Below are 72,089 nucleotides of genomic sequence, written 5' to 3' on the forward strand. Positions count from 1 at the left end.
CCTTGTTACAACTTGTTCCTTCAATGTTTCTAAGTGTGACCAAACTTTGTATCTTTGGGTATGTTATCAATAGATCATTTAACCATTTTCTTAACTAATCCTTGAACTTCATTACAACATCATAACTCCACCTTTCCCTTAGGTAGTCTTGTTACATCTGGTTGATCAAATCCTCTTCATCAATCAACTAAGTGATAGTGCTTGGATCTTATAAGTAAATGTCATTCCTACAAATAGTAGGTTTGACATCAATGACAAAAAAATGATTGAAAACTTTAATCTTCCTACTTTGCAACAATCTCCCTCTTTGATCTTCATTAATGAGATTTTCAATCAAATTTTCAACATTATTTAGTTTAATAAAATGAGATATGACCTCATAAATGCATATTTTTAATTAATTGAGTAATTAAACCCAATAATTAAAATGAGGACATTATTAAATTAAATACATTTAATTCCCTTGTGCATTAGCTAAAGAAGTAATTTAATTTAATTAAAGTATGAACACTTAAACTAAATTTTATTGATAGGTTTAATGTAGATAATTTGAATTGATACATAGGAGTTAAATAAGAAGTGTGATTAATGCAGATTATGTTTTTCTGCATCTAACAATTAGGTCAAGTAGCAATAACCAAAATTAGAATTGCGTAACAAAATAGGACTTAGGAATTGATCAAATAGACCATAATTGGTTAACATGGCAATGTGCCAATTTTGGGGTATTACATTTGCCCCTCTTTGAATGAATGTGCAAATGACACATTTGATTCAAACAAATCAAATGTATGAAGCATAGATAAAGAAATGAGATTGACTCCAAAATTGATGATAAAGAGACCAATTGATAAACTTTTTAAGGTTATCTCTAGAATGAAGCTTAACCTTAGGTGCTCCAAATAGAACACCGAGATACCAAGATGTGATGGGATTGGTTCCAAAATCGATGACAGAAAGAAAAATTGATAAGCCTTTTAAGGTTATCTCTAGAATGAAGCTTAACCTTAGGGGATCTAGATAGAATACCTAGATACCACAATGTGTTCGCGCGAAGATTATCAAATTTTATAGAATTGTTCCCAAAATGAGACTCAATCCTCAAGAGATAGAGTTTAGATTGTCCCAATACCTATCCATAAAAAGATGATAAGATTAATCATGATTCATAAAACCATCCCCATAACAAGGCTTGATCCTTAGGAGTTATGGTTTATACTATCCCAATACTTGTCCATTGAATAGTGATTGAAAGCAAGAGCCTAGAATTATCGCTAGAATGAGGCTTAATTCTCAAGAAAAGTTTGGAATTATCTCCAAAATGAAGCTAAATCCCCTAGAGTCTAGATAGAAAACTTGAATACTAGTCCATAAAAGATAACAAGATCCAATCATGAGTCACAAAATCATCCCCAAAATGAGGCTTTATCCTTAGGATTCAAGGTTTAGATTGCCCCAATACCTATCCATCAAACTATAACAAGACCGTTATAAGATTGATCAACTGATTGAAAGATGAGATTGATGGCATAGATAGGGGAACAAGATGCTCCAAGTGATGAGATGCCCCTAGCGATGAGGACATAAAATTCAGACTAAATTGTAACCAGTTGTCAAAGACTCAATGATGCAATCATCCTAACCCCTTGGAGAGAAAATGAAAGATGATACACTAGAAATATGATGTAGAGGAGTATATGAAGAGATACTAAAGAAATATAAGAGTTAAAAGAATATAAAAGAAATCAAAATGATCTAAAGAAAATTTGGAGTCAATTTGAAGTGATTTTGAGGTCCAAAAGACCAAGTTTGACTTGAGCTGACTTTTTTCCAAAAATTTTGGAAAATTTGAAGCAAATGTGATTTGAAAAGATTCCAAAATGCACAAAGTATTAGAAAGATGGACTGCACAAGTGTTTGATTGCGCCCGTCCCAAAATTTTAAAATGTGTTTTTGAGCTATTTAAATGTGTCAAATTTCAAATTCAATCCCAAAAATGGACTTAGAGAAGCCAAATTAGCTAGTGGGTGATTTTCATGCCTATCAAAGCACTTTGAAAAATTAAGTCAAAACCTATATAATGGCCCAAAAGGTCATTTTCAATTCATTTGTACTTTTTCCTTTTGTGAAGAAGAGAGCATTAAGGAAAAAATAGTGGTCCCTATGTTGTTACATTGATTTGAGCACTCCCAATCACACAACTGATTGGCAAAGTATGGGCATCTACTGAGTAGTCAATAACTATGTTTTACATTTAATTTTTCATGCTTTTTGACGTGTTTGTTTCATGTTTTTAAGCTTTTGAATTATTTTTTGTGTCAGTTCTTGTGTGAGGATGTCTCTCATCATGTAAAGCTAATCTCTTCTCATGCAAAGAAGTACCAGGCATGTACTTCTTTGGCTGTTATAATGGGTTTTTTTGTGTGGGATATACCCATGTGTCACGTGAGAAGCCCTAATTTTTGTGCACTTTTCACTCATAGATTGATCACCCTTCATGTGACAAATTGTATCCTTGCATGAATATGTATAATCTCATGCAAGAACCTGAATATTCATGCAAAATTTTGGTGTTGAATGCAAGTTAAAAAATTTTAGATTTTTTTTTTCATTGCAATTTTTTGCTTTATTTTGTCTTATTTGTTTAGTAGAAACTGATTGTTTTCATGTGTTTTTGTGTGAAAGTTAAACTTGTCAATGTTAGATTTTGATCCCAATTCTTATCCTATAGAGCTTTGTTATGACAACTTGATGATATGGCACACAATGACACACTAGGATTGTAGTATCTTTTCCAAATTCCATTAGTGTTAGTGAATCATGGTCTTTTGAGTACACTAGTGGAGCATTTCCATTTGGAGATGAACACCTTAAATCTACCCTATGGATAGATGACAATTACTCTAGAGGATATCTAGAGGATTCTATGGATCTCATTCCATAGGTTGAGAGTAGTATATGATACAATGTCACAAATGGCTAGAGAGGCACTGATGACCATCTTTGAGAAGGATTTGATCATGGGAAGAGCTAGTACATAGCTACAAACACACAAATATATTACCAACGGTGTTGGGGATATTTATCAACTATTTCTTGATTCCTAACAGATGTCAACATGGGCTAGAGTAAAAATGGATGGGCTTTAGATGATGTTAGAGACCCTAGAGAGACATGGATGGGGTTAGTGCATTCTCATTCACATGTTCCATGAGATGTATGAGATAGTATACCATGAGATGAAGAGCATGGTCACTAGGGTCTATGTTCTTTAGATATGGGAATAGGAGCACTTGCCAAATACTAAACCCATTGTTGTAGACAAGCAATAACCCATGGAGCCTTACATTTGTTGATATAGAGGCCAACTTACCTAGATAGCTCTAGAGAAAACTAAGCACTAGAGAGGCCATCTAGATGACTTTATAGTAGTGGTATGGTGGCCAAAGAGAGAGACAAAGGATTGGGATGATGCACCCCAATAGCTAGGACATATGTTTTCTTCTCAACCACTAATAGGTCACTCAATGAAAATCATGGAGAGATTCCCACTCACTTGCGTATAGTGATAGTATGGGAGGTCATAGGATATATCATAGGAGTATTGTTCCTATATGTTGCTAGCAACAAAGTTAGACCACAGATGGTCCCAGAGATTAGATCCTAGTAGACCAATGATAGATTTGCTCAACTTGTTTATGACATAGCGGGACTACCTACCAGTGGTAGTGGATGGAGGGATGACTCTCACATATCAGGCCCATTTTGTGAGCCATCATTTTCCATGATTTATAGATTTAGTGGGGATGGCCACACTAATCTAGCTAGTATAAGCACTGCATGGAGCACCATAGCAGCCACAATAGCCATAGAAACCACAGTAGGAGAGGGTGAGACATAGGACACACAAGGTGCAGATTCTACCCTAGCATATGAGAGTGAACCTAGGTGTGGGTGGTAGTAGATTAGGTCAAAGGTGGCCTCAAGGTGAGATAGGCTCCTTTGGATCCATAGGAGGTGATACATGGAGACCTACCACAAAGGAGAAATGGTCAGCTAAGCACCCAATAGAGTAGGGTGATGAGGAGATTTAGGACCAACCTAATCTAGGAGCCTAGGGTAGAGATATCCTAGTATAGACTCGGGAGGACCTAAGGATATCTAGAGAGAAAATATAGACTACCTAGGAAAGCTAGGAGAGCTATAGATACAAGTGGCTATTAGAGACTCTTAGATCATAGACTGATAGTGTGAGATCCATGGGTAGTGAGAGTAGTTAGGGTGAGAGGCCTAGAGATCAGAGTAGCAATAGGATGAGATCCATCTATAGTTAGGTAGGGAAACCTGCTATTTTGTAGCATATGTGGCAGTATTGCCAAATGAGGTCAAGCAAGTGTCTTGATTTTCATAGTATGTATGAGAGTCGGGAGTTGCATGACCTATAGCAAGACCTAATATTCCTCTTCCTTCTCCTCCTCCTTTGCCACTAGTGAGAGGTGAGGGGGAAGGAGAGACTTAGATTCATTTTACTCTAATTTTTTCTTTGGCTATGTATCCATTGGTGTACCAACAACATTTTGTATCATTTTTGAGGTTAACAATGCTCAAGTAGCATTAGTTTTACACTGGTGTACACTTTATATGTGTCACTTTTTCTATCTTTATAGCTTATTGTACATGAGATGCTTATGCTTATGATTATGAATGGAAATTTGATGTGATGTATGAATGTAGTGTGGATGAGATAAGTAATGAAAATGTGTATGAGATGAAAATTTTTCATGAATTAACATCTCATATAGTGTTCTATATTTTTTTGATAGTAACAGGTATTCCATGAAGATTGAGAGGACAAACCAAAGGACCGAATGCTTGTGCAACCATGAAGAAGGATGATACTTTAAAGAAGCCAACTACCCCTCATCTCAAAGGATTCAAGTGAATTAGTCATCAAACCATATGCATATGCAATGCAACCCTAGGCAAGATGCAACCCTAGGACTACTTCCTAAGCTTTGACAATTATCATCACTGAGCATAGAGTGAAACCCCAGATGTCATACCATTTCCACTAACGTTGAAATCATTAGAATATGAATAGGACATCTATTCTAGTTTTTTCAAGATTAAATTTAAGCATTTGAGGCACAACAAGCTAGAATGACCAAAACATTTGTCTCTTTAATGTAGTAAGTTAACATAAGCATCAGAGCATAAACACTAGGATAACTAAAATGTTTCTTGCATGAAAACACACTAGATACATGAGGATCCTTCCTATTTTAAGTAATTAGTAAGTATTTTATCCACAATGACCCTTACATTTGTAACTTGAGATAAAAGTGTGCTATATATACTCATAACACCCATACATTCACTTAGCAAGATGAGTCTATGCATTTACTATAGCATAAAGAATTCACTCCAACAAGAAAGGAGAAGAACTAAACTCAATGAAGAGTCCATATAGAAGGAGTCGAGGTATAAATGACCATCCAATATGAGATGGAGGCTCTTATATTGGATACCCCTTTTATATGGATGCTTCAGATCATTGGAACTAAACCAAAAATAGAAAGCAAAGAAAAGATCATACCCCGATCCTTTCTTCTCTATTCAAAAGTGACATTATCAAGTTTCTCGAAGAGACATGATAAAAAGAAAAGAAAAGAAAAGCTTAGCATATCTCAAACAATGCTCGATGTTTTCAATTCAGTTTCTATGTTATAGGATTGATGTTAAGTGTTAATGTTTAGAAAATGTATGAAAGAAATATCTTTAGTAAGGTGACAACAATAGACAAACACTATTAAAACAACTAGTGACTAAAGTCAAGGAGGCATTTTTAGTAAGAAGAACCTTAGTAAGAACTAAGGGATAGTAGATAGACATAGTTAGAACAACTAGTGACTAACATGAGAGAGATATTCCATGAGAGGAATCTCAAAAAAGTGACACAAGTGATTATAGGAAAAAATAGTTTGGAAAATTGGTGACTGACATGAGACATGTTTCGTGAGAGGAATCTCAAAAAAGTGACACAAGTGACAATAGGCAGACATAGTTAGCACAAATGGTGACTAATGCAAGAGAGATTCCTATGACACCATAGAATCTTGCCCCTGAGTTATGTTAAGATTAAATCCATGGATACATGAGTAAAAGTTGCAAACTAAAGTAGGAAAGCAACTATACATGAGCTAGAAGATGTGCTATAAGATATAGCATTAAGGAACAAGAGGCACCTATTTACAAGGTTCACCTTCTTGATAGAGATTTTTTTTTTTTTTTTTTGCTATCATAATGCCTATTTTCCAGGTTTTCATCAATGACACTTTTCTTTATTTTTCAATATTTTTCTCTTTTTTAATTTTTTTTTTGTATTTTTTGAATTTTTTCATATTTTTGGTATTACCAAGCTGCCCATTTCAAGTTTTTTACCAAGGTAATGATTTTTTCAAGACATTTTGTAGAGACTAAGTATGAACCAAGCTAGTTGGGTTTGAAATTTTCTTTTGTACCACTTGTTACTGATTCTTAGGGTTTTCTCTTAGAATGAGATCACCCAATTGGAATCCATGTGGCTTAACTTTCTTATTGTAACTTCTAGACATGCACTGCTAATAAGCTCAAAGATGATCACATGCCACTTGCCAACATTCATCTAACAATACTTGCTTTTGAAGCCAAGATATTCTATATTCATCATCAGTAATGAGGCCTTTCATGGAGATTCTCAAAGTAGGAATCTCAACCTCAATTGGAACCACAACATCCACTCCATATAATAAAGCAAATTACATTGGAGTTCTGATACTTGTTTTGTATGCCCATAAAGATGGATTAATATGAAGGTGCCAGTCCCTTCCAGATTGGTTAACTATGTGATATAAGATCTTAAGGATTTCCTTATTGGATGTCTTTGCTTGACCATTACCCTAGGGGTAATAGATAGAAGACCAATGTTGTGTGATTGATAACTTTTTGCATAACTCCTTAAGATCATTATTTTTAAATTGTCCCCCATTGTTAGTGTTAATGGAGAAAGGTACACCATACTTGCATATGATATAATTCATGATGAATAGAGCTATATTTTTTCCATATTTTATAGAGAGAGGACTGCCTCTACCCACTTAGTGAAGTAGTATGTAGCTATAATAATGAACTTGTGTCCATTTGAAGAAGACAAAGTGAATCTAACCCACAAGATCAAAGACCCATTGTTGGAATGGGCAAAGTGTGATAGATGGAATTATCTCCTTGGCTAGTTCATGAATTAGATTCCCATGGAGCTGGCATTGTTTAAAGGACTTGGCATATTTGATTGCCTCTTGCTTCATATTTGGCCAATAGTAACCAGCTCTAATAAGTTTACAAGCTAGTGTCAAGCTGCTAGAGTGAGATCTATAAATGCCCTTGTGGATGTTGATTAATGTGCATTTGGACTCATCAAGTTCTACAAATCTAAGAATTTTCCCATCAAGACCTCTCATAAACAAGTCATCAACAATAATAATATACCATGAAGCATTGTAGATAAGGTAACATTTTTCATTTTAGGTTAGACCGTCTAAAATTGTTTGGTCATGTAGATAGGAGTATATTTGGTGGTAGTGGGATAAATTGTGTCATACAATAGAAAAAAACATCATAGAGCTAGGGGAGTTATATGTAGGGTAGAGTAATATTTCCACCAAGTTTTGAAGATCATTCTCTGACATCTATAATATGGAAGCAAGAGTAGCCATGACATTAGCCACTTTGTTGTCTGCTCCAGAAATATTTTGAAAAGTTATATGAGAAAACTATTTATTCAAGTCATCCACCATGCATTTTTATAGTATAAATTTCTCATCGTTTGTTTGATATACATCATTGACCTGGCTGATTATGAGTTGTGAATCACCAAAGATGTTTAACTCATCCACTCTCCATTCAACTACAATCTTCATGCCATTAATTAGAGCCTCATATTTTGAAATTTTGTCTATACAAGGAAACAAAATTTTTTATTCCTTAGGTAGTGAATACCTCTTTGGTGTTATGAATATTAGCCTAGAATTGGAGCCCTGTTGTGTGAAATATTTTTTGAAGAAAATCACACAAGTTTTATGTGTGAGTGTTAGAATTGATTCATCAAGGAAATCAATATTTAGTGGAAGAATACTTTGGATTAGTGCCTCTACTAACTAGTCAACAATTTCTTATGCTTTGATAGCCTTCCATTAAAAATACCAAATGTAAAACTTTCTCAAGATCACGACTCACCTAGCCAATCTCCTTGTTAGAGTTTCCTCATTGAGTAAGTAATTTTGTGGATCAATTTTAGCAACCAATGACATAGTATGGGCAAGTATGTATTATCTCAAATTTTGGGAAGCAAAGATGATAGCCAAGCAAGACTTCTCAAAGATACTATAATTCATTTCATAAGAAATCAACATGCCACTCAAATAGTAAATAACTCTTTCTTTGTCATTTTCCTCTTGGGCTAGCAAGATACTAAGATATGATTCTGTTGTTGAGATGTACAGAGTAAGAGGCTTCTTGTGAATATGAGGCATCATTATTGGTGTATTAGCAAGGTATTTCTTTATCTATGTTATGATCTAATCACAATCTTGGCTCCAATTGTATTTCACATATTTATGTAGAGTCTTGGTAAATGGTTGTCACATATCCACCAGAAATGAGATGAATCTATGAATGGATTAAAGTATTCCTTGTGAGCCCCTCATTTGACTAATATTATAGAGTGGAGGCATGTCCATGATTGCTTGAACTTTCTCTAGATCAACCTTGATTCCTTTTACAAAGACAATGTAACCAAGAGGTTTCCCAGGTGTTACACCAAATACACATTTCTTGGGATTAAGTCTCAAATTGAATTTCTCCATGTGATCCAAGATAGGTCCCAAATCTTGAGGGAGAGTGTTGTGTTTTGTGTTGTTAACCAAAGTATCATCCACATAGTCTTCCATTGTTTTATGCATCATGTTGTGACTACCGTCTAATATGTAGCACAAACATTTTCAATCCAAATGGCATTACATTCCAATAGAAATTTTTACATGCACAAGTGAAAGTAGTCTTTTCCTAATCTTATAGTGTGATTTTGACCTAATTATAACCAAAAAATCCATCCATGAGTGAGTATATTTCATATTCTTCAATCATGTCCACTATCATATCAATGTTAAGTGAAAAATCATCTTTTAGACATGCTAAGTTTAGATCTCATAAATCTATACAAACTCTGGTAGATTTTTCATCCTTGTAGACTAGAACAATGTTTGATATCCATTTAGTATAATCAATAGCATGAATGAAACCCATTTTTAGAAGCTTTTCCAATCTAGCTTTGACTAGTAATGCACCATGAGGATGCATTTTCCTAAGTTTTTGTTTAACTAGTTTAACTACTGGTGCAATAGAAAAGTGATGCATTATGAGATTAACATCTAATTGTGGCATGTCTGAGCATGTCCATGTGAAGTTTATCTTTTTCTCTTGGAAGAAAGTAATGAATTCCTCTTCTTCTTCCTGAGGTAGTGACCATGCAAGATGTATCATGTGAGGTTGTTGCTCTGTTCCCAATTTTATCAACTATGTTGGTTCTATTAGCACTGATGATCTTTCCTAAAAATGACTAGGAAGTGCATCAAATATCTGAATCACAGGCACCTTAGAGAGTTTCTCACCCTTCGATTTGTCTTTTACTTTTACTATTTTAGGTTTTGACACTGCCACAATGTGGGTTTCACCTTCAGACCTTTTATTTATTTTCTTTTTGATTGTATAACTAAGATTTTTGATTTCAACTTCAATAATGTTAATGCTTTGTTTGCTGGTGGAAGACATTACATGTTTGACAACATTTAAGTAGTAGGCAAGAGCATAGTCATTCTAGAATGTAGGAACTTCACTAGATGCATTGGAATTCCTATCTATGAGCTCAGAATACATGAGTGAAAGAGATGTGGCAAGCTTGATTACATTCATGGTATAATAATTAAATGCTTGGAGAAAAAATTTGAGACCTAGAGCAGCTTTGTCCAAAAGTGTGTTTGAATTCATTTTAGCACTAATATCATTAATCAAAGACTCAAGTACACTAGTTTGATAGGACTCATCTGATCTAACCCTAGACAATTGACCTACTTCAAGAAGGTTTTTATAGACATGAACTTGATTGATGTCTTTGTTTGTAGTTCCTTCAGAGAGAGAGTCAAATTCACACTCTTGAGAATTTGTAATGCATTGAGACAGACCATAGAATTCCCCAACATTGATAGGGATAAACTCTCCTTCATCATCTAGATTTTTACAAAGGTTCTTGATGCAAAAATCATGACTTGAATCTCCTTGTTCTTGTTGGATATGGGGAGAATCAATAGTTCATTAGAAGAAGTACTATCACCATTCATGTTGCTGACATGTCATACAAATTCGTTGAGTTCTATGAAGAACTTAGAAAGATCATCAAGAATGGGATAATGATAAGGATCCTCATTGTCAATGTTATCTTCATGGTCATTAGACTTATCTTTTGAATCATGTTTAGATGAACTCTAAGGTCCTAGTATAAATTTGTTAATCCCTATATGGAAGGGAATCTTCTTGAATCCTAGACAAGATGTATCTTTATTCCTTCTAGCTATCACTTTGATGGGATTAATCAGACCATGTTTGTTACATCTAATAGGACCAATTTCTTTATAGAAAAAGTGTTTCATGACTCTAAGACCTAGACCATAATTTCCAATAGTAATTTCATGAGACTATTCTGTGAGGTCAACTAGAGTCTCCTCTTTGTGTATCCATACAATAATAGCTCTATTTTTATTTATCTTCCTCTTGAGAAAGGTACCAATGTACTTAGTTTGTGGTGTCAACATAAATGGTCTCTTTTCTTTAGAGGGTCTCCCATAGTGATGACAAGACTCATGAAGAGATGTCAAAGATAGAATTGGTTCTATGTGATATTCACCCATTCTAGTTTTTTTTAGCTTGAATGACTGCTCAATTTACTTTAGATTATTATAATGATAGTTGTAGATTCTCTATTAGTAGGTACAAAATTTTTAGCAAATATCAGCATGTTATAGGTATAGCTAGTACTTATAGGTATGGTGACTTCAGAGGCATGAAATGGTAATTTTATGCATCAATGATAAGTGGAAGGCACAACTCACATCTCATGTATCCATGGTCTTCCCAAAAAAAATATTGTAAGCTAACGGAATGTTGTAGACATTACAAGTGGCATCCCTTTCTATAGGACCAACATGGAGAGGCAACACCACAAGACCTAAAGATTTTTGCTTGACTTTATCATATGCTTCAATAGTTATCTTGTAATAGGGATTTATGGACTCTTTAGAATAGTCCAATTTTCTAAGTAGAGAAACAAAGATAATGTTTAATCTAGCTCTATTATCAGTGAGCACACAATAGACATGTTTCTGGCATATCATGACCTCAATGTGTAGAGGTTGATTATGTGTATTACTCATTGAATTTTCATCCTCCTTAGAGGACATATAGTAAGGTGAGGTTAGATGGCCTACCATAGATTGAAACCTCTCAAGATCAAGATCTTGAGGTGCATTTTTCTCAATGAGGGATTTGTCAAGAATATGCTTATGAGCAGGCAAGATTTTAAGTATTTCAAAGATCATGATTTGAGAATTATTTCTTTTTAGTTGATTAAGAATACTATAGCTAGTAGCTACAAAAGTTGTTGCAAGTTTTGTTCCTTTTCTAGACAGACTAGTATGAGGTTTTTCTTTGTGTTTTTCTAGATGAGGAGCAAAAGGTGTAGGACCTTTGACTACCAACTTAGCATGTTAACATGTAACAATGTTTGGACAAGATTGTAATGGTTTGTTACTATATGTATTAGAAGTAGAACCAGTTAAGACAAATGGTGTCTTAGGTTTAGTTTTGTCTTGTTTTCCCTTGATGCTGATAATGTTACAATACTTAGCATCCATCAGTTCAACCATGTGGACTATCTCATCATCATCATCATTAGAGTATGTGTAGTTGATTTTGTTATGAGCTTTCTATTTTGAGTTTTCTCCCTTTTCATAATATGGGAATGGCTCCTTGAAAGCCTTATGATCCAAGTTCTTGTTATGTCCATTCACAACAATGTCACCATCATTAACTAAGTTTTGGACTTTGAGATGTAAGTTAATGTAGTTGATAGTTTTGTGACCTTTTTTCTGGTGATACTTATAAAACTTAGTTTGTTTCACCATGGTGGTCATGGTTGTGGATTGTAAGGATGAGAGTTATCCAATGGAAAAATGAGTTAATTTTGTAGCAATGTCTTGTAGATTGCATCCAAGTTTCACCAAGAGGTGTATATTCTTGTTTTGGGCATGAAACCCAAGATGTATTCTTTGGTTTGTTTGTAAATGTCCTATTATTAGTAGGAGGTTTCTCAAAATTCTTGGATGCTTTGAGATTGTCTATAAGATTGAACACTACCTTAGCAAGTTTGGGAGTAATTTTATCAACAAGTCCATCATGCACAATCTCTTTGTTTAAATTCACATACCTAGATTTTTCCTTATTAGAGGTGAATCCTTTTTTAGTGTCCTTTTGAAAGGTTAGTTCACCCTTTTTGATCATGAATTCCTCTTTACATATAGCTTGTGTGACCATATCTTCAAAGGTGTCTAGACCTTGAAGTTGAAATCTATACCCAAAGTTAGGTAGGAGATTATCAATGAAGATGTCAATCTTTCACATTTTAGGAATTTTGCATGAATATTTGTTGTAATGTTGTCTCCATCTTTAAAGGAATGTGAGGAAATATTCCACAAATTTTTTCTTAAGGTTACACAAGTCTCAAATGTTAACTAAGTATTGTATGTTGTGAGAGTATTGTTAGAAAAATAGGTTAGCAATCTTATCAAACATTTTGATACCAGTAGGCAAGTGTACTCCATTGCTTGATCACCTAGAATTCTTGGGAGTAGATGCATGAGATATGTTTGATTATGCATAAATTCCATAGATAAGGCACCAAATTTTTGGAAATGATTTTAGGGATTGGTAGTTTCAAAGTATTTATTGTACTTAGAAAACTCAACTCCTCTTGGAAAAAGGAGGCATGTCTATACTCTTGTCGAAAGGGAATGGACAAAGAGCATCTAAATTGTATGTTTTTGTAGGTTTTTCTTTATCACACATCATTTGGGTTAATTATTCTTGCATGATTTTCAATTTTCTTTTGTAGTTTGGATATTTAAGTTTCCTCTTCAGGTGTAATGAGGGTTTCAACATTGAAGTGATGAGGTCGCTTTGTTCCCACTTGGGCAAGTTTGAGAAATTATTTCTCTTTCTCTTTGTTAAGAAAGATTTCCATGAATTTCCAGAAGTTTTTGTCCTAACAACAGTTTTTGATGTGTTGATACTTCCTCCTCAATCTCATCGGTAAAAGGTTCATTATGTTTTTCATTCCTATGTTGATCTTAGTCTCTACTATGTTCTCCATGTTTGAGTTCTTGATCAACCATTGTAGGAATGTGATAAGTTTCAGTATATGTTGGATGGAAAGGTCCCTTAAATAAGAATTTAGCTATTTTTTTTGGAGATATATGACCTTTTCTAGTTTTGGGATCCTCTTGATACAAGGGGTTCCTTATTTGTTGTGTGTTTATAAAAAAAGTTCTCTAAACATGAGGTAATCTGACAGGTGAAGGACATCGTGAGAACTCCTCACTAGATGAACTAGAGATAGACCATGTCTTGACTAGAAAGTGACCTTTGCTATGATTACAACCCCTAGCTCTATCTCATCTAAGTCTAAGGGGATAAAACATGTTTCCACTTCTTGTTGCCATAGTCATAGATAAGGACAAAAAGAAAAAACCTAGACAAGAACCACACTAGAACATATTCTCAAAAAGAAAGATAGGAGTGTTGTATACAAAGGTATAAGTCATTTGAGTAATGGCTAGAACAACCAAATATTATGACTACCATGACCTAGAGTATGAAAAACATGAGAGGAAAAGAACAAGATAACTGAGAAACAAGACTAGTTTGTGTGTAGGTCAAAAGTTGTCAGCTAAGAAAGAAGCCACTATTTGACACTATTTGTAGATTGAAAAGAGGTAAAATGTTGTAGATAATAGACTAGATTTAGAGTGAAAATAGCTTTGATAGAACAATGTGATAGTTTGAGGACAAGACCTTGTTAAAGATTCTCATAGAACCATGCAAGGAAACTCAAAGAAAGATGCAAAGATTTAGAACAAAAAATTTGAACCAATTTTCTTGTACAAGGACTTGCACAAAGGTGTGTGAGGATGTGCTTGTTTGATAAAAGGATAGTATTTTGACATAAAAGGATAGTATTTGCAAGATCTCATGTGGAGATTTTTTAAGGGCTGCATGAGGACTTGGATAAAGTAGCGTGAAGAAGTGCTTGATAGAAAAGGTTCTCGCACAAAATTTCACAAAATTGGGCACGAGAAAGGGAACTAGACTGATAACTTTGAACTAGATTTGAAGAGGTTTTACAAATTTTAGATTATTTTGGATAGATTGTTGGTTTTTCTAATAGATTTTAGATACATAGAAAAATTGTCTTCAAGTTTTGAATAGCATGGTGATTCTCAAAAAGATGGTTGTTTTCAGATAGACACAAGAAGCATGTAGTAGTAAAAAGAAATCCAACCAAGGAAAAAGAAACTCAAAGGGATGGGAGAGTCTTGACTTTTAGTTTATTTGATAGGTTTGGACAAGTTTAAAACTCAATAAATAACATGTTTTATCCCTAAAACTAAAAATGGTAGAGGAAGAAAAATATTTTTCCTACAATTTATGTGCATGCATTCACCTCACACAATCATGTCACCCGACTAGAAGGCACTAGTGCTTTTGGTGTATTCAAAGGGCTTAATATTATATATGTTGAATGAACACCCTTATGGTAGGGGTCAAGTATGTATACCACCTTCCAATTTCTAGGTACATGCCTATGGTGAGTAATCTACAGAAGAGATTCTTCCCCCTCCTTGCACAAAGATTATGCCTCATTTTGGACATGAACTAGATAGCAACTAACTATGAGGTTTTTACTTGGCTTCCATTCATATTAACCCTAGTGGCTTTACAAGTGAAGTTGAGTCTAGCAGCCCACACCAGCATTTGAAAGTGCACACACTTGACTAGCAAGACTGGGGTTGGTGCTAGCTAGTGCAATAGACAAAGCCTCTTCTTGATATGTGATATTAGAATGAAGAAGAGGAAATTAATATGGCTTTAGAGTCATTTTTTCTATAAAGCTTCTTTATTACAGTAATTTGGAATCTTTAGAAAAAGGAGTGTGCTTATATATGTGAAAATGTGACCTCGAATCTTTCACCTATAGTTCAACATGGTCATTGTATGTAGATTCATCCTGGAATAAACATGGAACCATTTATCCAAGAGGCCCGACAATGTGACCTGCTACCTTCTAAATAGAAGGATTTTGCCTATTTTTCTCTTCAGTTGAGATGAAAGCAAACAAACCTTTCTAGAATGAAGGATTTGATGTAGAATGAGAATTCAATTAATCTATATGAAAATGAAAGTATTAATCTAAGAAGTAAGAAACATCAAGCTAAATGCATGCATTCTTTAATCTAAATGACATTAAAGTATTAAATCAAATATGAAAGCTAAGATGAGTGACTATTTTGATAGCAATTCAATACAAATCAAATTCCAACCTCTATAATGAGGGATCGAGAGTCCCTTAAATAGAATCCAAGAATTGATCAACAATCAAAATCAATTTGGATGAATAGTTGAGATCAAAGAGAAGATTTAGTTAAAATGGAAACTTCCTTAAGAAAAGGGAGTTAAGTAAGTTTTTCATGAGTGAAATAAGGAATAAATTGATTTCATTCCTTTTTTGATTTTTTTAACTAAAGAGTTTCCATTTTTGAATAGAAGAAAGGATTTTGAAGATATTATTTAACTTAATAAAGTCGGATATGACCTCATAAATGTCTTTTTCATTTAATTGAATAATCTTTATTCAATTATATAATGTGGGCATGATATTAAATTAAATATTTTTAATTCCTTAGTACATTAGCCTTAGGATACAATTCACTTTAATTAAAGTATAGACACTTGAATTTAAATTAAATCTTAATCAATAGATTTAAAATGACTAATTTGAGTCAATACTTAGGAATTAAATAGGTAGCTTGATTAATGTAGATTAGGGTTTTCTGCACTTGATAATTAAGTCAAGTAGCAAAAATCAAAATAAGAATTGCCTAGTAGACTAGGACTTTAGAATTGATCAAAATAGACTAGAATTGGTTAACATGGAAATGAGCCAATTTTGGGGTATTAGATTTTTCCCATCTTTGAATGAATGTGTGAGTAGGATGTTCAATTCAAAGAAAATTAGGAAGCATGCTGCGAACATCAAGAAATAAGATTGGTTCTAAAATTGATGATACAAAGACCAATTTGATAAGCTTTTTAAAGATTATCTCCAAAATGGAGCTTAACCTTAAGGGATCCAGATAGAACACCTAGATACCTAAGTTGAATAAGCTTTTAAAGGTTATCTCAAAAATGGAGATTAATCTTAAGGAATCCAAGTAGAACACCTAGATATCTATGTTGAATAAGCTTTTAAAGATTATCTCCAGAATGGAGCTTAATCTTAAGGAATCCAAGTAGAACACCTAGATACCTGAATTGATAAGCATTTTAAAGGTTTTCTTTAGAAAAGAGCTTAACCTTCAAGGTACAAGATAGAACACCCAAATAGTTAGATTAATAAGCTTTAAAGATCATCTCTAGAATGGAGCTTAATCTTAAGGGATCTAGGTAGAACACCTAGATACTTGAATTGACAAGCTTTTAAAGATTATATCCAAAATAAAGCTTAATCTTAAGGGATCTGGATAGAACACTTAGATACCTAAACATAAAAGATAACAAGATCCAATTATGAGCTATAGAATCATCCCTAGAATTAGGATTGATCCTTAGGAGTCAAGGTTTAAACTATCCTAATACCTGTCGATCAAACTTTGATAAAGACTAGTATAAGATCTAATCAACTGATGAAAAGATGAGATAGATGACAAAGATGCCAAGTAGAGGGAAAGAAGATGCCCCTATTGATGAAATGCCCCAAGTGATGAGGACATAAGATGAGAAGAGGCTACCCTGAGCAATGAAGATTTATATTGATTTTGAAATTCAGAGTCAATGATGTAATCATCCTACCCCCTTGAGAGTAAAATTGAAAGATGACACACTAAAAATATGATATAGAGAAATATAGAGAGATACTAAAGAAATTGAAGAGTCAACATAATACATAACAGGTTAGAATGACCAGAAGAAAATTTAGAGTCAATTCAGCATGATTTTGAGGTCCAAAAGACCAAGTTTGACCTAAAGTTGACCAAATTTGACCATAGATGACTTTTGCCAAAATTTTTGATAATTTGAAGGAAATTTGAGTTGAAAAGATTCCAAGATTCACAAAGTATCAACAAAATTTTGATTGCAAAAGCATTCAATCACATTAGTCTGAAATTTTTTAAATGCATTTTTTAGCCTCTTTAAATGTGTCAAATTTCAAAATTGATCCCAAAATTGGATTTAGAATGGTCAAACTAGCTAGGGGGGTGATCTTTGCACAAATTGAAGCACTTAAAAAATTAGGTTAAAACCTATATACAGACCCAAAGGGTCATTTTCAAATTATTTGTGCATTTTGTCTTTAATGAAGTAGAGAGCTTTGAGAGGAAGATGGCAGTTCCAATGCATGCACACCATTTTGAGCACGCCCAGCAACATAGCCAGCCAATGGACTATGGACCTCTAGTGAGTAGTTGACAAACCTTCTTCGCATTTAAGTTTTTGTGTATTTCAAGGTTTTTCTTAGTGCATTTTTGCATGTTTTACAAGTTGGTCTGTTAGTTCTTGCATGGGGGTGTCTTTCCTCGCATGAACCCAATCCTTCTTCACCTGAAGATCCACTAGTCCAGTGTTTCTTTGTGTGCCTTGATGGGGAATCTCATGTGGGAGATACCCACCTCCAATGTGAGATGCATAGGATTTTGGGCACCTTTCTCTTGGATTCTCATCATTTCTCATGCAAGGACTTGCTTTCTCACATGAAGAAGCAAGATTTTGCACGAGAACATGAATTTAAAAATTGCATTTTTAATTTTTCATTTGACAGTTGCATTTGTTTTGGCATAATTTTGACTTGTCGACCAGGTACTAATTGTTTGCATGTTGTTCTTGTTTGTGTGTGCAAATGGTCTTCGATGAAATCATATTTAGATCACACTATCTACCTTATAAAGCTTTGTTGTAGAGCTTAGATAATGCCGATATGGCACATGTTAATAGATTACAGTTAGTATCTCTATTCTGGATCCTAGTAGTGCTGGTGAATCAAGCCTTTTGATAGAATTTGTGGAGCATTTCAATTCAAAGATGAACACTTTTCATCTACCACAGTGGGAGATGACAATTACACCATAAGACATTTATTGGATACTACAGATACCCTTCCATGGACCATGAGTGGTGTACGACACAGTGCCCCTGAGATATTGAGGGCTATTTTTCAAAGAGATTTAGCAATAGGGGTATCTATTACATGGGATGAGCTCATCCACACATATGGGACTACTCATAGGTTGGCCTTACTTTTGGCCATTTTCATTAGTTGCTTCCTGGTACTTGATAGAGGATAGCATGAACTAGAGTGTGGTTGGGGTGTGATGTTACAATAGATGTTGAATGCCATGGAGAGATTTGGGTGGGGATAGTGCATGCTCACACGTATGTACCATGAGATGCATGAGATAGTGTACCATTAGCAAAAAAGCATGGTCGTTGGGGTATATGTTCTACAGATATGGGCATGGGAGCACCTGCCAGTGACATGACCCATTTTTGAGGATACATGAGAGCCAACAGAGCCTTTTATATGTAGGTATAGAAGCTAGCTTACCTAGATAGGTTTGGATAAGATGAAGTATTGGAGGACACATCTTGATGACTTGGTATCCATCGTATGGCAGCCTTGGAGAAAGATGGAGGATTGGGATGATGCTCCTTGGCAGATTAGCTAGATGTTCTCCTCATGGCCACTATTAGGCCAAGCCACCTTTATCATAGAGAGATTCCCCATCTTGTGAGTATGACAATAGTATAGGTAGCCCTAGGACATCTCACATAAATATTGTTCTTATGCTAAGTTAGCTTGAGACTTGGAGCAAGGATGGTTAGCAAGGTTAGATCTTGGGAGATCTATGATAGATTCACCCACCCTAGTTGCGACATAGTGGGACTACCTCCTAGCTATAGTAGATGTAAGGATGACACCTGCATATCAGACATACTTTATTAGCCATCTCTTCCCATGGTTCATAGATCCATTGGGGATGGTTGGTCCTAGGTCATAGGGACTAAAATAGGCACTCATATAGGCTCTAGTTCAGTAGCCAACACAATAGTAGCCACCAAAGGACCCACCACAGTAGGTGTGATAGAGATTTTAATAGGTACAGATTCCCCAATGGTAGATGAGGTCAAATCTAGGTGTTGGTGGTAGCAAGGTCAGTGGTAGAGACCGCACACAGAGGAGCAAGCACTTATGGAGCAACAGGTAGAGATACTTGATGAGGAGATATAGGAGTAGCCTACTGTTAGGCCCTAGGATGCACTAAGGAAGGCTAGAGAGTGGATCCAATTGGCTTCTCATCAACTAGGAGAGATATAGATATAGGTGGCCATGTGGGACACCCAGATAGGATAGTGCAATGATGAGATCGAGTGACTACGAGAGTAGGTGTAGGTAGCTGAGTGTAGGGCAAAGATGTTACATGATGAGGTTTGACTTTAGGTAGCCTACATAGCTTACTATTTTCTAGCATATTCTACAGTGGTGCTTGATGAGGCTCAGTAGGTTCCTCAATTTTCTTAGTATGCTTGAGAGTTTGGGCGTGCACATTCACTAGCTAGACCAGATATGTTGTTGCCTCCTCCTCCTCCAGGAGGTGGGGGTATTAGATAGAGTTAGATTTGATGCTCTTGCCTCTGAGTTTTGATCCTAGCTATGTATCAATTGGTGTGCTAGTAGCATTTTGTACCATTTTTGACTGATAGTGCTCGAGTAGCAGCCATTTTTGTATTGACACATTCTTTTGACACTGATATATATGAAATTTTGAGCAAAGTATCATGTGTTCATTTCATTTTCAGTGTCCATCTTTTAATTTGGTTTACATGAGTTATTTTATGCTATGATTATGAGATGAAAAATATGATGTTAATGTACAGATGCATGTTGGATTTGAGTTTTTCATGTGGATGAAATGAATCTATGGATTTATGAATGAAATGCAAAGGTAAATGGATTGACATCCCATGTAGTGTTTCATGTTTTGCTAGATAGTAATGGGTATTCCATCAAAGAGTGTAGGAGGATGAACCAAAGAACCAAATGCTTGTATAGCCATGAAGAATCATGATACTTTGAAGAGATCAACAATCCCTCATCAAAAAAGATGAAAGTAGATTTGCAACCAAATTATATGCTAAAACAAGTAATGCAATCCTATGCTATATACAACCTTATACTAGATTTAACCCTAGGTCTAGTTACCAAGCTTTGAGAATTTATCATCACTAAGCATAGGAAAAAATCCTATTTTTCATACAATTCCCACTAACATTGAATTATGGAAATATGAATAGGACATATGTTATAGGTTTGTCAGGATGAAATGTAAGCATTTGAGGCACAAGAAGCCAAAATGACCAAAATATGTGTCCCTTTCGATATAGCAAGTTAACATAAGCATCGAAACATAAATGTTAGGATGACCAGAATGTTGCTTGCATGGCAAACACACCAAACACAAAAGAGATGTATCTTATGCTAAGTATTCTATTTGCGATGACCCTTGCATTCATAACCTTAGACAAAAGTGTGCTAGATATGCTCATAGTGACCCATATGTTCACTTAGCAGGATATGTATTAGTATTTACTATAGCATGAAGAGTTCACTCCAATAGATAAGAAGAAGAGCCAATAGTATTGATGTGTCCATATAAATAGATTCGAGGTACACACAACCATTCAATACAAGATGAAGGCTCTTATAGTAGACACTCCTCTTATATAAATGCTTCAAATTATTGGAACTAAACCACAAATAGAAAGAAAAGAAAATATCATGCCGCTCATTATTGCTTCTCTAGTCCAAAATCACATTTTAGAGTTGCTCGAGGAGACATGATGTAGCGAAAGTGAAACAAACAAAGAAAAATTCCTAGCATATCCAAACAAGTTCATCATTTTTTGGGTTTGGTGTTTGTCATCAGATTGATGTCAAGTGTTAATGTCTAGAACATGGATGAAAGAAATCTCTTGAGTAAGGTGATGATAATAGACAAACATAGTTAGAATGATTGGTGATTGAGGTCAAAGAGGAATCTTCAAGGTGAAGAACCTTAGGAGGATTGAGTGATATTAAATATAAATAGCCAGAGTGACTGGTGACTGATGCAAGAGAGACCTTCCATAGAGGATTCTCAAAATGTGACATGAGCAATAGTAGGTAGACATAGTTGAAACAACTGGTGACAATTGTGAAAGACCTTCTATGAGAAGAATCTTGACAAAGAGTGATATTAGTAATAGTAGGCAGACATAATTAGAATGATTGGTGACTATAGCGCAAGAGATTCTATGAGGAGAATCTTGAAAAAGTAGTGACACTAGTGACAGTAGGTAGATGTAGCCAAAACAATTGGCGATTGTTGTGGAAGATATTCTATGAGGAGAATCTTGAAAAAGAAGTGACACTAGTGACAGTAGGCAGACATAGCCAAAATGACTGGTGACTATCGTGCAAGAGATTCTGTGACACTAAAGGGTGGTGTCCCTGAGTTATAAAAGGATTCAATCCATGGATACATGAGTGAAAAAGTAGAAAAAGTAGGAAATAAACTATATAGGAAGCTAGAAGGTGCACTGTGAGATGGAGCATTGGGAACAAGAGGTGCCTATTTAATAGGTTTTCACCTTCTTGGAAAAGCTTTATTTTTTTTCTACCATGATGCCTATTTCTAGGTTTTCACCAATGGAACTTTTCTTGTTTTTCAACTTTATTTATTTTTTATTTTTTTCTCTTTCTAATTTTTTTCCCTAATTTTTTCCAAATTTTTTTGATATTACCAAGGCACCTATTGCTAGGTTTTCACCAGTGTAATATTTTTCAAGATTTTTTACAATTTTTACACTTTTTTTAGGACTTTTTACAAATTTTAAATTTTTTTAGGACATTTAGATATGTAAAAAGAGCTTCTAAATTAGATTAGTTGTAAAACCACTTTAGGTGGAGAGTGTTCATAGACTCCTTAAGCATCTCTTCCTTGGCTATGGAAAGCTAGTAAGCACCAAACCTATACACTACAATGATTATGTAAGGACCAAGCAAATTTTGTTCAAACTTCCCTTTTTGGACCCGTTGTTATTGATTCTTAGGATTTTCTCTTAGGATGAGATCACCCAGTTGGAAGTCACATGGCTTAGCTTTCCTATTGTATCTTATGGACATTCACTACTGATAAGCTCATAGATGATTACACACCACTTGCTAACATTCATCTAGTAGTACTAGCTCTTAAAGTTGAGATATTTTGTAATCTTCATTAGTAATGAGGACTTTCATAGAGATTCTTAGAGTAGGAATCTTAGCCTCTATTGGAAACACAACATCCATTTAATTTGTAAGTGTCAATCCCTCCCATATTTTCTAACTATGCAATGAAGGATCTTGAGGATCACCTTATTAGATGCCTCTACTTGGCGATTACCCTAGGGGTAATAGAAAGAAGATAAATATTGTGTGATTTTGAATTTCTTGCATAGCTCCTTGAGGTCTTTATTTTTAAACTATCCTCCATTGTCAATAATGATGGAGGATTGTAAGCCATACCTATATGTGATGTAGTTTGTGATAAAAAGATCTAATTTTTTTCCATTAGCTATTGTGAGAGGTATTGCCTCTACCTACTTTATGAAGTAGCCTATAGTCATAATAATGAACTTATGTACATTAGAAGAAGATGGATGAATCTGACCCACAAGATCAAAGGCCCATTGCTAAAATGGCCATAGTGTGGTAGATGGAATCAACTCCATGGTTGGAGCATGAATTGGATTCCCATGGAGCTAGCACTATTTCTAGGACTTGGCATACTTGATTGTCTCTTACTCCATTTTTGGCTAATAGTAACCAGCTCTAATAAGTTTGTGATCTAGTGTCAAGCCACTTGAGTGGGATCTACAAATACCCTTGTTAATGTTAATTAATGGACATTTGGACTCTTTGGGTTCTAGAAACATAAGGAGTGTTCTATTGAGACCTATCATAAACAAATTGTTAGCAATAATGACATACTATGAAGCATTATAGATAACGTAATGTTTTTAATTCTAAGTTAGACCATCTGAAATGATTTCATTATGAAGATAGGAGTAGATTTGATGGTAGCGAGATGAGTCTTGTCCTAAAATAGAATAAATCATCCTAGAATTAGAAATGTTGTAGGTAGGGTAGAGTAACACTTGCATCAAGAATTTGTGTCAAAGATCATGTTCAAGCATCTTTAGCAAGGAGGCTAGAGTAGCCATAGCATCAGCTATTTTTCTATCTGCTCAAGGAATTTTTTGGAAGGTAATGTGAGAAAAATACTTCTTCATATCATCAACCATGCATTTGTAAGGGACCAATTTATCATCCTTTGTATGATACACATCATTAAGCTAATTGATTATGAGCTAAGAATCCCCAAAGATATCTAACTAATCCACTCTCCATTCATATGCAATCTTCATGCCATTATTCAAAGCCCCGTATTCAACAATGTTGTTTGTAGAAGGAAATAAAATCTTGTATGCTTTGAGTAATGAATATCTTTGTGGCATTATGAAGTGTAACCCAGCACTAGATCCCTATTGTGTGAAGGACCCATCAAAGAACATCACCCATGTTTGGTGTGTGACTATTAGAATTAACTCATTAGGGAAATCAATGTTCATCAAGAGAAGACTCTGCATAGGTGCATCAACTAGCTGATTTTTAATTGCTTGTCCCTTGATAGCCTTTCATTCAACATATTGAATGTCAAACTCATTGAGTATTACGACCTATTTAGCCAATCTTCTTGTGAGAGCCACCTTACTGAGCAAGTACTTCAATTCTATTTAAGCCAACAACCATGTAGTACAGACAAGCATTTAGTGTCTCAACTTTTAGGAGGAAAAGACAACTGCCAAGCAAGGTTTCTCAATGATACTATAATTCATCTCATAAGAGATCAGCATATGACTCAAATAGTAAATGGCTCTCTCCTTGTTATCATTATCCTCTTGAGCTAATAAGATTCCAAGAGATGTTTCAAATGCTGAGATGTACAAAATAAAAGGCTTCCCATAGATGGGAGGCATCAAGATTGGCAGATTAGCAAGATATTGTTTTATCTGTATCAAGCTTTTCTCACCATCCTGACTCTAGTTGAATTTCACACCCTTATGTAAACTCTTTGTAAAAGCTTGTGATCTATCTACTAATTGTGAGATGAACCTACGAATAGATTGGAGTCTTCCCTATAGACCTCTCATCTGGCTAATGTTATGGGGTAAAGGCATATCCATAATTCCTTGAACTTTCACTGGATGCACCTCAATTCCTTTCACAGACATAATGTATCTTAGTAGTTTCCTTGATATGATGCCAAATGCACATTTCTTAGGATTGAGCCTGAGACTAAACTTTTCCATGCGATCTAGGATGGGTCCCAAATATTGTAGATGAGTATTGTGTTTTTCACTTTTGACCAAGGTATCATCCACATAGACCTCCATGGTCTTATGCATCATATCATGGAAAATTATAATGACTACCCTCTAATAGGTTGCACCAACATTCTTCAAGCTAGATGGCATTACATTCCAATAGAAGGTTTCCCATGCACATGTAAAAGTAGTCTTTTCTTGATCTTCTAGTGCAATTTTGATCTGATTATAATTAGAAAACTCCTCCATGAGTGAGTACATCTCATATCCTACTGTCATGTCCACTATCATATCAATGTTGGGAAGTGGAAAATCATCCTTAAGACATGCTAAGTTTAGATCACGAAAGTCAGTACAAACTCTGATAGATTTATTGTGCTTGGAGACTAGAAATTTTTTGGATATCCATTCAACATAATTGATAGAATGGATGAAACCAGCTTTTAGAAGCTTCTCCAATTCAACTTTGACAAGTGATGCAACATGAGGATGCATCTTCTAAAGTTTTTGTTTAACTGGTTTAATGCCAAGTATGATGGACAGATGATGAGATCAAGATCTAGTCCTAGCATGTAAAAATATGTCTAAGCAAATTTATCTTCTTCTCTTGGAAGAAGGCCATGAATTCCTCCCTTTCTTCTAGAGATAATGACTATGCTAGATGTATCATATGAGGATGTTCTTCTATGCCCAGGTAGATTGGTTGTGTTAGCTCTATCAAAATTGATGATATGTCTTGAAAGTGACTTGGAATTGCATGAAATATCTCATCCGTAGATGCCTTAGAGAGATGTTCACCCTTGGATACATCCTTTTTTAAAAAACATTTTTGGATTCTAACACTGCCACATTGTGGTTTTCACCATTGAACTTTCTATGTTTTTTCTTTTTAATTATATGATTGAGATATTTGATGTCAGCTTCAGTCATATTGATGCTCTATTCACTAGTGGAAGACATTATAGTTTTGATAGAATTCAGGTAGCAAGCAAGAGCATAATCATTCTAGAATGTGGGGACTTCACTAGATGCATCAAGATTCTAGTCTATAAGCTCTAGATATGTGAGTGAAAGATTAGTGGTGAGTTTCATTGTGTTCATGGTATAGTCATTAAATGCTTGGACTAAAAATTCAAGACCTATAGCGGCTTCATCCACAAGTGTGTTCGAATGCCTTTGAGTACTAATGTTAATAATGGATGACTCAAGAACACTACTTGGATTAGACCCATCTAACCTAACACTAGATGTTTCACCCACTTCAAGTTGGTTTTCATAGACATGAACTTGGTCAATGTCTTTATTTGTAGTTGCTTCTGAAAGGGAGTCAAACTCATGTTCCTTAGAATCAGTGTTGCATGGTGAGAGGCTATAGAATTCCCCAATAATGATAGGGACATACTCACCTTCATCATCTGGATTTTTACACAAGTACTCAATACATAATGTTTGACTAGACTCTCTCTTTTCTAAATGAGCACTATGTGGATTAGTATTGTCCTTAAAAGAGTCAGTAGTATCATCCATAGTGTTGTTATGTGGTACAATGTCATTTGGCTTAGCAAAGAATTTTACAAGATCATGAGGAATGAGATAACGATAAGGATCCTTATCATCCAAATTATCCTCTTGATTATCTAACTCAGCTTGTGACTCATTTCCTGATGAACCCTCCAACTCTAGTATGAATTTGTTAGCCCCTTAATGAAAGAGAACCTTCTTAAAGCCTAGACTAGATGTATCTCTATTTCTTTGAGCTATTACTTTTATAGGATCAACTAGACCATTGTTATTGCACCCAATAGGACCACTTCCCTTATAGCCAAATCACTTCATGAGTCTAAGACCAAGGCCATATTTCTCAGAAGTGATCTCACAAGCTTGTCATGTTAAGTCTATTAGAGTCTCTTCTTTGTAAAGCCACGTAGAAATGGCTCTATTTTTGCTTTCATCCTCTAAGGGGACTATAGTCTTGACAAAAGTTCCATTATACTTGGTTTGAGGAATAAAAAAAAATGACTTCTTTGCCTCAAATGGTCTCCCATAATGATGAGGAGACTTAGGAAGACATGTTAATGAAAATAGTGGTTCAATATGGTATTTTCCCATCCTAGTTTCCTTCAGCTTAAATGATTACTTAATTCGTTTCATCTTGTTGTTATGATAATAAATAGATTCCCTATTAGCGGTGACAAAATTCTTACCAGCTTTAAGCATATTGCAATTGTAGCTAGTAATAGCAAGAATAGTGACTTTAGAACCATGAAATGAGAATTTGACGCATTGATGATATGTGGAGGGCACAGTGCACATCTGATGTATCCATGGCCATCGTAGAAAAATTTTATAAGCCAAGGGAATGTCGAGGACCTGATGAGTGAAATCCATTTCTATAGGACCAATGTGAAGGGGCAAGACCACAAGACCTAGAGACTTTCACTCAACTTCGTCATATGCTTTGATAGTGATCTTGTGGTGAGGATCAATAGAGTCCTCAGAGTAATTTAACTATCTAAGTAGAGTAGCATAGACAATATTTAGGCAAGTGCCATTATAGATGAGTACCCAACAAACACGTGTTTGATGTATCATGACCTCAATGTGTAGAGATTGATTGTGATGATGACTTAATGAGTTTTCACCCTCCTCAAAGAAGGACATAAAGTAAGGTGAGGTTAGGTGACCTACCATAGATTGAAATCACTCAAGATCAAGATCTTGAGGAACATTTTCCTCAGTGAGGGCTTTGTCCAAAATCTACCTATGAGCAGGCGAGATTTTAAGTAGGTCAAAGAATGTGATTTGAGCCTTAGTTTGTTTTAATTGATTGAGAACACTATAGCTAGTTGTTGTTGAATTTTTTAGGAGTTTTGCACCTTTTTCTAGAGGGACCAGCAAGGGTTTTATCTTTATGTTGTTCAAGATTAGGAGTAGAAGGCATAGGGCCTTTGAGCACTGACTTGGCATGAGAGCATGTAACAGTGTTGGCATAGTGTTGTGATGATGTGTTGTTTGTTGTATGGGAAATAGGGCCCCTCAAGAAAAATGGCATCTTGGGTTTATTGTTATCTTGTTCTCCCTTAATTGTAATGACATCATAGTACTTCAAATCAATAGGTTCAACCATATTGATCATGTTGTTTTCATTAGAGTATGCATAGTTCACCTTGTTGTTAGGTTTTGGTTTTGAGCTTTCTCCTTTTTCATAAGTTAGGAAGGGCTCTTTGAAAGCCTTGTGATCCAAGTTCTTGTTATGTCAATCTACCACAATGGCACCATCATCAATCATGTCCTAGATTTTGTGGCATAGGTTTATTTATTTGCTAGTTTTGTGCCCCTTATTTTGGTGGTACTCATAGAATGTGGTTTCATTCCACCATGGTGGGCATCATTGTAGATCATAAGGGTGAGAGTCATCCAATGGTGAAATAATCTTTTTTTATAACAAGGTCTTGTAATCCACATCTAAAGTTTCACCTAGGGGAGTATACTCTTGTTTAGGTGATGTAGCCCATGAATTTCTTAGTCTGTTCCCAAATACCTTGTTGTTAAGAGGGGGTTTCTTAGCATTCTTGGCCACATTGAGACCATCTATGAGATTAAAGGTTGCCTTAGCAGGTTTAGGAGTGACATTGTCAACAACCCCATCATGTACACTTTCCTAGTTCATGTTGACATATTTGGGTTTGTGCTTGTTAGAGGTGGATTATTGTTTTGTGTCCTTTGGAAGGGTAAGTTTTCCCTTCTTGACCATGAATTCCTCTATGAAGATAACCTATGTGATCATGTCTTTGAAGGTACATAGACCTTGAAGTTGGACTTTATACCCAAAATTAGGTAGGAGATTATTAGTGAAGATGTCAAGCTTTTCTATTTTAGGAATCTTGTATGAATACTTAGTGTAAACTTGTCTCCACCTTTGAAGGAATGTGAGGAAGGGTTACCCAACCTTCTACTTAAGGTTACATAAATCTCAAATATTGATAAGGTGTTGAATGTTATGAGAATACTACTAGACAAACAAGTTGGCAATTTCATAAAACATCTTGATACCAAGAGGCAAGTGTGAAAACCACTCCATAGCTTGACCGCCTAGAATTCTTGGGAATAAATGCATGAGATATGTATGATTATGCATAAATTCCATAGAAAAGGCACCAAATTCCCTTAAGAGATATTGGAGATCAGTGGGTTCAAAGGATTTATCATACTTTGATATCTCTACTCCTCTTGGAAAAGGAGGCATGTCTATTCTCTTATCAAATGGAAATGCACAAAGAGCATCTAAGGTGTATGTTTTTGTAGGTTTAGCTTTCTCAAGTGTTATCTAACCTAGTTGGTGTTGCATGATCTTACATTTTTTTTGGAGTTTGGAAGTCTCAGTATTCTCTTTAGGCATGATGATTTTTTCTACATTTAAGTGATGGGGTAGCTTAGCTCCCTCTTTGGAAAGTTTGAGAAAGTGCTTTTCTTTCTCTTTGATGAGTAGGATTTCCATGACCTTCTAATTTTTTTTGTCTTCACAAAACTTTTCTATGTGTTTAGGAAGTATTTCCACCTCTTCCTATTACTCATCCATGTCATGGTCTTTTTCTTTGTCATTCCTAGGTTGATCTTGATGTCTACTGTGATTACCTTGTTCAAGTTTGTGATCAACCATTGCAGGAACATGTTAAGTTTGAATATGTTGTGATTGGAAAGGCCCTTTAAAAATGAATGCAGATGTTTTTTTTGGTGATGTGGGACCTTTGCTAGTCTTAGGATCCTCTTGATACAATGGATTCCTGGTTTTTTGTAAGTTAATGGAGAATGTTCACTGAACTCGAGGTGATCTAATAGGTGAGGGAGATCATGAAGATGCCTCATTGGATGAATTGGACACAGATCATGTATAAAATGGAAGGCAGCCTCTACCATGATCATGAGCCCTATCTTGACCTTGCATAATTCTAAGGGGATAAAACATGTTTCCACTTCTTGTTGCAATAGTCATAGACAAGGACAAGAAGCAAAAACTAAGACAAGGATCACTCTAAAATATAGTCTCAAAAAGAAAAGAAAGAGTGTTGTATGCTAAGGTACAAGTAGTTTAAGTGAAGGCTAAAATAGCCAAATATTATGACTATTGTGACCCAGAGTATAACAGGCACTAGAAGATGAGAACATAACACTAAGAGATGAGACTAGTTAAAGTATAGATTTCAAGTCATCAATTGAGAAAAATGCCACTGTTTGGTACTGTTTACAAATAATGAAGAGGTAACTCAATGTAGGAATTAGACTAAACGTAGAGCATAGATTTCTTGAACAAGTTGATTTGATAGTTTTGACACAAGTTCTCATGTGAAGACTCTCTGAGAGTTGCATGAGAAAGTGTACATGCAGTTGTAAAGACTTAGATCAACAACTAAAACTCACAAAAGGATGTTCTCTAGGCCGCATGAAGAAGTGCAAAGTTTTGACAATCAAGATGGAAAACTAAGGCAAGATCTCATGCAAAGACATGTAACTATTCACATGCAAACCTAGATAGAACTATCTAAAGAAACGACAAGACAAATGGATCTTGTGCAAAATCTTGCAAAAACTATGTTCAAAATGTGAGACTAAACGAATAATAGAATTGGATTTCAAACAGATTTTGACAATTTTAGACTATTCTAGATAGATTTTTGGCTTGTTTGAAAAGAATCCAATAGATTGCAAGGTTGATTTTCAATTTTCAAAATAAGGTTGGGTTTCAAGTAAGACAAAGTGTTTTCAACAAGACCATGGGAAGCAAGTAGTAGTCGAATACAATCTAACTGAGGGCAAAGCAACTCTGAGGGATGGGGGAGTCTTGAACTTTTATTTTGTTTATATAGGTTTGGACATGTTTAAGACTCAATAATAAACATGCTTTATCTGTAAAAATAGAAAATGGTAGAGAAGGCAAAACCTTTGTCCAACAACTTATGTGCATGCATGCACCTCACACGGCCATGTCGCAGCCTCGAGAGTGCTCATGTTTTTGGTGTATTCAAAGGGCTCAATAACATATACACTAAATGAACACCCTTATGGTAGGGGTCAAGTGCATATAGCACCTTCCAATGCCTAGTAGCATCCCTATGGTAAGTTCTACAAGAGAGATTCTTTCCCCTCCTTACACAAAGATTATGCCTCCTTTCGGAGGTGGATCTGGGTAGCCTCTAACTAAAGGTTTTTTACTTGGCTTTCATTTGTATTAATCCTCAATGGCTCCATAAGCAGATTTGAGACCAACAGCCCACACCAACATCTAAAAGTGCACATACTTGCTTAGCAGGACTAGGGCCAGTGCTGACCAGTGCAATATATAGAGCCTCCTCTTGATATGAGATATCAAGAATCGAGAGGAAGAAATTAATATGGCTTTGGAGTCTTTTTCTCAACAAATCTTCTTTATTATAGTGAGTTGGAATCTTTGGAAAAAGGAGTGTGCTCACTTGGGTCATTTCCAAAGGTTGGATCGCTCTAGCAGGCCCTCTAAAGGATTGACTCAGACTAGTGGTCTGATCATAAGGGTCAAAGCTTTTGATTTCCCTCAAGGGGAAAGAGCATACTCCTCTACCTTACTTTCTCACCCAAACATTAATCACTAAGTTAGCTTAATCGATCCACCTTGGCCTATTCCAAGACTTTGATCCTGAAAAAGGAAATCATCATGTCTTCATTAAAGGCTTCATTTGGGATAAACACTAACTTGCTTGCCTCCCTTGGATGTAATCTTTTAGAATATTCTAGGTCTTTTATTCACCCTTGGTCATGACCTCCAAGTGGTGAAGAGCATAGTCCCCTATTCTTCTATCTTGCACCCTATGAAGTTCACAAGCCCTAATTAGACTATGCTTAGAAAGCAAGAAAAAGACACATTGTTTTAATGTGTTTTAAGATTTTGGTCTTCGACAATCGTATCTTTGACAACGTCTTGCAACACATAGTTAGCTCATGTTTGAGAAAGTTTGGATAAAGGAATCTTGGTCAAACATCTTGTAGACAGTTGTTAGACTACAAAAACTAGAAAAATTGAAATAATGATGCTTCATAGAAAACACATCAGTAAAAAAGGATAAACAACATACTAAAAAACTATATTTGAGCTATGTTGTTTCAAGATTTCATGTGAAATCTTATGTAGGTCTGTGCGAAGTCTTTCACTGTCACATGCGAGAAAATGAGGTGCCCCACAAAAATTTGTACAATAGGGCACTTTTTCGTAGGAGAAAGTGTAGAGACACGTGTAAAACCCTCAAATATTCATGCAAAAAGTTGGATTTTCTATGCGAAAAACTAGAAAACTATCTGGACAAGTATGAAAAAATGATGAAAATGATAGAAAATAAGATAGATGAGGCCATAATAATTATTTTTCTCTACCCCATAGTAGGTACAAAAAATGTATATGTGAAAATGTGACCTCGGATCTTTCACCTACACTTCAACATGGTCATTGTATCTAGATTCATTCAGGAATAAACATGGAATCATTTATCCAAGAGGCTCGACAATGCAACCTGTTAGCTTCTAGCTAGATGGATTTTGCCTATTGTGTTCTCAAGTCAAGATGGAGGCAACCAAACCTTTCTAGAATGAAGTATTTGATGCAAAATGAGAATACAATTAATCTATATGAAAATCCAAGTATTAATCTAATAAGTGAGAGCCATTAAGGTAAATGCATGCATTTTTAAATCTAAATGACATTAAATTATTAGAGCAAATATGAAAGCTAAGATGAGTGGCTATTTTGATAACAATTCAATACAAATCAAATTCCAACCTCTGTAATGAGGGATTAAGAGTCCCTTAAATAGAATCCAGGAATTGATCAACGGTCGAGTTTAATTTGGATGAATGGTTCAGATAAAAAAGAAGATTCAATTAAAATAGAAACTTCCTTAAGAAAGGGGAGTTAACTGAGTTTTTCATGAGTGAAATAAGGAACAAATTGATTTCATTCTTTTCTAATTTTTGTTAACTAAAGAGTTTCCATTTTTAAACTGAAGAGAGGATTTTGAAGATATTATTTAATTTAATAAAGTGAGATATAACCTCATAAATGCATTTTCCATTTAATTGAATAATCTTATTCAATTATTTAAAGTGGGCATGATATTAAATTATTATTTTTTAATTCCTTAGTACAGTAGCCTTAGGATATAATTTAATTTAATTAAAGTATAAACACTTCAATTTAATTTAAATCTTAATCAATAGGTTTAAAATGACTAATTTGAGTCAATACTTAGGAATTAAATAGGTAGCTTAATTAATGTAGATTAGGGTTTTCTGCATTTGACAATTAAGTGAAGTGGTGAAAATTAGAATAAGAATTGCCTTGTAGAATAGGACTTTAGAATTGATCAAAATAGACCAGAATTGGTTAACATGGCAATGAGCTAATTTTGAGGTATTACAGTGCTCACTTGGGTCATTCTCTAAGGTTCGATCACTTTGAAAGGCCCTCTAAGGGTTGACTCAAATTGGTGCTTCAAATCTAAGGGTCCAAGTTTTTGATTCACACAAGGGGAAAAAGCATGCTCCTCTACCTCATCATCTTGTCCAAGCATGCAAGACATGTTAATCACCAAGTTAGCTTAATGGATCCAGACTTGTTCTTTCTCAAGATTTAGATTCCCTAAAAGGAAATCATCATTCCTTCATAGAAATGATACATACTAGAAAACCATTAACTTGCTTTCCTCTCTTAGGTGTCATCTTTCAAAGGCTTCTAGGTTTCTGATTTACTCTTGGGCATCACTTCCAAGTAGTAAAGAGCATACTGCCCTATTCCCCTATCTTGCACCCTATGAAGTTCACAAGCCTTAATTATACTATCTATGAAAAGAAAAGAGAAGACATAAAATTTTAAGTGGGTTTGGAATAAGTCTTTAACATACATATCTTAGACAAGCATCCTGCAATCACATAGATAGTACATGTTTGGAGTGTTCAAATAAAGGTGCCTTTGTTAAATGTCCTAAAAACCATAGTTAAGCTATAGAAAAACTAGAAATCCAAATGAAAATGCTTTAGAGAACACTATTAGTAATGAATAATGATAAACTTAATTCTATAAAACTATCTGTTGTAAAATTTCATGTGAGATCATGCATAGGCCCAAGCAAGAAAATGATGTGCACTGCATGAGAAACTACACATTTATGTACTTTTTCACATGAGAAAGTGCAATGAAAGGGGCAAAATCCTTAGTTCTTCATGCGAAATTGAGATTTATTAGTCAAAAATCTATAAAATTGTATAGAGAAAAGTGATAGAATCATTAAAAATGCAAAAAATAGAGTAAACGAGGCTAGAAAATTTGATTTCTTATCCCCATAGTGGGCACCAGAAATGCAATTGTGAAATGTGGGACTATAATCCTCACATACACTTCAACATGGTCATTACCTGATAGATCATCCTAGAATAAACATTGAATTGTTCATTCGAGTAATCCAATATTGCAACCTCTTGTACGAAGGATTTATGTAGCTATATGAAAGTGTTATTAATCTAATAATAGAGAAAATAAAATTATTCTATATGAGTGCATTCTAATCTAATATGATATTAATACTAGGCAATTATGAAAATATTAAGCAAGTAACTATACCAATAGTAATTCTATGCAATTCAATTCAACTTTTGTATTGAGGAATTGGAAGCCTCTTAAATAGAATTCTTGAAATCAATCAATGGTCGAGATCAATTGTGATGAACAGTCAAGATTGAAGGTGAGATTTAGTTAGGATGGAAGATTCCCTGTGTAGGTGAGTTTAACTAACTTAGATCCTGAGGGTGATGAATAGTTAACTAAATTCCACCTAAGTGTGAGAACAAGTTGATTAGGTCAATTCCAATTCAAGATATAGATCACTTAGAATTCCCATTCCTAAACTGAAGAGAAGATTTGAAATATTATTTAATTTAATAAAATTAGTAATTAAATCCAATAATAAAAATTAGGACATTATTAAATTAAATAAATTTAATTCACTTGTACATTAGCTAAAGAAGTAATTTAATTTAATTAAAGTATGAACACTTAAAACTAAATTAATTTTGATCAATAAGTTTAATGTAGCTAATTCGAGTCAATATTTAGGAATGAAATAAGTAGTGTGATTAATGCAGATTAGGGTTTTCTACATCAAACACATAGGTCAAGTAGTGATAATCAAAATTAGAATTGCCTAGAAAAATAGGACTTAGGAATTGATCAAATAGACTAGAATTAGTTAACAAGGTAATTTGTCAATTTTGGTGTATTACAAGAATCTCCTAATAGGGATTCCAAGTCTCCTAACAGAGACTCTCTATACTGAATTTGCTCATTGACTCCTAGTAGGGTCTATCCTCTAACAAGAAACTTATATATCAGTATATTATCTAGTGGGTATCATCCCCATAGGGGCTTTCCCTTGGTCGGGGTTTCCCTAGTTAAAAAAAATGGTGTTATGAGTTATCTTTGTGTGTGGTTACTATTACTATTCAAAATTACTTGTTTACTTTGTTATGTATGGTTCAAAATAATTAATAATATCCAGTTGGTGACTAAATTTTGTAAATTACTAATTCAGCCCCCCTCTCACTAATTCATATTTCTAATAGGAAGAAGCACCTATATAGAAAAAATAAAAGGGAAGGCTATCATAACCAAACCTACTAAGTCATCCAATGATGTATTCACAAGAAGGACATCAAAATGAAGGAAGAAATTGAAGTCTAGTTAGGATGATGCTAAGAAAATTATTTTGAAAAAGCTTCCACTTGCAATTCAATAAAAACAAAAGGAAATAGAAGGAGGAGCTAGAATGAAAAATTTCAAATCTCTTAGATATGAAACTAGGAATATAGATGAGAGAAAGAAGATTGAGGACATGGTGAAAAAGTTGGGTAAATGGAAGTACTCTCCTAATCATCTTGTACAAAAAATACATAATGATCTTATACAAGCAATCAAACCCATATGGGAACATGGTAAGAAGGCTGCACTAGACATATTTGAATAGACTCTGAGGCAACTCATGACAAGTCTCAATGAAAAAGAGGCAAAATAATAATTTTAGAAAAATGAAGAAAAGATTGTTGGTGTAAATAAGTATTTACTATTTACACTTACTTAAGTTTACTTAGGTTAGTGCATATATTTTATTATTTATTACTCACCTAAGAGTATGTATACTCTTCTAAGTTGTCATGATGACAACACAGGAGTTTGCACTCTATCTATGCACATGTTGTCTACACTTAAGAGTTAGCACATTATTTGAGCACATGGTATCTACAACATTATAGACACCTCATCGTGCTTATCCTCTTATTATGGAGGACATGTTCTTAGTTGTCTTGCTTATCTCCTAGTTCCTTCTAGACACATTCTAGATGCATCTTAGAGGCCTTTATATATAAGCTCTCCTAGTGTGTATGTACATGCTTCTAACCTACTATAGTGCTTGTGTTTGAGTTCTTAGTTCTTGGGTTAATTCTTGCCTAAGTCAAATTCTTACATCGTATTGGATTTCTCAGAGAGATTCACTACACATAGCCATTCGAGACCATTCATGCTTTCGTACCTTGACTCAAATCTGGAGAATCTGCACAAATTGGGAGCATCTAGAGCTAGATTTGAACTCACCATTGCATCTAGAATGTTAATTCGGTGAAGATTGACTATAAGTTTGCATATGCTAGGTGAAATTTGATCATGAGGCAATTTTTTTTTGCAAACTGGCACCCAAAGGCACTGATTTGCAATTGTGTATGATCATTTAATCAATCTCATTATTTGGTTTCTAGATATGATTTAATTTAATTTCTCTTTATTTTTTGGAATTATTTTTTGAATTTTTTTCCAAATCGGGCTAGTTGCAAAGAATTTTATTTTGTAGAAATGAACTATTATATCTTGGCCTTGCAATTTTGGAGGTTTATTATTTTGCAGGGAAATTTTAATCACAATAGACTTCTCTAGATATAGTGGATGAAATATAGCTAGGTTATTATTTCCGGTGGATAGCACACTCTTTTCAGCCTAGTCAATAACCCATGGCATAGACTTCAACAAACTGGTGGGCACCCATTTGCTATTACATCCATGTATTTACATTTTTAAGCACTGAGATAAATACAATCACATCAATGTGGGATTTTTCATCCCAATGGATGGTGCCTTTTATCATTTTCTGACTACCACATATTAATTCCAACCCGGTGTTAATATAACTATAGTGGTCATTAAAAATTTGCGGCCCACACAAAAACTCGATAATGATTTCTAGTTTTCGATGTCATTCATAACTATTTGACACCCTACATAGTTGAATGAGTATATTCTAGTGGTCAGGTGATGGACATGTGGCCAATCCATATTCGACCACACCACCACATAGAGCTCAACTAAACAGTCCATGTGGACACACATGGAACACACCCAGTCAGCCACGTAGGACCCAACACACAATTTGACCCTACCCCCTGTATAGCATAGACTACAACACAGACCACAATAGACCCTACCACAGTGCACGAAGATAGTCTATGAGAATTTTCCACATGTACACAAGCCACATTACTACTAGTGACATAATCATCTAGTTAGCACTGAATTAGGTGATTAGTTAGTAGTACAACATCTAACACAACAAACCGTATGTCCTAGCTAGCAATTATGTAGAGACCTAGTTAGCATACAAATTTTTACCATGCCACATGTTTGTACCATCTGTATAATATTGACATCATCATGGCAACATGCTGAAATCATCATAGGCCTGGGTTATGTTGATGTCATCATTTCATGAGCCTAAATTTGATGGTCATTTGACCATCATTCCTGGCCAAATTTGAACTACTGTGACAACTATATGACCATAAAATTTAACCCCATATTTTGCTGATGTAACCCCTCTCCAATTTGAATTTTGATTTTGTAGTCTAACTTTAGGAGGCCATAACTCAGACATCTAGACTCCAAATTAGGTGCATTTTTTTTGAAATTAGGTAGAATTTCCTTAAAAAATTAGTGGCATAGCTTGTTTCTAGTTTTGGTGCATGGATTTGTTAGAATTTGCATTTTTTGGTGATTGTACTTACATAATCCTACATTTTACAACTTCAAATACTCTGTGTGGGCACATCTAAAGTCAAAAATAGGTTCCATTTTTTTAAAAGTGCATTATTTTTTGTCTAATTTCTAGATCTATAGTCAAATTGTAGGGTTGTGTGGACAAAAGTATCACTTTCAGAAATAGGGCCTTTCTTTGCTTTGTATTGCTTCAAAATTGTAGCACATTGTAAAGTTCTAAAATTGTAATCCATTAAGAAGTTATAACAAGAAAAATAAGAAATTCATAAAGGCCAAAAATTGACAAGTGGCCATTGTAATCACACTACTAATAAAGTGCAAAAAGCATCTATTTTGGGGGGCTTTCTTGATATAGTGAAAGGGGTGTCATGTCCCCTTTTCAAATAATTAAAAAATAATAATCTTTGCTAAGGCAGGCCAGGCCCAAGAAAGTGAAGTTTCAGAAAAAGGGAGTTAATCTTGGAAACCGTTGGACTAATAAATGAAAATTATTATTAAAATATGTTTCATTAACCTCTCTTGGATGTGAGTTACATTTATGCCCTCTTTTAAGGGGGTTCGGAGGCATTTTGGGCTCATTCTAGAACTTGATTTTTGCTCATTCTTTGTTATTCTTCAGAGGCTGCCAAACCTGTGGAGAAGGAGACCCAAGAATGGGAGTTTATAGGTTTCTAGGGAGACCCAAGAATGGGAGTTTGCAAGTTTCCAGGAAGGCTAAGGATGGGAGTTTGAAGCCATTCCATGTGCATGCTCATACAAAGTTTGCCTTTGTGCTGAACAGTTCAAATTTGTGGGTTTTCGGGTGTGTTTTTTGTATGAGTTTGGTGTTTTCAGTTGAGCATTTCATATCAGTTTGGGTTGCTGCTATATTTCAGACTTAAGGTGTTAAAATAGAGCTGAATATATGTATTGGGATGTGATTAAACTTTTGAGATAGATTATTAGTGTTTTTGTGGTGTTTCCGGGCATTTTTGTGTTAATTTCGGGAGCCCAATGAGCATAGTTTTTGTCCTACATTTGAGAACTGTTGTGTAAAGGATATATGGATCTGGAAATTTCATTTTGTAGGCTGTTATGCTGCTGAAATTTCTGTAAAAATTTCCACTTTCAGATTTATTAATAATAGGTGAAGCTGTGAAGCTTTCGGCACAATTTCTGGCATACCCGATTTGGGGTTTCTTGAGAAATTTGGAGGATCTTTGTGATATCAATTGTTTGATTTTGAAAATCTGATTAGAGGCATGAAATACCATATCAAATCAGAAAAGGAGACATTTCAGTGGTATCAGATCCATGATCTTGCCAGCCTGAGGGTTTGTAGAAGTTTGCAGGTCAGTTTTGACAACTACCCAGATCTTGCATTTCAGTTTTGAGAACTACCCAAATCTTGCATGCCATAATTTATGATTGCATGTTGCTTCTAATCAGCTGCATGTCAAAATTTATTGTTTCATGCTACTTCTAATCATTTTCATGTTAGTTCTTGGTGAATTTGGTGGTTGTAGAAGTTTGCATTTCAGTTTTGACAAGTACCCAGATCTTGCATGTCAGTTTTGACAACTACCCAGATCTTGCATGTCATAATTTGGTGGTTGCATGTTGCTTCTAATCAGTTGCATGTCCAAATCTATGGTTTCATGCTACTTCTAATCATTTTCATGTTAGTTCTTGGTGAATTTGGTGGTTGTAGAAGTTTGCATGTCAATTTTGACAACTACCCAGATCTTGCATGTCATAATTTGGTGGTTGCATGTTGCTTCTAATTAGTTGCATGTCCAAATCTATGGTTACATGCTACTTCTAATCATTTTCATGTTAGTTCTTGGTGTTTGAAGAAGTTATATCCTATTGGGGTTACACTCTACTTTATCCAGAATGGACAGGTATAGTACAGAGTCTCAGAGGGAATGATCTTGGACAATTGATAGCCAGAGTCAAAATAGTAGAAAGGATGGTTATTTAGACATTCAAGATAAAATTATGAAAATAATCCATGACATGTCTAAACAGTTGTTTGAGCACCACCGTATAATGAATGACATGTTATCTGACCCAGCTAAGGTGGATAAGTTGACTGGATTTCTATTTGGCAGATTTTCTCACAGGACAGATGACACAATTCCCAAGAACTTGCATGAGGAGTTTGAGAAACTATCTGATAGCCAGGTAGAGGTCTCAGATTCTACTCTGCCATAGGAGGTGGTGGGAAATGATATTACACATATTGATAGTAATGGTCAACTTGATACTCAAATTGAGACAATTGGTTACAGGTTGTCAAAGGGTGATGCCACAGGTATTCAGGATGGTATAGTTACAACAGGCAGTGACTACAATGTAGTGGGTTCAGATGATGATTATGAAGATGTTGTTGTGCAGGATGGTGAGATACCTGGTAGAGATGAGCAAACATTGAGCATTCATGACTTTGCTGAGAAAGAGTACCAGGCACAGTTAGATGCTTCATCACATGAGGTTGAGGTAGGTAGTACTTCACATGATTTATCCCGCCAGCTAAAGGTGAGTGAAGATAGTATTTTGACTTCATTATCTCATCATGATAGGTATGTGGAGTTAGTTGGTATTGGTCATATTACTCAAGTGAGGATTTTGCTTGAGTTACTAGTTGATTCTAGTTTATAGATATGGACTCAAGATTGTTATATTGGCATTTGGGATTCAGTTGATAGGAGATCTTTAACACTTTTTGGTAGCAGTGTTTGTTTGGGTGCTATCATAGATTTGATTAGCAGATTGCACGGTGTTGTCTTTTCTTGTGCTAGCAGCTTGTCCAATGTTGGTATTAGTTTTTATACACCGATGTTGGGCTTTGTTCATATATCCAGTTGACCATAATTGCTAGAATGTGTTGATGATATTTCATATTTGGCAGTGTGTATAGATGAGTCCCAGGATCATATTGGCATTGATGACATCTAGGAGGATGCAGTGGGCAATTTTGAAGACTTAGTTTCCTTGGGTATAGAGGAGTTGGACAGAAATGCTAATATTTTTGATACTCCATATGTTGATATGAGTTTTAGATTTGATTCACAGGATATGGATGGTAATACTCTAGAGACTAGTAACTTTGAGGATACTCCTTTAGACAGTGCATCAGAGGAGGTTTGTAGGAGACAATCAAGCCAGTGCCATCATGTGTCTAATCAGTTGAGAGTTAGTGACCAAGATATTGCTATCACTTGCCAGCATTTCGATGCTGCTCGTCAATTGTTAGCAGTTTATGTATGGGGTTCTCCTACTAGTGATGAGCAGGGAGGCAGTTATCTTTCCTTGACAGAGTTCCACTCTTTATGGGAGGCTATCTAGATTCTGAGACAGGATTATATGCAGTTGGTAGCCGACAAAGATTATCTTATGAAGTGGGGCAGTACAGCATATGATGCATTGTTGGCCAAGGAAGATGAGGTGAGTGAGCTTACTGAGAAGCTTGTGGTGACTTCTGAGATTCTTGAGAGTACACAGTTGGCTTTCAAGGAGTCACAATTTCATTTGGCTAAGGTGACCATGGAGTTAGAGCGATTATAGTCTTCACCTGATTCTATACAGTCACAAGCAGTGGTGTTTGGTGATCCGAGGATGTCCATGGCCGAGATTGTTAGAGACAGTGGAGATGGGGATGCATCCATTCTTGATACTAACATTGGAATATCAGGTTCATTCCCACTAGAGTTAGGTTCAGTTGAGTTGGGTGTTGTAGCAGATTGTTGTATGCCTGACATGGTGGTGGCCTCTAGTATTGATGGCACAAAGACTAGAGATTTATCAAAGATCATGTGTGATGTTGGTGAGTGGGAAGTTGGCATGGTTCCTACTAGTAACACTACTCCCTTGGTGATATCTTCGGAGGTAGTAGTTAGTTCCAACATGGTTAATGATCAATTGCAGTCAGTTTCATCTGGATTATAGTCTGAGCCACTGACTGAGATTGGTGCATTCTATCGGCATTACACTATGAGGTATGCTCATCAATTTACCTTTGATGACCATGTTGATGAGATAATGATACAGAGATGTACTTTGGTTCCTAGTGCTTATCATCAGTTATGGGACAATTTGATGCCTCAAGATGAGAGTTGTGATGGGCATGACATGGCGATAGGTTCTATAGTTGATAGCTTGATAATACATGACTTAGAGTAGGAGTTTTGGAGTGATGCTTCAGTAGGTGTTGTTATTGATTCTACTCCTTTGGCTATGACATCTCCTGACTTAGCTAGTGATCAGTTACAGTGGGTTATATCACTTGTTCATGGTGAGCTGTTGAATGAGGTTGGTTTTTTTAATCAACATTATATTGCATGGTATGTACATCAGTTAGCAATTGATCCTTGTGTTGAGGAGTTGATGGTGGGAAAATTTGGTTTGGGTTCCATTTCTTGTTGTTTATCTTGTGATGGCTTTTCACCATCAGGGGTGCATGGGAGTTATGGTTATGAGACAGTGGCTGATGATCTACAGAGTTGTGTTGACTGCAGGAGTTTTACTATGTGTGGATTCTCCATACTTGGTATAGTTTCATTTGAGAGCATTCACCATTGTTGTAGAGTTGGATTGTACATTCCGTATAGGCCAGTGGAATGTGTTGATGGTATTTACTATGTTGGTAGTCCACTTTACTTGGGTTTTGATGTTCTAAGAGTTTGTGTCTCGTGGGTTTCTAACTATGGAAGTTGTGATTTTGGAGTTTGGTTGAGCTATAATTGTCAGTTTGATTATGGATTCCTCTTGGTCATGTTGCAGAGGATATTGCAGGAGCCTGTGTTAATTGGTAGTAGTATAGTTCATGACTAAATTTAGGATCCAGGTGGATTGATTGGTTTATTATTCATCCATTTCTTGAGGAAAATAAATGTTTGGGAGGGGAGGACTTGTCATGTCCCCTTTTCAAATAATTAAAAAATAATAATCTTTGCTAAGGCAGGTCAGGCCCAAGAAAGTGAAGTTTCGGAAAAAGGGAGTTAATCTTGGAAACCGTTGGACTAATAAATGAAAATTATTATTAAAATATGTTTCATTAACCTCTCTTGGATGTGAGTTACATTTATGCCCTCTTTTAAAGGGGTTTGGAAGCATTTTGGGCTCATTCCAGAACTTGATTTTTGCTCATTCTTTGTTATTCTTCAGAGGCTGCCAAACCTGTGGAGAAGGAGACCCAAGAATGGGAGTTTACAGGTTTCCAGGGAGACCCAAGAATGGGAGTTTTCAGGTTTCTAGGAAGGCTAAGGATGGGAGTTTGAAGCCATTCCATGTGCATGCTCATACGGAGTTTGCCTTTGTGCTGAACAGTTCAAATTTGTGGGTTTTCGGGTGTGTTTTTTGTATGAGTTTGGTGTTTTCAGTTGAGCATTTCATATCAGTTTGGGTTGCTACTGTATTTCAGACTTAAGGTGTTAAAATAGAGCTGAATATATTTATTGGGATGTGATTAAACTTTTGAGATAGATTATTATTGTTTTTGTGGTGTTTCCGGGCATTTTTGTGTTAATTTCGGGAGCCCGATGAGCATAGTTTTTGTCCTACATTTGAGAACTGTTGTGTAAAGGATATACGGATCTGGAAATATCATTTTGTAGGCTATTATTCTGCTGAAATTTCTGTAAAAATTTCCACTTTCAGATTTATTAATAATAGGTGAAGCTGTGAAGCTTTTGGCACAATTTCTGGCATACCCGATTTGGGGTTTCTTGAGAAATTTGGTGGATCTTTCGGATATTAGTTGTTTGGTTTTAAAGATCTGATTTGAGGCTTGAAATATCATGCAAAATTAGAAAAGGGACATTTCAAGGGAGGGGGGGGTGTTCTTGGTGTTGTGTTCTCTCTTTCCTAAACTTTTATTTCATTTTCTACATTATGGGAAACTTTAAGTTTCCAAAATTAACTCCACATAGCTATGCTACATGGTGCATCAAAATGTGGTATCACTTGATGCATAATGGAGTTTCTCAATATGTAGATGGTACTCTTCCTAAACCATTAGGTGATAATGTATCAACTAGTGATATTTCATCTTGGCTAGCAATGGATAGGAAAGCCATAGGTGATATATGTTTTTGGGTTGATGATAAGATCATCTATCAAATCAAGAAGTATTCTACATCCAAGGAAGCTTGGGATACCCTCAAAAGCCTATATGGGAAATTGTATGAAGAGGATGTTTTGAAAATAGAAGATGAGCTTCTCTCCTTAGATCTTAAGTCATATGATTCAATATAGGATTTCATCATCAAGGTGAATGAACTAAGGACAAAGCTTACTGATTGTGGGAGTTCTATCAAAGATGACAGATTGATCTATCTCATACATAACAACCTTCCATCAGAGTATTCCAAATTTGTATCTTCTTTTAACACCTCAAAGACTACCTTAGGGTCTATGTATAAGAAATACACTTTTGATGAATATGTTGATCTATTTGATACTGAACAAAAGAAGTTGAAATCAATGGAGATTCTAAAATCACCTTAGTCTAAAGCATTGGTGGCCAACAATGAGGGTTCTCAAAACTCAACTAGACAATCTTCAAACAAATGAAAGGGTAAGAGGAAGTGGAAGAACAAATCAAAGGATGCAAAAAAAAGAACACTACAATCCAATCAACAAGGCAAGTCCTCAAATTCAAACAAGAAGGGGAATGACAATAAGGAGAAGAAAAAGTGTGCCTATTGCAAGAAATCAGGTCATGAAGAGCATGAGTGTTATCTTAAGAAGATTAATGAGTTGACCAACAAACATAATGCTCCATTGCCTAATGCTTACAAGGAGAAAGGATTTTCTTTAGATTCAAAGGGAAAAGGGAAAGCACACATGGTGAATTCACACTCTTCAAAGGAATGGATATTTGATTGAAGTGCCTCCTATCACATGGGTTCTTCAAAGGAGGATTTTTCTTTAATATAGTAGTCAAAGGTACCACACATCTTCATGAGAGATGATACTAAAATGGAAGTTGAAGGGAAAGGAAATGTGGAAATGGAAAATGGAGAGTTTCTAGATGTTCTTTATGTTCCAAACCTAAGTTCAAATCTCCTCTCAATCTACCAAATCACTCACCTTGTAGATGGACATAGAGTTGAGTTCCTTCTAGACTTAGTCAAGGTGCATAGTCTTAAAGACAACTCATTGGTTGTAGTGGGGAAAGTGAATCATAACAAAAGGTTGTACTCTTTCTCCCATTTTGTGCCCAAGTCTCCTTCAAAGGCCTTGTTATCTCAATCAAATTCAACAATGCAATTATGGGATCAGAAGTTTTGTCATCTTGACTTCCACTATCTCTAGTAACTTTATACAAATAGAATGGTCCAAGGTCTACCTCAAATCAACTTTTCACATAGTGAATGTTTAAAAAATTTAGTGGATATGCATCGAGAAGGGAAGTTACAAAGAGGGAAGTCTTCAAGAGGACTAGGTGTTCTACAGATGGTTCACATGCTATTAACAATTCCTTTTACATTCAGCTAGGGTCACTACATACTTACCTTCATTGATGAATTTTCAAGGTACACTTGGGTCTATTTTCTTTATAGTAAGAATGAAGTGTTGAACAAGTTTCTAGCCTTCAAGACTCATGTAGAATAGAAATCTAGGAAAGATATCAAAGTTTTGAGAATGGATAATAGAAGTATGTATGTGAATAGAAGACTCACAAACTTTTGTAGGCTTGAGGGAATTAATTTTTAGAATCTACCAGCATTCAATCGACATGAGACAGATGTTGTAGCATTGAGGATCCACACTCTTAAGTCTATGGAAAGTTGCCTGATACAAGACAAGTCTCTAAATCCATCACTTGAAGTCGAAGCAATCAATAGTGCCAGTCACATTATTAGTAGGTCTCCTCATCCAGCCTTAGATGGCAAGACTCCTTTTGAGGCATGGTACAATAGAAAACCTATTGTGAAACACTTCAGAGTCTTTGGTTGTCCTGCATGGGAAAATATATCTTCCAAGGGATGCAAGGCATAGTCACCTTGTCCTTGTACTTTCATTGGTTATGAAGATAGTGTAAAGGAATACAAACTATTGGATCTTGAGACAAATTAGATTTTTTTAGAGAAGGGTGTACACTTTGAGGAAAATTCACCTGGCTTGTCCTCTACTCCTCTCCACACCTCATACCATGTGAAAACTGATAGTGACACTAGTGATAGTGCTTTAATAGATTTAGACATGTGGGGTTCTATTAATAGTTGCAGTGAGAGGTCACTATATCAATTTAGTCCACATGCATATATTGCCACAATGATAGGTTTAACATAGTAAGGTACATCTAATCTTCCAGGTTCAACTTCAGTAACAAATTTGGGGGATAGTATTGATGATCTCCCTCTTCTTCTTAATGCAACAACACCTTCTTTAGTTGTCATGAGGGCTCCATCTAACTCTCTTGTTCATTCTCTACATGATCTATCATCATAGGTTGAAGTGATTGTGGATACTTATGATTAGCAATTGTAGAGGGCTTCTTTATCAGTTGTAGAGATAGATAGTTCTTTGAGATAGGTTCTTAAGCTAGTTGAGTAGGTTTCAGAGATATCACTTACCCATGGGATTCTTTCCATGCATAGTAGAAGCATCTCATTTGTACCTTTGGCATTGTTTCTTCCTAAGGGGAGGAACACCATTCTGCAGTCTTGGATTAGTTTCTTCATCAGAGCAGTCATTGGTAGAAATTCTCCTTTGGGGGGGGATCCTATCCTATCTCTCTTCCTCTTCTCATCATTCTCTTATGTATATACTAGATGTATGTCATAATAGGGGCATCTTGATTACTCCATCTATTCATACATCATTTCATCTCTCTTTTTGGGGGAGGGGTTTTTCCATGAGGTTTTTCCTCTTTCTCCACTTTATGAGAGATTGCATATCATTATGTACATGGGTGCCTAGCATTGCCTAGTATTCAAGACCCATCATGCATTGCACCCTATATTTCGTAAGCTTAAGGGAATTCCCATAAGTTTCACTTAAGTGGGGGTGTTGGTGTTAATAAGTATTTACTATTTACACTTACTTAAGTTTACTTAAGTTAATGCATATATTTTATTATTTATTACTCACCTAGGAGTATGTGTACTCTTGTGAGTTGTCATGATGAAAACATATGAGTTTGCACTCTAATTATGCACATGTTGTCTACACTGAGGATTTAGCACATTATTTGAGCACATGGTGTCTACAACATTCTAGACACCTCATCATGCTTATCCTCTTATTGTGAAAGATATGTGCTTAGTTGTCATGCCTATCTCCTAGTTCCTTCTAGACACATTGTAGATGAATCTTAGAGTCCTTTATATATAGGCTCTCCTAGTGTGTATGTACATGCTTTTGATAATAGAAAGCATTTTCATATTGATTATACCCTTGGTCTACTATAGTTCTTGTGTTTGAGTTCTTAGTTCTTGGTGAATTCTAACCTAAGCCAAATTCTTACAAAGATCACTCTTAAATTCAGCACATGTATGATATTGGTGAAGGACATTTGATATGCAATGACAATAACTACAATTGCATGGAATAATATTTAAAAACTTCATCAACTAAGTGATTTTGTTGTTCATGTTAGTTAGAAAGATGATAAAGGTTGTCCAAGGAATATGATAAAAATAATGATGAAGAAGATGTGAAAATAGAAGATGTAAATTTTGATGATGAGAAGGAAGCATAGAAAGCTATAGAGGAAAGTCTCCCTGAGATTTAGAGTATTGAGGAAATTGACCTAGAAAAGATTGTAGCAATAGTGATGGCCTCATTTATGCATTTTCCAAGAAAAGATTTAATTCCATCAAGCTTTGAGAAAGCTTCTACCAATTTTATTGTGGCAACCACTACAAAACCAAGCACCAAACCAATCTTTACACCTATTCAATTGAGTACCATATTGATTGAAGTGATCAACACTTCACCTATCAAGCAGCAAGTGTCACCATCATCAGATTTGACAGTGCATCAACAAGGCATTTCTACTTTCAGTACTATATCTACTTTTATTGACATCCCCTCAATTTCTAAAACTATTACAATTTCAAGTGTGTATATAGAAAGTACAATGATAATTGAGAACCAGCCTCAACCAAGTACTAAACTATCAGTCAAGAGTAAGAAAATTATTTCTCCTACTTTGAAAGAAAAGGAGAAATAAGAGGAAATGGACTTAGATAAGGATATTGTTATTCCAAACTAGGATATCACTACCATCACTATTGATAAGATGGACATCCTATGGAAATTACTATAAAAAAGAGCTAAGCAACAAATCCTTAAAGAACAAAAAGGAAGGAAACCCAAGTGCTTGAAGATGTAAAATACATATTTGTGAATGCACTAAGTATAGAGGTTCATAGTACACAAAGTATTTTGAATCAATTAGAAATTTTTTTCCAAAAAATAATGAAGATTTTAATAGAAAAGATGAGTTTCTATAAAGAGAAGAAAGAAAATTTCAAAACAACTTATTAGAACAAGTCGCACAAAAAATTTCAATAAAGAAAATAAAATTGTCTACCATTCTTAGTTCATTGGAGGCATCTTTAAATAATGTATCTTCATTATTTATTAAGTTGTATGACTCATCTATCTTCACCCAAGGAATCAAAGGAAAATCATCTTAGATAGATGAAGACTTGAAGGAAAGAGCACATCAGTTATCACTTGACCCAAGCTATAGTTCTGCTCACTATTCAAAGATCAAATATTTGACAAACTTGCAAGGATTATTAATTATGGGAAGAAGAAAGGATTAGGGCCACACTCATAGAAATCCAAGGCATGATTCTTCCAAACATGGATGCATTGTAGAAACATGTTGCACATGCCAAGACACTCATCCATGAAAATAACTTCTCAATATCTGATCACATGGAGTAATCAACAAAAGTACAAATTGTATTACATGCAAGAAAGGTGTTACAAGAAGATTAGGACAAAACAATGGCATTCATTTGGAAGGTACATTTTGATTTCCTGTCACATTTTGGTAACACCATGTAGTATACATCTTTTGCATTTATGTCAAAAAGGGGGAGAAGTATAATATAAGATGAATGTATATATTAAGAATATTGGGGAGAACTATAATATGAGGTATATATATGATATATGTATTGGGGAGCAACATAGTATTAAACAAATACATGTACAAATAATCACAAAACATATTTTAAAATTTTTTTTTTGAAAAATCTCAAAAATAGAGTTCGTTATTGATTTGTTGACATGAAAAGGATATAAAAGAATATTTTGGACTTGAAATTTTGAGTATTCAATTTTGGATTGATAAAATTTTTTTTCACTAATGCCAAAGGGGAAGATGTTTCACATTAAGGTCAAATTTTATTTATTAGTGACTCAAACTTAGTCAATTGGTTAAGATGCTACCAAGCTTATCTTTTAGTTTGTAGTGTTAACCAAGTTGCATAATGTCAACATTCCTCTTTAATATCTACTAAGCTTGCAGTATTAGTGATAAGAATCTAGTGTTGACCAAGACAAGGAGTTTCAACCAAGTGATTTAGTTATAGTGAGCTCACATTATTAGTGTTGATCGAGCCATAGAGTGTCAACCAAGTGATTCAATTTATATGACAAGTTTCACAATGTTCACCAAGTCACACAAGTGATGACCAAGTTCAAGCTACTTAGAAGTGATTAGTATAAACTAATCTCCCATGCATACTGAGTGCATGATGGTGTTGAGTGTTGAGAATGGTTTCCAAGTATTAGAACATCACTGAGTTTGTCTTCAAAAATTAAGTGCCACTAGTTAAGCTGACTTTGAAATCTCAATGGAAACCTATGTTGTAGAAAACTATGATGAATTATGATTTGGATTGGTATATATGTAAAACATTATATCATATCCAAATATGGAGAAATAATAAGCATATAATGAGGAGAAGTGTGAGTTAAATAAAGCTACAAGTAGTATAAAGGACAACAAAGATTTATCTATCACATCAAGGTGATTTTCAAATTTCAAAGGAATCTCAACTAGAAAATTAGAGTTGTAGATCAAATATCAACTACTGATTCATCCTTATAGGTGCATCTACTAAATCCTTTAACATGGTAGACTTAACATTCTTTGTCAAATCTCTTTACCGAGTTCATACTTCATTGCATGTTTTGTAAATCCTTTAACAAAGTGGACCTATCAGTCCTCATTGCTCCTAATAGGGAAAATGATCAAAAGTGATCAATTGTAAGCCTTAATAGACCAACTTTAGCCTATAGTACTAAAGCTTGTGGGTATTATCCCCACCCCAATTTTACTTTCCATTTAGAAGGTTTATGGGTTACCATATATTTGTTGAATTGCTATAAATGTTTATTTTATATCATTCTTTCATGCATGCAATTAGATTAGAATATTAATGAAGGACTAATTGGTGAAGTATGTAAAAGTTTTATTGGTTCCTAATTCAACCCTCCCCTCTTAGAAACCTTTCCTATCTAAATCCAACACTCACATATTGAATCATTAAGACTTGTGGAGGTATCATGGATGACACACTAGACGAGTCTTGTTTCTAAGAAGTGTTGGGAATAGCCTTGAAATTTAGTTCTTTAATCTCATTTCTTAGTAGTTGAACATTTAAAATGTCCTTTCCCTCTTTGACCTTAGTAGAAGAAGAATTAGATGCCATATTCAATACCTAGTGTTTGCACAAATTCAAATAGTATAGCTTAGCATATGATAAATACCTTCACAAATCTATTGAATAGTGTCAAATGGTGGTTGAATTCACACTACAATCATTTGGAATGATCTCTTTAATTCACCTTTATCTCTTTGTACTCTCTTAAGTTTTTAATGATGTCAAATGAATTAAAAAAATCAATCATATAGACCTTAAAACTTTTTAATTAATGCTCAATGATTACATAGTTGTAAGCTCGTCTTAAGAAGAAATTTCAACTCACTTGGCTTCCATGTAGCTTCCTTCATGTAAAATTCCACTATGAGCTCGGTTGACCCTATCACTTATGATATCTCAACATTAGCTAGATTTCACTCAACAACAATAGTGAAAAATTTCATGCTTGACAGTAACATGAAAACTAACAAAACTTAAAGATTTCTTCCAAATTTTTAACAACACTTTACATATTTCTTAATGCAAATATAATATTTTTAGAATTAAATCTTTGGAACTAATGTAAAGTATTTATTTTAATACCAGTCCCACACATATTTCTTGATTTCTTAATTGGAGGTGGTGTGATCACCTAACCCATTGGGTGAAGTGATCCCATTTGAACTTGATGTGCTACAATCTTCCTTTCTCTTCCCTATCTTATTCATCTAATCTCTAACATTCTTAAAATATGCCTTTCCTTTTCCTTTGTAGAACTCACTAATTGGTGCTCTTGACCTTGTTGGACAATTCCTTCTTATTTGACTAGTCTTTAAGGAACTAAGGCATGCAGTTTGACTTAACCATCTTGTTTACTTAGTTCTGAAATGTGTTCTTATGTAGTTTTTAGTAACATGTACATATTATTGACAATAGTGACAACTATGGCTAGTATTATAATCCCAATTGTAAGAGTTGTCTTTATGCTTTACCTTTTTGTGCTTCTTTGATTACCATTCAAGCTTGGATCTGCATTCATATGATCTATGCCCATACTTTTGACAATTGTAACAGTGTCCTTCAAATCTTTGTATGCTTATGGTCTTGGTTTTGCATTCATGTTCTTGATGTCCTTTCTTGTTGCATTTTTCATAGGGACCCATGAACTTTTGCTTAGGATTTTGATTTGTAGTCTTTCTGTTGTAAACATTGGTAGTATGACCTATCTTACCATAATTATGATAAGTAGTTTTTGAACTCTTTCCTTTGTTACTTCTCTCCTCACCACTTTTAGATGACTCTCCCTATTCAGTGCCAAATTACCCAAATCTAGTAGTATCACTATTGGATTAAGTAGATATGATACAAGAGCATCCAGGGTGTCAGAGCAATGTTGCATAACCTGAGAAAATTTATTTTTAGTTTTTTCTATTTTAATAAGGACTGGTAGACAGGGTGGTTACTATTTATGGGAACTTGCTATTTTTAATAAGTTTGTCAATTATAATTTTCTCTAGGAAGGATCATTTTAGAGTGATATGCCTACCATAAAATCCTCATTGCTCAAGCTTAAGTATCAGAGTATTTATTGCAAATTTTTGATGGAAAAATTTACAAAACAATCTTTAGGCTCATTGTTGGAAGCCTTAGAGTGCTAGATGGTGTCAAAAAACTTGATGAAAGGGTGCTAACATGGTAATGGAGCTATAGATCAAGAGCTATAATTTCTAAAAAGTGGTTACAATAGAAAATCAGTGCAATGGTTCAAGTGTTCTGACCTTCCAAAGTTGGGCTACTTGATGTTAGTTTGTGGTGACTAATTGGGAAAGTACTATATATACTTCATAAATTCTTTGGGGCTCAAGGAATTGCCCCCAAAAAAAATTTGGGCCCTATTTTATTAGGATTTTGGGCTGACATGTAATTATTAATTATAACCCTAAAGTGGTAAAAATACTTCTATAAAAGGGATTAGGGTTAGGGATTGTTTCATTGTTGTGATGCAAAAATTAGTTCGTATTGTAGTATTGAGTTGTAAGGGATTACAAATTATAAATTGGTTGTAATCACTAGATTGTAATAATATTGGACTTGTTGTTTGGTGGACATAGCCTAGGGATTGGGTGACCCATGTTAAATCTTGGTTTCTTATGTTCTATTCTATGTGATCTATTATTTTTTGATATTATTTATATTTGCATGTAATAGTTATTTCTATCCATCGTTCAATCCTAACAAGTGGTATTAGAGCCTAGTTGTTTTTAAGTTATCCTCAAAAGGAAAGTCTCAAAATTGAGTGGGAGCGATGGCAGATGAGGGTAAGCTAAGGGTTGATAGGTTTAATTGGAAAAACTTTCAGTTATGGAAGATGCAAATGAAAGACTATCTTTATCAGAAGAATTTATGAAAGTTGTTGAAAGCAAAAACCAAGAATAAGGGATCTATGTCAAATGATGACTGGGATCTTTTAGACATAAAGGTACTTGGAAGAATTCAATTGTGCCTAGCACCATTGGTGGTATTTAATATTACAAAAGTAAAGATAATATAAGAGTTGATGAAAACCCTAGCAAAATAATATGAAAAGCCCTCTATTTCAAACAATGTATTTCTCATGGACCATTTATTTAATATGAAAATGATAGAAGGTGGATCCATTATGGATCATTTAAATGAGTTTAACACTATTACTAGTCAGTTATCTTCTATGGGTATCAATTTTGATGAAGAAATTAGGGCTCTCTCAATTTTGTGTTCTTTGCCTGAAAGCTGGAATGGATTGGTATTGGTTGTGAGTAATTGTATTCCTAAATCTAGTACCCTAAAATATGATGATGTGATTAGTGTTATTTTTAGTGAGGAAACTTGTAAGAAATCCTCAAGTGGATCTACATCGGGAAGTGATTTGAATGCACAAAGTAGGGGTAGAATGATTAAGAGAGGAAGTAATTTTGGAAATCACAAAAAATCAAGAGGAAAGTCAAAGGAGAGGAGGTCTCAATCGAGAGGATCAAATAACTACTAGTACTATGGGAAACTAGGGTATAAAAAGAAAGATTGTTGGACTCAAAAGAAAAATGAAGGAGATAAACTAGATGGAGGAAAGGAAGCAAATGTGGTAAGTAAAAAATCCAAAGAGGATCCTTTGCTTCTATCTTTAGAAAGTGTTGAGGATTCATGGGTTTTAGATTTTGGTACTTCATTTCATGCTAGACCTCCTAGAGGTTATTTCATTGATTATGTCCAAGGGGATTTTGGGCTTGTTTATTTGGGGGGGTAATGAACCCCATCCAATTGTTGGAAAGGGACAAGTTAAGATTAAGTTACAGAATGGGAATTATTGGCTAGTACAAGAGGTGATAAATGTTTCAAGGCTAAGTAAGAATTTAATTTCAGCAGAGAAACTTGGTTATGAGGGTTCTATAGTTACTTTTCATTATAAAAATTGGAAGGTTTCAAAAAGTTCCCTTGAAGTAGAAAAATGTGTGAAAGTAGGCACCTTATATTTTTGTACAAGTCATATTGTTCCTTCTACTTTAATGGTTTCAAAGAAAAATGAATGTTCAAGAATAGTTGCTCCAGTTGAGCAGGGGGAACAAATACTTGCTGTAAATTTTGATATAACACTATTGCACAATAGAATTTAGCACATGAGTGAGAAAGGTATGAAAGTACTTCATTCAAAGAAATTTTTACCAGGTTTGAAAAGTGTTAATATTGATTTCTATGAAAGATGTGTGTATGGAAAACAAAAGAGAGTGAGTTTTGTGATGATTGGGAAGGAAAATAAAAAGGAGAAATTAGAGCTTGTGCATATCGATGTATAGGGGCTAGCTCAAGTATATTCCCTTCATGGCTCTCATTATTATGTTACCTTTATTGATGATGCAACTAGAAAAGTATGGATTTATTTCCTTAGACATAAATTTGATGTATTTCAAACTTTCAAGAAATGGAAATTCTTGGTTGAAAATGAGACTAGTAAAAAATTAAAATGTCTCAGATCTAATAATGGTGGTGAGTATTGTAGTCATGAATTTGAAGATTATTGCTCCACTAATGGTATTTGTAGATAGAAAATTGTTCTAAGGACTACACAGGAAAATAGATTGGCTAAACGCATGAACATGACTATAATGGAGCATGCAAGGAGCATGAGGTTACATGTTGGGTTGCCCTTATACATGTGGGTAAAGTTTGTCAATACTACTATATATTTGATTAATAGAGGTCCCTCTACTCCTTTAGGTTGTGGTATTCTAGATAAAACATGGATTTGTAAGAAGGTGAATTATTCTTTTCTCAAAACCTTTGGTTTTGAAGAATTTGGTCATATAGATTCTAAAAATAGAACCAAGCTAGAAGCTAAGTCCAAGAAATGTGTATTTATTAGATATTGCATTAATGAATTTGGTTATAGCCTTTAACATTTTGAAAATCATAAAATTGTAAGAAGTAGGGATGTCATATTCAATGAAAAAGTGTTGTACAAAGATCTATTGCAGTAACGTGAGAAGAAAGAAGATGATTATGAAGTGTTGGATGATGCTCCTAAAGATGATGTTCTAGTCATTCCTCATGATGTGCAACAATAGCAGCCACAAATACACCACACACCAATGAATATTAAACTATCAGAAAGGATGAGTAGACCACTGGTAGTGACACAGGAGAAGCTAAATTCCTCTCAGCTTTGGTTGGACTTCTAGATTGAACATGGATAAAAAAAATAGTATATTTGAGGGTGGTTTGATCTACTAGAAGCCTCATGGAGTAGTGACATAGCTATAGGATCAGTCTCCAAGTGGAAGATTGTTGTTTAGTGTGGAGGTTGATCAGTCCCCAAGTGAGAGATTGTTAGTTTGTGGTGACTAATTAGGAAAGTATTGTACATCATTATTTTTTTTGGGCCCTATTTCATCAATATTTTGGGCCAACATATAAATTTTAATTATAACCCTAAAGTGCTAAGAATACTTGTATAAAAGGGATTAGGGTTAGGGATTGTTTCATTATTGTGATGCAAAAATTGGTTCTTATGGTGGTATTAAGATGCATGGCATTGTGGATTGTAATTAGGTTGTAATCACTAGATAATAATAATATTGGACATTTTTTTTGGTGGATGTAGTCTATGGATTAGGTGAACCATGTTAAATCTTGATGGCTTGTGTTCTTTTCTGTGTGATCTATTACTTTCTAATATTGTTTATATTTGCATATAATTATTATTTCTATTTGTGGTTTAATCCTAACACCTAAAATATCTAAAATAATTGTAAAAGATAGATTTGGCCAACTTTATATGTATTGTTAGGGTCTTTCAGCCCTACATATTAAGTTTTAATGTCTACAACCTTCTTGAGTGGCATAAGATTGCCTATATAAGAAAGGCCCGAATATTGTCTAGAACAACTCTGGGTTGTAGTTTGTAGCTTGTCTTGGAAATTACTATAATGAAGGCACCCATGTGGGTTAGCATATTTTACTTGTGAGTTCTTTAATTCTATAGTTGTGGTGCAAATAAGAAATCCATATTTTTTTCTTACATTTTTTATTGTTTATTTGGTTTTTTTTATGGTTTATGGTATTAAGGGGAGCACCCTTCATCAATATTGCATCAGTTTCTCAAAATACTTGATAGATTCACTAGGTCTATTGAAGCTTTTAGAGAACTCTTTTTCTCTTTTTCGATCATTTTATAGTTGCTCATTCTGCAAATTTACTGTTGTGATCTCAATATCTTTTCCATTCAATTCATGATTTGCAATCATCATTTGATCCAATGTTTTCAATTGCATATGAGGAATCATTTTCACCTCTGATGTTTTCTCTTCTAGTCTATTGGTTAGTATCCTTTTTTCATCTTTAATCATGACTTTTTCCTCTTTAACTCTCTTTTTCTAGTTGGTCACCTCACATAGCAATAGTAATTGGACTTCTTGTTCTATCTTGACATTTTTTACCTCTTTAGTTAGGGTTTCATTCTTTCCCCTTTGATCTGTAATTGTTGCATTAAATTCACTTGTGTTTCCATCTACAAATAATTCAGTAGTGTCAATTTCTTGGTAATGTGTGTCATTCTCTTCAATAGCTATCTATTTCCTTCTTTTTAATGATCGCTTCATCTCTTGCTTCATTTAGCTAATATAGGGCAAGTTGATTTTCAATCTTTTGGTTCTCAATAGTCTTTCCCAACTTGTAGACTTCCATTTCCAAGATCTTTCCTTAAAGCTCCAAAGCCTTACTTTCTAGAGGACACATCTTTGATACCAATTGTTGGAAATACATTAGGGAAAGTAAAATTTGAGGAGGTAAAACTAGGGTGAGAATGACACCGAAAAATCTCCACTACTATAGTAATAAAGTGTATCCAGTTAAGATTACAATGTTTGATCATGAAACATGATCTACCCTATTATAGGCTTACAAGATTGTTAGATCTTACTTTTTTAAATGATTTCAACACCCTATTAGAAGTGTTTCTTGTAAGAGGACTTTAACTTACAATGAAGTAAGCACCCTATTAGAGGATTTACGAAAACATCTTAGGACTACTCTATCAAGAGATTTAACTAATTCACCTATTAGAATGTCTCAGAAATGATCATTCAGTTAGCACTCTACTACTAGATAAAAGATCACCTCTTTTCTAATGTGTACTTCATCCTCATTGATTAGATGTCTCTCTTTTATCCTTTAACCTTCTTTTCTCTCTTCTCTTCTAACTATTGCTGTAATGTATCTCAATTTAGAATACCTCAATCACCATGAATACTCTATTTGTGCATGAAAACTTCTCTCATTCTCTCCTTCCATAGACATAAAAGTATATGGTTTGTCCTCCTTAAGAAGACCTAAGTGACTTAGGGTTAGGTTTGAATCAATGATTGTGATTTACCCATATTGCTGCTTTATTCTTCTTCTTTTCTAATTGGCTACATGTACTACATAGGGATTCTCAATAAATATTCATCCTTATCATCTAGGATCATAGAAAAATCCTCAAGTAAACTCCAAAATGGTTAACATAGTATTTCCATTATAAAGAACTATGTCAAAACTATATTACTTGGCACTTGAAGTCCCTAATGCTTGGCATCAACCACAACTTTAATGCTGTAACTCAACCTCTGAATAACTTGGCATCCATTGATCACTTCACATCTTAATGACTCAACACTTACTATCTACTCAGTAGTTGATTGACTTTGTACTTACTAGTTACTTGACACATACTAAATATCTCTCACTCAACATATATTATCTAACAACTTATGTTTGACATATATTACTTATTTCGAATGAACTAAGTAAATGACTTAAGTATATTTTCACTCATATGTCAAAACTAATTTGAGATTAAAAAAGTTTTATATGGTTTAAAGCAAGCCCCAAGAGCATGGTGTGAAAGGCTTCACAATTATGTTGTCAAGATTTAATTTGAGAGAACTGATTATAACAACAATTTATACTTGAAGACTAAAGGTGGTAAATGTATTTTACTAGCTGAAATTTTTGTTGATGATATCATATTTGGAGGTCAAGATGGATTATGTAAGGCATTTGCAAATGAAATGATGAAATAATTCCAGATTTCTATGTTAGGAGAGATCAAGTTCTTTATTGGTTTGCAAGTATATTGAATGAAATATGATATATACATCACTTAGTCTAAGTATGTGAAGGAAATATTGAAAGCTTTTGTATTAGAAGATTCAAACCACATTAGTACACCTATCGTGATAGGACACAAGTTTTCAAAGAATGATGATTTAGCTAATGTGAATCAAACATTATACAGGTCTAGGATTGGAAAATGGTAATATGTAGTATAAAGAAGACATAACATTGCATTATCTATTGGGATTGTTGCAATATTCTCTACTAATCATAAGGGGAATCATTTGAGGGCTATTAAGAGAATTATGAGATATCTAAAAGGAACAAAAGACTATGGTCTACAATACAAGAAAAATGAAATTTTTGAGTTGAGAGCCTATACTAATGCTGACTAGGCTAGAAACATTAATGATAGAAAGAGTAGAAATAGAGGATCATTATTCTTATGAAAGAGGTTGGACACCTAGACTAAAAATAAACAAAATTGCATATCTCAATCTACTACTAAAGATGAATATGTGGCTATTGAATTAAATTGTACAACTATTATATGGATCAAACATCTACTCAAAGGTATGAATGATGAAATCAGTAAACCTGTAGTACTTTATTGTGATAATACAAGTGCTATAAATATATTAAAGAATCTTGTGAAGCATAAAAAAACTAAGCTCATTGTAATAAAGTATCATTACTTGACAGAGTTAGTTCAAGAAAAAGATATGAGGAAAAAATATATGAATACAAAAGGAAATATATCATGAGTATCAATGAGGTAAACTAGGGGTAAAACCCCTATCCAAAGCTACTTAAGAAGAATGCATAGTGTCCTACATCAACTAAGTTGAAGGTTTTATTTTATAACTTGATGTAGTGGATATTACTTTAGGAGTTGTCTAAAGTAATTAGAGAGCTAGAAAATAAGATTAGTGACAAGTTAGGTGACAAAGAGAGAAACTAAAATTGTTAATATTTATATGTTTAGATGACAAGTCTTTGGAATTGTTTTCAAAGAGGGAGAAATACTTTAGAAGGAGAAAGAAATATGAAATATCTACTTAGAAGGAGATATATTCCATAGGGAGAAATAAGTATAGACAAGAGATAGATACCTATTTATCAGAACTAAGGAGTGATCAAAGGAGTGATCGGGGAAACTCAAAAGGAGAAGCACTACAAGATGATAGATGAGCAGAGTCATGAAGAAGAGTTTATTGTCTATTGATTAGAATAGAATTTTGTAGCCTATACAGAAGATGAAAGCTATTGGTAGAGGGAGATATTTCAAACAAGAAATTATTTTCATTTTGGTAATGTTGTCGGTATTTATTTTCCATCAATACCAAAGAGGAATATTATTGAGAAAAGATTGATACAAGTATGGGGATGTGTTTCAATCTTTTATTTTGTAATTAATGTCAAACCTACTAATTGTTGGTAAGATAACTGGTTTGTTGATTTGAACACTATCATTTATTTGATTGATGAAGAAGATTTTATCAAATGAAATAACAAGAGCACCTAGAGGAAAGGTTGACTTATGGTATGAAAGAGGAGTACAAAGATCAGTTAAGACAATGTGATATAGTGTATCAAGTATATCTACTTAAGGCTACAAAGGATGGATACACTAATTAAGTCTAAAATAATAAGTAAGAAGAATTATGTCTATCAAGCATGATTGAGTGCATAGTAGGTGCCAAGCAAAATTAGTACAAGCTGAGTAGAAAATCAGTTGGAGATGGGATACGTGAAGACTTATTGTATGCTAAGTGAATATACTGTAAGTTAAGTAATGTTTAGTAGGTGTCAAGCATCAGTAAAATTTAGTGTGCACCAAATAAACTAGTGTTGGATGAGTGAAAGAATAGTATGGAAGTTGAGTGACATAATATTGATGTAGAGTGTCAGTATTCATGTTAACTCTTAGTTGATGAATCTAAGATGATTATTTTGTTTTTTTGAATTGTGTAAAGTGTGTTGAAGTTAAATATGATGAGTTGGTGACATAGAATTCAAGCTAACTAGTTTTTCGTGAATTCAAGTAAGACTGGGGAAGAAGCTTCTAGGGGAACCAAATGGAAGAATAAGTAGATTCATTGTATCCTACATAATCATAACTAACTATAAAATTGATGATTGTGATTAAGCAAAAAAAGATCTTAATTCTCTATTTATAGAGAGAGTTGGTTAGAAACAAAGGTTTTCATGTGTGAGAACCAAAGGAAGACAAGGAGTCTAGTGTATTTCTTCATTCAATAACTAAACATAGGAAACTTATGTTGGGAAGAAAAGCAAGAAGGCTTAAGAGTATGAATTCTTAAAGAGTGAACAAGCTATTAGAGCTGAACTATGCAAAAGTAAGCAAGAATGGAGGACTGAAATAGAGATCTATAATCTACAAGTGAGTTGTAATTTGTTATTAGATCAAGCTTTACTATTACTTTCTAACCATTATATTAGCCTAGGGTAAATAATTTAGATTAAGGTTGGCCTAATAGTCACTTGTAAATCCTTTAATTGGGTGACATTCCAATTGAATGGTCTAAAGTTCTTTAACGAGGCTCACTCCTAATAGGGTGATTGAAATCCTCTAACTAGGTCACATTTAATAGTGTATATTGTATCATTTAACAAGGTTAGCCTTTCAGACAACATTAATATTGTAAACATGAATTCTAGTAATATTCCTATGGAGGAGTATTTTAGATATGTTACTACAATAATATGTTACATTTATTACTGAGTTTTTTATTAACATAAACATAGCCATTTTTTATGGTATCTAACAGAAGAGTAGTGCAAATATCGAGTTCATATAGAGGGCTAGTTGAGTATTATCACTATCTAAGGTTATGGGAGATAACTTTTTGAGTATCTAGTATATGTAGTTTATGCTAGATGAAGAAATGTTGGTTATGTAAGTTTGGGTAATATATATTCTAAGATAGAGTTTATAGAGGCACATTCTAGTAAACTTGTTATATCTCAAGTAGCAAAATTGTTATTCTTAGAATTGAGGTTGAGGTTGTGAAGAAAAAATATTGGTGATGACATGGATAAGCTCACTCATCATAATATTATGTGTATAGAAAAATATTCAAGTTGCAAGGTGAAAGATCAATATTATCGCAAATTATAATGTGTTCTTAACATGGTCCTATAATAATTAATTGGGAAGATCTAAAAATAGACTCAAGGAATTATTCTATGGACTTAGTATAAAGGAATTTAATTTTCCTTTATCTTAGAAACATGATATGAGATTACTGAAAGAAACACAAAGAGTGGAATATGAAGTTGAGTATAGTAGACTATAAGTGGAAGAAACTTCATTGACGAGGTTTTATTGAGTGATCCAAAGTTGGATACTTGGATCTAAGGTTTGTGACCTAGTCTACAATGTTTGATAGGGATCAGTTCATTTGACAAAGCAAGGAAAGAGGAACGTAGGAGTAAACTAATTATTTGGGCAATTAGCTCTTCTTGTACTTGAAATTTCATGTTTGGGCAGTGGGCTTTTCTTACATATATTATACTACAACTCCTAACAGGGTTGGCATAACTTCTAATAGGGTTGGAATCTCCTAACAACAATTCAAAGTCCCCTAATAGGGAATCTATGTACTAAATATTGTAATAGACTCCTAATAGGGTCCATCCTCTAGCAAGGAATATTTATATTAGTACATCATCTTATGGGCATCATTCCCAGCAAGGTTTTCCCTCTGATCAAGGGTTTACCTAGTTAACATATTTGTTGTAATTATCTATGTGCATCTTGTTATGGTTGCTATTTACTCTAGTTGAATATTTAAGTTTATTTAAAGAAGATAAAATGTTTTAACAATTGGATAACTGATTCACCCCCCACTCTTAGTTATCTCAGTGGACTCTTATTTCTAACAATTGTAATCGGAGCATTAGATCCTTAAAGATAAAGTTTAACAAATTTTGGAGATTATGGTGAGAGAAGATAGTCCTAAGTTAGATAGAGGAAATTTTGACATAGATGTTCTCATTTTTATGTAGAGATCCTAGAGTATTGAGTTTATGGATAGAGGCATAACTAAAGATAGATCAAGATCCAAATCCAAAGAAGACATGGAGATCAAAGAAGGTATTGATCTTCTTATGGACAAAGAACAAGAAGTCATAGAATTTTTCTCTTGTTGGACATGTAATAAGTTTGGTCATTTTTCATCTGCATGACCTAAGAGAGTAAAGAAAACTACAAAGTGTTCACTTGTTGATCAAGATGAAGAATTTAAAGCATGTATGGGAAGATTCTTGAATAATTGTGATGATAAAATAATGAACCTAAATTAGTTAAGAAAGAGGAATCATTAGAAGAGATAACTTTGGTAGCAATTGTTAATGTAAAGGCTAACCATGAAATGTGAAAATTATTATTAGAAATGATTTGTAGAATGGGAATTAGATTGGAGAGTCAAGATCTAATCCTAAAGAAAAAGAAAGAGTTGAGTTGAAGACTCCTGATTGAATAGTAGAGAGAAGAAACATGTTAGTGACAGAACCTACAAGAGCTATGTTAGCTGAAAATGAAGTATCCAATATATTTTGGAGAGAATATATGAATAAAATAGTCTACACTATGAATAGAGTGCAAGTTAGGAAACACACAAACAAGACCCCTAATGAACTGTGGTTTGGTCACTCACCTACAGTTAAGTATTTCAAAAATTTTGGTAGTAAGTGTTGTATAAAAAGAGATGATGATATTGATAAGTTTGATGCTAGAAGTGATGAAGGTATATTTCTTGGTTATTAATTGAAAATAAAGGCTTATAGATGTTATGATCTAAGAACTAAGAATATTATGGAAAGTACAAATGTGAGAAATGATGAGAAATTCAAGATACAAGATAGAATAATTGATTAAAATTTAGATGATGATGTTGTTACTAAGCCAAGGAATGATGAAGTATTCCTTGAAACTAATAATGATTTGTAGAATGAAGGATATACAAGGTAGGAGCAAAGCTCACAACCTTCAGTAGAGCCAAGAGTTAGATAGAAACTCCTACTTTGGGAAAGAATATGATAAAGAATCATCCATCTGAGTAGATCATCAGAAGCAAAGATAAAGGTTTGATGACAAGAAGTAGAGTCAATGAAGAAATTTTTTTTTGATATCTCATGTTGAAAACAATAATGTAGATGAAGCATGTAAAGATGATCATTGGAAAAAAGCTACAAAAGAGAAATTGGATCATATAGTAAACAATGAAACATGGAAATTAGTCCCTAGATCAATAGAGAAGAATGTGTTGGGAACTAAATAGGTATTTAGGAACAAGAAGAATGAGCAAGGCAAAGTTGTAAGGAACAAAGCAAGATTGGTATGTAAAGATTACTCACAACAAGAAGGAATGGACTATGATGAAACCTATGCTTTAGTGGCTACATTAAAAGTAGTAAGATTACTCTATGAATATGTGGCATATAAGAAATTCAAAGTGTATTAGATGGATGTCAAATCAAATTTTTTGAATGGAGAACTTGAAGAAGAGGTGTACATCAAGTAGCCTAAAGGTTGTCCTTTGACAAATAATAAGGAAATAGTATGTAGACTAAAGAAAACATTGTATGGCTTGAAGCAAGCACCCAACATCTGGTATACAAGTTTGAACAAGCATTTGACAAAGCTTGGATATAGAAAAGGTATGGCAGATAGTAATCTATATTAGAAAGAAATTGATGATGGATTAATGATTTTGGTAGTATTTGTTGATGAAATCATGTTTGGAGGAAAGGATGAGGAAAGTAAAAAGTTTGTAGTAGAAATGAAGAAGGAATTTGAAATGAGTTATGATAGGAGAAATGTAATATTTTTTAGGACTACAGATTGTATAGGATAAATAAGGAATCTTTATTTCTTAGACTAGGTACTTGAAGGATTTACTAAAATCATTTGTTTTGGAAGCATGAAAACTCATTGGAACACCTATGGTAACTAGACACAAATTATCTACAAAGGATGAGACTCCTACTATTGAGTAGAAGAAGTACAAATTTATGATTGGAGGTTTGCAATATCTGACTCACACAAGGCCTAATAGAGCAAATATAGTTTGAATTGTTACAAGATTCCTAGCTAATCCTAGAGAAGCACATTATGTAATAGTCGAAAGGATATTTAGATATCTGAAAGGAACACCAGAGTTAAGATTGTGGTATAATAGAGCTAATGATTTTACTCGAAGTGATTATATTGATGCCGATTGGTCAAGCAATATAGACGACAGAAAGAGTGCCAGTGGTGGAGCCTTCTTTCTTGGAGGAAAATTGGTTTCTTGGCTAAGAAAGAAGTAGGATTGTACCTCATAAAATATAGTGGAAGAAAAATATGTTGTAGCATCAAATAGTTGCAATCAAGTTGTTTAGATGAAGTGCATGCTTAAGGATATAAGGATAGAAATCAATGAAGCTATTATCATACATTTTGACAACACAAGAATAATAAATATGTCTAAGAATCCAATGTTGCATTAAAATATTGAGCATATTTTTATCGAGTATCACATGTTGAGAGAGAAAGTTGTAGAAAATGAAACTAGATTGGAGTATTTGAGCACTAAAGAGTAGATTGTAGGTATATTCACAAAGCCTCTTCCCAAAGATACCTTTGAGTATTTTTAACACATGTTAGGGGTTTTACCCCTTCCTAAATTAGAGTAGAAGATGCACAAGTGCATCAGTCTAGTGTAACAAAGCTCCATTGTTTTTATGGAATGAATGTTGATGGTTTGTATGTGGGGGAGTATCTATGATGGATAGAGTCATCTAGGACTCTTGTTGGATCTTGTTTTGAATAGTATCTTTGGAAAATTAAGCTAGTCAGAATTAGTTATTGGAGATATTGATGGTTGTTGAAGCCTTTGACATTGATGTCAATGGGAGGGAAGTACTACATTGAAAACATGATGAGGAAAAAAATCATGGGGGAGAAGTGTTGAAAATATTCAAGATATGACAAGTTACTAAGAGGGGAGGGGTGAATCAGTAACTTTAAAACTTTCCTTTAAATTTATCACACATCCATCTATACTACTGTATGCATTAGTATTGAAAGGTAAAACATCCATCACAGAAAGGAACACAATATTTTGGTGACCCAGAAACCTTCCAAATAGAAAGTAAAACTGGGGTGGGGATGATACCCACAAAACTTCAATGCTATAGCATAAAGTTGGCCTGTTAAGGCTTACATTGACCACTTCTAGTGATTTTCCCTATTAGGAGCATAAAGGACTACTAGGTCGACCTTGTTAAAGGATTTACAAACATACAATGAAGTACGCACTCAGTTAAGAGATTTATACAAAGACTGTTAAGTCTACCTTGTTAAAGGATTTAGAAAATTGATTCACCTATTAAGATGAAGAAGTGAATATACTTACAACTAAATGTTGATAAGATCCTTTATGCATTGATCACCTTATGTGACAGATATAACTCTTTTGTCTCTATATTGACCTTGTTGTATTCCTTGAACTATTGCTGAAAATCCTTCACATATTCTGCTCATTACTTCACTATTTCTTCATACATGTGATATCTTGCAATACACCTTTCAAATTTTCAAAACTACAAGGTTGTCCAAAACATAAGTGAACAAATACATTACAAAGTTGGCCCAATAGTAAATAATTCAGGTTCACTAAACTCACTCTGTGACCTTCTGATAGATGATGTCCACTACATTACTCAACATCATCATGCACTTGGTAGAAGTGAAGGCTCAGTCCATACTAATCACTCAATGTAGTTCTAAACTCCATAACCACTGGTGACTCAGTAGATGTAGTTTCACTCGGTAGATACTGTACACTGAGTTTTCCTTGCTTTACTCGATAAACACTGCATCTTCCAATGCTCAATTTACACTAAATCTACATGCCACAAACTTACTACTCAGTAGACACTGTGGAGCACAATAGATAGTAAGAATCTTTATAGACACTAATCATCTTTATATTTCTTGTATTTACTTGGTAGCATCAAGAATGCTTGGTGTAAACTACTTAACTACTAAGCCTACAAGGTAACCACTGAATGCTCAGTATAAAGTATAGATTGAGTGATGAGCTTGGTAATCATTCAAAATTGAATAAGTGTTGTCACTAATGACAAATAAGACATAATGCCAACAATCTCCCCCTTTGGCATTAGTGAAAAAACACTTATGAACCAAAACTTATGTTAACTGACATTTTAATTTTGATTTTTCAAAATTGATGTTTGTAAAGCTACTATATATACATAGATTTTATCTATACATATGTCAATTTATTTTCTTTCTTATTTCTCCACAAGTCTCTTTTAATCCCCTTGCTCCCTTCTCTTGTTCATCTCATACTCCCCCTTTTTGACAACAATGCCAAAGATTATATACAATAAATTCAAATAGAGACACTAAAATGTGAGAGAAATCCAGAGTGTACCTTGAGAATAAGAGACAATGTCTTATCCCAATTATCTTGCAAAATTTTGCAGGTGGAGAGTGCTACTTGAACTTCTATAGAAAGTTCAATCATATGATCTTCTATAGATTTTTTTTTTGTCTTGGATCAATGTTTTTGAATAGGAAATATGTTTCTACATTTGGTCCATGACTAGAAGGATCATATTCTAGATGTCAATCAGTGTAGACCTAATCCTGGCTGCTTCTCTAAGTAGCTTTGCTTGTATTTCTAACAAAAATTTCATCTTCATGTGATGTGAAGAGTTTGAACTATGGTCAAGTTGCAACTTTTGAGCACTAGCCTTCATATCCACATCAATCTTATCTAATTTTTCTCTAACATCCTTGGTGTACTTAGTAACATCACAAAGCTTGCCAAAAAGTAATGTTACATTTGTAAAAGATTGGTCAAGGTTGCTCAAAATTGTGGATAGTTCTACCTGTAGACACCTAAATTTGATTACATTGCTTTGGTAATCCTATTTAGTTATCTCTAAAGGCATCATTAATTAAATTCCTATTTAATTAATCCTTTTCCATCCCCTAGCTGATTAATTTAATTAATCATCTATAGTCCTAATTAATAAATCAAATAACCTATTATTTATCAATTAAATCCTATTCTTCTATCTAAATCCAAAATCCCCATTTATTAAATAAACCTATTTGATAAATAAAACCCTCAAATCTAATAACCCTTGACTTATTCCTAAATCCCCTTTTTAGCCTAATCCACCCCATCCACCCATACTAACTAAGCTTAGTCACTAAATCACCCACCCTCATGAATTCCATCCACTTGCAAATCTCTAACATCCCTAATCTAATCCTAAATGAAGCCTAATCCGCCCCATAATGTTGTCACATTCCCTAAACAAGCTTAAGACTTTCTTAAGCCAAAGAAAGTCAACAATCTCAACTCCCTCCAAAATATCCCAACCACCCAACAATGAATGCTCTTACAAAAGCCATAAAGACTCTTACAAGCTATTACAAGCCATAATGAAGGGTATTTATGAAAATATTATCCTTTGCGCCTCCTTTGTTGAATCATCCTTCCCCTTTCCTCCATCCACTCACCTTGTGACATGTGTCACTCCCTGATTGGTGCTAAACAAGTACAATCCATGTGCTCCCTTTTGAGTGCATCCTAGCCCTCCTTAAGCTTTCATCTTTCCTTCCATATTAGCCCTCCATCCCTCAAGCCCTTAGCCTATAAATTGAATCCCCTCCCAAGCCATTTCAATCACAATCTTGGAGCTAAAGTTATAATGCCCTTTTGAGAGCCAAAAGCCATCAACCATACCCTTATGATGCCAAATTGAGAGCTCACAAAGCTACCAATTTGCCATTTTTCATCTCCATTGAAGCTAGTTTTTTTGGGAACCTTGAGCATACATCCCAATCTTTAGACCCATCTACCAAGCAAGGAGTTGAATCCCATTGGGAGAGTCCATTCATTTGGATTACATTTCCAATTGGGGTTTCCTCTTTAGTCTCTCATTTATGTTATGGTTTATATGCTAGTTAATGCTTTTGTTTTTGAATACATTAGTATTACTTGCTAAAATATTTCTCATATACACTACCTACTTATTCCAATGTGCTAAGAAATGTGCTCAAGCATCTTATTGTCAAATTTATTCTCTACCTTTTCAATAAGCTTCTCTTGGCTAGAAGTGTCCTCATTGAACTTATTTACAACCTCTTCTAATTGTAACAAAATGTGTTGAGAAGGATCGACATCAACACCTACAACTTTAGTAATTATGTTTTTGGCATTTTTGATTATTTTGAATTCTCTATCACTCTTTTCTCTTAGCTACTTCTTCCTTTCCTTTTTCTCTAAAAGCTTATTGACCAATCTCATTTTCTTGGTTGAGGCAATGTCCAAATCAATCTTGGGAATAATAATTTCTTTATCCAAGTCTATATCTTCATCAATTTCCTTACTATTAAGAAGAAGTTTTAGAAGAGTCTTTGGTTTTACTTTAGTGCTTACTCCCTTGGATTTAGAAATAGAAACAATAGTTGATATAGATGGACTAGCAGAGAAAACTTGAATTGGTCCAACTAGAGGAAAACTGAGAGAAGTATCAACTGTATCCAAAATTGATGTGCTTCTAAAAAATGATGTACCAATAGGTAATGTATGAGCTGGAATATTTACAATTGAAGAACTAATAGAAATTGGTGCAGTTAGAGCTATGGTAGAAAGAAATGTAGAATGGGTTGGAAGACTTACTATACATGAAGTAGAAGATGTTGACATAGTTGTGGAACTAATAGATGTCCACATTATTGTGAAGGATTGCTCAAGTGTTGATGAAGAGGGCTATAGCTCGGTAGATGAAGCAACTAATACTTCCATAGAAGATACCTAGAGCTATGGGGTGGCAAGAGCACATGATATTTCTAATGTAGATGCAATCAATCTTGCTGAAGCTGACTCCAATCCTAATGATGATGCCAACTTAGGTGGACAGTGAGGAAGGGAAGCAATGACTTTTGCTGCAATCTTCATTGGATCATCTTCTTCATCCACTTCCTCCTTGTCTTCCTCTTTAGCTTCTTCCATTATCTCTTCATCATCAGCCCTTACTGCCCAATAATCTTCAACATCAAAAGTAGTGCATGGAGTGCTATCATCTTCTTCATCATCACTATCACCATCATCATCCTTGATCTCAACTAGATCATGACTAGGCTTATGCAGATGATAGATATTCCTCCACGTGTTTGTTGAATCTCTTACATCATGTTCAATGTCCTTAATTAGGATCAAAAATTTGTGAAATACGATCATCATTTTACCTTCATTATTCTTTATGGCTACCTTTATTTCTTCCTCAATGAGATTTGGGAATAGTTTCTTCAAGGACTATTCATAGATGTCCTTGACTGTATGTGTGGCTGACTCACACCTCAGTTGTAGTCTTACTAATAGTTCTTTTGAGATCTAAGGAGCAATCTGGTCTAGGGAATACTTCCACTTTCCCATTTTTGTCAGTACCAACTCCTTAGTCTACATCTTCTCAGCATCAATTTTGGTTTCAAACTTGAAAGCCTTAAAGTTTGTGATGCGAGCTCCTTCTTCCATTTGTCTCAACCTTTCTTGGAAGGTAAGTTGCGGCTTGCTGAATACTACTTCACCTTTATCTTTTCCTTTACCTCTCTTAGTGAAAATAGTTGTGGAGGCCTTCAGAGGTTTAGTAATGATAACCCTCCCTTTCTTCTTTCCTAGCTCTACCTCCATTTTTTATTCTTTCTCTTCATCTTCTTGTTCTTGATCCTCTTCTTCCTCTTCTTCTTTTGCCTTGGTAAACATTAAGGGACTAGTGCCAGTTTTCATCTTAGCAATCTTCCTCTTCCCTTTGTTGATTTCTTGAGGTAGCTTAATTTCTAATTCAATTTTGTCTTTTGCCTCATCATAAGTACCAAAGACTGGTTGCTTGGGATCTACAAGCTCATTTACCAGTGCTTGAATGATGTCCTTGGTTTCATCAATATTGACCTCATAAGGGAGAGGTTTCACCCATGCAACTTGGGGCTTGACTGCCTGAATGTATACTCTATCATAGTCTAACATGAAACATACATCATCTTTATAGTCCTTAATAGGTTTAGGAGGAATCTTAAACCTATTGTTCATTCTTTTTTTGAAGTCTTCAAAATTGTTGGTGTAATTAATTATTGACTTATTACACTTACTTAAGTTTACTTAGGTTAATGCATTATTTTATTATTTTGCATTATTTTATTATTATTATTTGTGACAACACAAGAGTACACAACTCTATTTTAGCACATGGTGTCTACAACACTAATTTGCATGTCACACCCTTGTAGGCTTATCCTCTCATCACCACACTTACTTTCGTGCTTAATGGAGGATAACCCATATCTGGTGGACATGTGATTGGTTGAATGACACATCATGGTGTTGATTACAATGCATTCTAGATATATCGTAGAGGCCTTTATATACAATCACTCCTAGTGTACCTATATATTGCATTAATCATGGCATATTGAATACATTGTCATTCTGATCATACTCTCTCTCTCTTTGGTCTACTGTGTGCTTGTGTTTGAGTTCTTAGTTCCTAGGTGATTTTTTCCCTTAGAAAATTTCTTACATGGTATCAGAGAAACTTGGAGACTTTTTCATCACATAGCCATTCAAGACCATGCTTTCTTTAGCACCTCAGCCTGAATCCAGAGTACTACAAAAATTGGGAGCATCTAGAGCCAGATCTGACCTTGCCATTGCGTTCAAAATGTTGAATTTTTAAAAATCGACTATAAAATTGGCTACCTTTGCCCAAAGTTGACTATGAGGCAAATTTTTTTGCAAATCAAAACCCAAAGACCCTGATTTGCAGTTCAGATATGGTCATTTTTTGCAGATTCAATTGATTTATTTTAGATCTTCAATTTTATTATTTCTCTGCTATTTATTTCTCGAAAGAATATTTGTAGAAATTCAGAGAAATTTTTTAGGAGACCTGGGTAGTGACACCTCAGATCTACCATTTGTAGAGGAATTTATTGTGTATTCATAGACATATTCCTCTCACTTGTAATTCACAGTGGGCACTCAAAACAGTCCAACATCTCAACTTACAAATCTAGCAACAAGACCCTCGACTGACAGCAAAGCCCACAACATCAACGACTTACCTTTGATTCAAGTGTAGCAGATTTCTCTTTTTAAACAACACACCAAGCACATCTTTGGTCAATGTGGGATGCAATTAGCCCACCTATCGTTGAAACAAAGAAATTCAGTGACCGTGAGAGGAATCTTGTAAGGAATATACCATCCACAGACTGGCACCTACTACATAAAAACCCTCGACGACCACTGTTGCATCTTTTCTGATGTCTTTCACCCAGTGCCAAACTTCAAGCTCCATCTTTACATTTCCCAGCCACACATGATATATACTGGCAATAGAGAGTCCACTGCCTATTTTTACTTTTCGACAAGCAATTGTAGATTCTATAGATATTCTATTTATTGAAACTCCACCAGCATTTTTGGCATTGATTTAAAATATTCTAGTGGACCTGTTTTTAAACTCTTGCCCATTTTTTTTTTAACTTCTTGCCTACAGACGGACTGTGACACTTGGGCTCCATGCGATTAATTCAAAGCTACCACATGTAAAGTCAATAGGGATTAGCATTGTGCCAATTAGAGTTCGCTTTGACACATGTCAAGTTGACACATAGATGCCTAGTTAGCTCCAGGAATGCCACGTCACCTATGGAACCTGGCTATACGTCAAGTTTCCTGACACATCAGCAGAGGACCCCAATTTTTTGTTGACATCATATTTTCCTGAGGTTAAACTTGATAGTCATTTTACCATCATTTCTAGGT

This window comes from Cupressus sempervirens, chromosome 5 (assembly GCF_028749045.1).
Source record: "Cupressus sempervirens isolate cs-2001-9-10 chromosome 5, ASM2874904v1, whole genome shotgun sequence".
NCBI lineage: Eukaryota > Viridiplantae > Streptophyta > Pinopsida > Cupressales > Cupressaceae > Cupressus > Cupressus sempervirens.